The following is a 71,092-nucleotide window of genomic DNA, read 5'->3' on the forward strand; positions in this document are numbered from 1 at the left end:
GGAGACTCCTGGAAACTTAGGCTGCCTGGTCAGGGTAGCCTGAAGAAATGTGCTTTCAGCTCCAGTGAGAGCTCTTGTCTCAAAACAAAAGAAAACAAGGTGGAGAACCATAGAGGGAGCCCCAGAGTTGGCCTCTGGCCTCTGCTCAGGCACCACATACACACCCCACCTCCAACACCAACGCCAATAACAACAACAAACAAAAATCAAAAAGCAGCGAGCCACCCCGGGCAAAACTAGATGGGCCTAGGAAGAGAGCAAAGCTGCATGGGATAACCGCAGAGAGAGCAGAGTGGCCCCCGTGCTGTTCCCATCCGGGCCTCTGTCACCGACTCCTTAGATCTGCCTCAAAGGGCTGCAGCCTGGCCCTGCATCTCCTACCCCCAGCTGTGCTCCTTATAACCTGCTGTCTACAGAACGTCTGGCTATGGATGTAGCCCAGAACGTTTGGCAACAGCTACCCCTGTCTGCATGGAGGAACAAGGAGAAGGGACACGTGCCCTCTCCCCGCAGTCACACAGGCAGAACTCACTCACAGTGGCTCTCCTGAGGCGCAGGCGCTGTGGTGAGACCTACACTAAACTTTCCAGATTGGGCTGCCGAGACCTAATGGGTCAGCCCTTAGCTGGGCCAAGTGGAACCAAGCATCTGGGCAGAAGGACCCACACGCTGAGGTAGGAAACTAACTGGCTCTGCAGCGGGATGCTAACAGCGACTGTTCTCTGAGAAAAGAACTGGCGAAACAGCTCAGTGGTAAAGCACTTGCCTCCAGCACTCACAGGGCTCTGAACTCAAACCTCAGATAACCCCCTCCAGACCCCCTCAAAAGAAGAAAGAAAAAACAAAAGACAAAGCTTTAAATTGGAGGAAGAGGCCGGGCGTGGTGGTACACGCCTTTAATCCCAGCACTCGGGAGGCAGCGGCAGGCGGATCGCTGTGAGTTCGAGGCCAGCCTGGTCTACAAAGGGAGTCCAGGACAGCCAAGGCTAACACAGAGAAACCCTGTCTCAAAAAAACAAACAAACAAAAAACAAAAAACAAAAAACAACCACTGAAAAAATGGGGAACAAGCTGAACCTCTAAACTGGCTAAAGTAGTCTAAAGTGATTCTTCTGGAGGCTTTCCAGGAAGGCTTTCCCTGCAGTACATGGTTAGGGGGAGGCCCGAGTGTAACCCCAGAATCCAAGTGAGGAGCTGGAAGAAGGAAATGAATGTCAGGCCCTATGCAGTGGAGCTCGCCCAGAACAGCCCCCTCCCTCAAGCCACAGTTAAAAGCCACATCGGAAAGAGACACATCATACGGAGAGTTCCTTTTTCTAGCAAAGAAATACCGCTGAAAAGGCCCAGAGTTGTGCTAGAGCTAATGAGCACAGCTACAGAATCGAGAGGCCAGGGTTGGGGGGCTGTCCTGAGATGGGAAATGGTCTATTCCCTAGAGTCCTTGGTGGAAGGAAGGCTGAGGCCAGGGCATCATGCTGCAGCAGGGACACACACACACACATACACACACACACACACACACACACACACACACACACACACACACACACACAGAGCAGGACCTGCTCTACACGGAACGTTGTGTGGGCACCCAGCAAGGAAACTGGCCTGACTAGGTACCCAGGTAAAATCGTCTCTTTGGAGGCCTTGAACACCTGCCCCTGCGGCTGACTCCAGCCTTTAATGTCAGCAGCCGCTAAGGAGAACAGTAAGGCACTTCTCCCAGGTGCAGAATGTTCTCTCAGAGGACCCTGGGAGTCCACCCTGCAGTGACACAGCTGGCTCCAGTAGTGACTAACCCAGGTTTGAGGCCAGACTTTCCATGATGGGACAAACCTCAGAAAAAGCCCACCCGCTTCTGCAGGGGCTTTCTTCGCCCATCTGCAGTTGTCTCATCCTGAAGTCACAGAGAGCTTACCTTCCTCTTCCCCATTTTCTAAGCCCCTTCTGTTCCTATGGGAAAGGCCCGGAGCCTGGCTCTTAGTCACAGCTGTTCTATCCTGGGCGCCTGCACATCTGCTTTCTAGGGGCTAGAGATGCGAGGCCTGCTGTCTCTACACATACCCATATCCGTATCCAAGCCACGGGCCACGGGGGACAGACAAGAAAATCAACAGTTCTAATTTGCAGCGTGGCATGGCCCCCACATTACAAAGAAGTGCAGGTTCCTCCAGGGGCCTAGAGACTGGGACCTCTATCCAGCCTGGGTGGGTTGGGAAAAGCTAACTCAATCTGGCAGACAGTGATCCAGAACTAGGCCCTGAGGGTAACGTGCTAGCCTAGCTGAGAATCCGGGACAAACATTTCAGATGGGGGCTGGAGAGATGGCTCAGAGGTTAAGAGCACCGGCTGCTCTTCCAGAGGTCCTGAGTTCAATTCCCAGAAACATGGTGGCTCAGGACCACCCTTAATGAGCTCTGGTGCCTTCTTGTGGTGAGCAGACGTATATACAGGCAGAATACTGTATAAATAATAAATAAATCTTTAAAAAAAACAATTCAGACTGGGAACCTAAGGAGATGGCTAAGTCAATTAACTTGTCCTGAGGACCTAAATTCAATTCCCAGGACCCACATTTTTTAAAAGTCTGGTATGGAAATACAAGCAGGATTGCTAGGGTTTTGCTGGCCATCGGCTTAGCTAAAAACAAAAACAAAACAAAAAACCAGCCAGCTCCAGGTTCAGTAAGAAGATAAAGTGGAGAGTGGCAGAACAGGACAGCACCTGGCATGTCTGCTCCCTGATGAAAGGTTAGGTCACAGAGCTCACTTGGTGATGAAATTTTAGCAACTCTGACACCCATGTCCTTTCCAGACAGGAAGCGTAGTTCAAGAGCCAGCAACCCCCTCTCCCCACCTCTCCAATAGCGGAAGCCCCTAATGGGATAGAGCTTCAGGCTGGACTCAGGAATGGGGGCCCCTGTTGATGTGTCTTGGGCACATAGCATGAGAAAATGGAACTGGTTCATTTGTTACTGCAGCACAACCTAACCTGCTCCTGACTTAGCCATCTGCAAGGCTCAAACAGGGGCTTACTCAGGGAAGGTCAAGGGACCAGCCTGTAGCTCCAATTAGGCTCCTGTCCCTACTATCCTTCCTTCTGATCTCAGAGAACCATGGAGATGGTGGCGGAGTGTGCTTCTAGAAGCCCTCACTACCATTTACCAGCTCTGTGACCTTGGGGAGCTCAGTTGACCCCTCTTAGGCTAAATTAACCATTTTGGAATTGACAATAATAAAAAGCAGTACTGCCTCCTCCACGGGGCTGAAGGCATGCATGCTGACTCGCTCAGTTACTGTCTTAGGACCACCTATTCCCAGGTGCCCTTGGGCTTACTTAAAATGCAAATGCCTCCCCACTCCCAACCCAGGCTTACTGAATCAGAGCTGTTGTACAAGGGCCCAGAGATCGATTCTTCTAGAAAATTCTCCAGGAAGTCCTTTCCTTGGGCCAACTAAATAACGACACACTCAAGGTTTTGATTGACAGGTAAATTTCCCGCTTTGAGGAAACAAAACAAAACACTCAGTCTTAGGAGGCTGGCCTTGTCTGAGACCAAGGACTATTGTCCTACAGTTAACACTTAGCCATTTCCCCTCAGATAAAAGCCTGAGCCTTACCAGCCCAGCATCGTTAGTACAGTACCAAGAGATGCAGTATGTTGGGCTCTTCACTGCAGCCAGCCCAGATCAGGTGCTGAACTGAGAGTCTTGGACAGCACGGCCCATCCCACCATGGTGCCTGCCAGGGGTGGTGAGCTGCAGGGCCAGGGAGACAGCTGCAAAACCAGGCCCTGGTAAGATGCATCCTGGGTAGATAGTTCCCTCCAATGCAGAGTCACTGGGGATACAAGCCACTCTTTTTTCCCCCTGTTATTTATCAATTTAATCTCTTTGCAGCCTGGTCCCAGCCCTCTCCTGCCTTTCTTCCCAGTTCTGCCCTCATACTCTCTTCCTCCTATTTCCTCCTTTCCTTTTTCTCAGAGAAGGGGAGGCCCCCAATGGGTATCAACCCACCCAGGCACCTCAAGTCATAGCAGAACTAAGTGCATCCTCTCCCACTGGGACCTGCAACAGCCCAGCTAGCGGAAGGGATTCAGTGGCAGGCAAGAGAGTCAGAGACAAGCCCTACTCCCATTGTTAGGGGACCTACATGTTGACCAAGCTGCACATCTGCTACATGTGTGTAGGGGGCCTAGGTCCATCCGTGCATGCTCTTGGGTTGGTGGTTCAGTCTCTGGGAGCCCCTATGGGACCAGGTTAGTTGACTCTGTAGGGGTCCTTGTGGGGTCCTTGGCCCCTCCAGCTCCCTCTGTCCTTCCTCCCACTCTTGCACAGAAGTCCCGGAGCTCGGTCTATTGTCTGGCTGTGGGTCTCTGCATCCGTTTCCATCAGCCGTTGGATGAAGCCTCTCAGAAGACAGTTATGCTAGACTCCTGTCTGCAAGCACAGCGGACTATCATTAATAGGGTCAGGGGTTGGCTGTCTCCCATGCAGACTTCTTGCAGGCAAGACAAATTTTGGGACTACAGTTTTATAGGTAGTGTCCCCTTCCTTCCCCTGGAAGGCCTACCTGGCTACAGGAGGTGGCCACTTCAGGCTCCTTAACCCCCAATGCTAGAAGTCTCAGCTAGGGTCACCCCTCCCCCATAGGCTCCCTGAAGCCTCTCCTGTCCCAGAAATGCCCCCCCCCGATTTCCCTTCTCTCTTTCTTCCCCCCAACACCACCCCTGCTCTCTGCGCACCCCATCCCCACCTTCATTACCCTCCCCAGCCACCCTCCCACCCAGCTCCCTTTCTCCATCTACTTCAGATGTCTATTTTATTTGCTGTACAAATCTCTCTTAAAGTAGATGATCAGCACAAAATGAACTCAATGGCATCTTTGGAGGTTCTTTGTCTCATCATGTTTGTCTGGGCATTTTGTTGTTGTTTTATTTTGTTCAAGATAGGGTCTCTCTGTGTAGCCTTGGCTGTTCTGGTACTCACTCTGTAGACCAGGCTGGCCTCGAACTCACAGATATCCACCTGCCTCTGCCTCCCAAGTGCTGGGATTAAAGGTGCATACCGCCACTGGCTGGCTTGGGCATTTGTTTGTTTGCTTGCTTGTTTGTTTTTGAACCTTGCTGTTCCTTTGCATATGAATTGTGGTTTCTGGTTTTGTTTTTTTATAGAAGTCCTATGTGAATAATGTGTTTCTACTTCTGTATGTGTCTCTCTTGCTTTTCCTTGGCTCTTTCTTCTGTTTATTTGTTTGTTATGACCTACTCTGTTTGTTTTGTCTTATTTTATTCTTTAGTGCCTGTGTTTTCTAGTGAGAGGCAGAAAACATGTGACATCAGGTAGGAGGGGAGTTGGAGAGGGGAACTCATAATCAGAATATATTATTATGGGGAATAATCTATTTTCAATAAAAATAAAGAGAAAAAAAAACTTGCCTGGGAGAGGAGTTGAGGCCAAACCCCTGTACCAGGTGCTGAATGTGCCCTCACAGCCCCACCCCTTGACATGGGACCTGAAACACAAGACGGAGGAGGCCAGCTCTGCAGTGAATCAGGCTGAGTGTGTCATGGGTGAGCCTCTTCCTTGTAGGGCTTTGTCACTTGTCACTTGCCCTCTCCTGGTTCTCTCACTTCCTCACAAACGTCCTGCAGAGAGAAGGCCCTCTGGAGTCAACCAGCAGGGAAAGTCCCTGTCCTCGTGTTCAGGAAGCTGGAGCTGAGGCATAAGCCTGTCATTCCAGAAATCACCTGGAGGCCACCTTCCCTCCAGCTGTAGTTCACTAGGCCACCTTCCCTCCAGCTGTAGTTCACTAGGCCACCTTCCCTCCAGCTGTAGTTCATGCTAGTGAGCTACTCAGATCACAGACAGAAAGCCTCGGCCAGGCATAGTAGGCTACACCTGTAGTCCCAGATCTGACGGAGCTGAGGTGTGACATCTGAGAATTCTAAGCCAGCCTGGGCTGCATCGCCCCTAAGCTGTCCCAAAAACAAAACAAAACAAACAAAAACCAACAATAACAAAGAAAGCTGGGCATAGTGACACCCATTTTTACTTCCACAACTGGGAGGCAGAGGCAGGCAGATCTCTATGAGTTCAAGGGCAGCCTGGTCTACATAGGGAGTTCCCAGACAGCTAGGACTGCATAGTGAGAACTCATCTTAAACAAACAAACAAACAAACAAAGCCATGAAGCAGGACCAGAAAGGCTCACAGACCAAATTAAAGTCCTTGAATCACAGTGATGTTTAATCCATTTAACATATACGCAAAAAAGAGGAGTGAAGACACAGGACAGACAGCTGGACACACTTGGTGTTGGTGTTAGTAGCTCAGAGAATCTCTACCCAGCTTCCAGGCTTCACAATACTCGTACGCCTTGTCCTCTGCTGTGTCGGCCTCCCCTCTAGCCTATATGGGTTCAGGGTTGCAGCTGGGGGCATGCAAGGGAAACAGCTAGAAGGAGGTCCCTGGAGTCAACACTTGATTGGAGGACTCACGAGCAAGCTGGTCTACCTCGTACCAACAGATTCCCATTAGTCTGCTCCACAGCTTTGGTTTGCTCTATGATTCTTGGCATGAGTTACACCCATGGGGTGACATGATCTATGGAGGGTAGCCTGTCAGCTCATTGCTGTCTGTGGGTAGCATTCTCGTTTGTTTTATCACTTCACACACAGTCGTGCATCCCATCTCATCAGCAGTTTCTCTCGTACCCCCCAGTAGAACTCGGTGTCTTTTTTTTGGGGGGGGGGAAGGGGGTTTCGAGACTGGATTTCTCTGTGTAGCCTTGGCTGTCCTGGACTCACTTTGTAGACCAGGCTGGCCTCGAACTCACAGCGATCTGCCTGCCTCTGCCTCCCAAGTGCTGGGATTAAAGGCATGCACCACCACCGCCCGGCAGAACTCGGTGTCTTAAGTGCTGCTGCACACACAAGACAGCCCCTTCCCTGAGTGTCTATATGCCTGTAGGTCCTGCTACTGTTTGTGTTATACACAGATATAGAACCACACTCTTCAATAAACAGAACTGGGATTTCAGTGCCAGTCTGTCTGGCCCTATCTGTCTGTGATGCCACATAATGGTGTCACTTGGTGTCTTCCATCTTAGTTAGGCTTTTATTGCTGTGAAGAGACACCATGACACCATGACCATGACAACTCTTTTTTGTTTTGTTTTGTTCTTTGAGACAGAGTTGGCTGTCTTGGCTGTCCTGGACTCACTTTGTAGACCAGGCTGTCCTTGAACTCACAGCGATCGGTTTGCCTTTACCTCCCAAGTGCTGGGATTAAAGGTGTGTGTCATCACTCCTGGCGACCACGACAGTTCTTTATAAATGAAAACATTTAATTGGGGCTGGTTTGCAGTTCAGAAGTTTAGTCCACTATCGTCATGGCGTGAAGCATGGCAGCACGCAGGTGCAGACATGGTGCTGGAGAAGGATCCGCAGGCAGCAGAAAGTGGCTGTCACACTACACTGGGAGTCACTTGGGCCTCTGAGACCTCAAAGCCCACCGCCAGTGACACAACTTCCTCCAAGAAGGCCACACCTCCCAATAGTGCCACTCCCTGTGAGTCTATGGGGCTATTTCAAACCACACTTGGGAACATGGCTTATTTCCTCTGCCAAAGGCAAACGTTGGGACAGCGTATTTTATTCTATTTAACGCCCCCCCCCACCTCAGAGAGAGAGAGAGAGAGACCACGAGACTCCCCCAGTGACATCTATAGGGTTCAGTTAACTGCACCGACAGGGAAATAATAGAGCACCAGCTTGCTTTCCGTGTCACCATCTCTTGCCTAAGTGGCCAGAAGACAGGAAGAGGCCTCCTCCTCCAGCCAAGCTCCACACCAGGCCTGGGCTAATCCTGGTTTGTGTTTCAGAGAGGCCTTGACCTCACACAGTGACCATCAGGATCCTCCCAGACCTGAAAGGCTAAATCCTGCTCCCGGTGGCTACAACGGCAGGGGAATGACTACAAAAGCAGGGGAACAGCCTTTTTATACCTGGTCCCCTCACCACAGCGCTGAAGCTCAGTCTTTATGGGTGAGAAGTGTTTGCCAAGGTCCAGGAGCAGCAAGGGCAAGAACAGAAAACAAGGGAGGCATGCCTGGACGATGCCCATGGAGCGTGTTTTCAACTCCATTGAGAAAGATCTCCCCAGGGGCTGGTCAAGGTCACACACAGAGCTTGACTTGAACTTCAAATCACCAGGGTCTACCAGCACAGAGATGGTTGCATCAGGGTCTGGGAAGGACCCTCTGCTCTAGTGTCCACTTGTCCACCTCCTCCTTTGTCCTAGGCTATCTGCACTCTCCTTTGTAGCCATGGCTTCCTACTCACAGGCAGGCCCTCCCTCCACACCTTCTGTCTTCTCTTCTCTACCCCTTAGGATGTCCTGGGATGAAGGTGAAAGTGGTGATGATGTCGTGGTGGTGACATGTGACACTGGGCCAGGGCTTGTGTTCATGAGACCAGCGTGCAGCGTGTTCTGTTAGGATCGACACGTGTAGAAAGGGAGGACGCAGGTGCAAAGGAGAAGTTAGCCAAGGGGGGGGATCCTCTGACAAAGGCTGGAATCCACGCCAGAGGCTCCTGGGCTTAGGATAGCCCTTTGGAACTGTTTTGTTGGGGTGTTCTGGTTTTGGTTTTGAGTTTTTGAGACAGGGTTTCTCTGTGTAGCCTTGGCTGTCCTGCACTTGCTTTGTAGACCAGGCTGGCCTCAGACTCAGAGACCCCCCTGCCTCTGCCTCCCCGAGTGCTGGGATCAAAGGCGTGTGCCACCACAGCCTGGCTGGAATCAGCATCTTTTACAGATTAAAAACTGATGAGATCACCTGTCTGCAGCCACTCGGCCAGAATGACAAGACTGAGATCCAGGCAAAGGACTCTGCTGGCTAGCTGACCGCTCTCCTCCCCTGCTAGTCAGAGACAGGCGCTCGGAAATGTTGTGAATGAACCCGCTCGCTCGCAAACAAAACTCCTGCTACAAAGGTTTCCGTGATAATGCTGGCTCCTTTCTCTGCTCCCCCACCTCTTCTGTGTGTCAGCTTTGACCTCTAAATGTATCCCATGAAGGCTGAGAGCCAGACCTGGAACTCCAGACACCTGTATCTAGGCCACCAGGGGAGAAAGTGTCCCCTCTGCATCCCTCAGAAGACTCGAACGTCATACTCCCCACTTGGAAAAGAACTGTGATTATCCTGATTGCTTTAGGATAATCAGAAGTCCCTTCAGTACTCCATCAAATACTACGGGTGTTCTCAGACCATGGGGAGAGGAGCCAAGAGGACCGAGGGGCCATTACTCCGCCCAAGCCTCCCTTACGGCCCATCACTCCCCTCCTTAGGGTCTCCCTCCATCTTGCCCTCACTCCTACTCACCCCCATCCTTCAGGATTCTGGACAAGTGTGTACCATCAGATCCTTGAGAAAAAAAAAACAGTAACATGAGGAATGCAACCTCACTGATGGTAAGTGGGGCCTGAGCTACAGGGATAGAGTATAGAAGACAGTCAGATTTTTAAGGTTAATTAGATTCTCCTCTTCTCACAGTCTCAGCTATGTCTCCTGGGGCCACACTACCTACTATGTGTCCTGTCCCCACCTTGCCACCCAAAATTGCTGCACTGCTTTCTTTTTTGTTTGTTTTTGGGTTGGGTTCGGTTGGATGTTCAAGACAGAGTTTCTCTGTGCTGCCTTGGCTGTCCTGGACTTGCTTTGTAGACCAGGTTGACCTTGAACTCACAGAGATCACCCTGCCTCTGCCTCCCCGAGTGCTGGGATTACAGGCGTGCGCCACTGCGCCCGGCTCACTGTTTACTCATCGAACATCTTTCTATCTGGGTTTGTATTATTTATATTGGTTTCCTTGTTTGATGTTTCTTTTCCACACTGGAAGAAACACTCTGTAAGTACATCTATTTTATCTCACATAAAACAGCCTGCCGTATAACAGGTGCTCAGTAAACATTTGTGAAGAGAATGACCGTCTCCCCTGTGTTGCTATAGTAACAAGCTCAGTCTCTTCCACCTTGAGTGGCGTGACCAAAGACCACCTTGCGTCATGCTCAGCTTTAATGTGGCAAGCCCTAGAAAGGCAACCAGAGAAAGACAAGGAGATTACCATGCTACCAAAAGAACTCAGACTGTTCTGGTGACAGAACATCTGGCCTATTTGTACTGCTTGCTATTGGTCTGTGTGCAGCTGTGTATAGTTCTATAGTGAGAATTTTGGTTTCTTTAAAAATCCAGCTATGGGGCTAGAGAGATGGCTCAGTGGTTAAGAGCACTGTCTGCTCTTCCAGAAGTCCTGAGTTCAATTCCCAGCAACCATGTGGTCGCTCACAACCATCTGTGCTGAAATCTGATGCCCTCTTCTGGCATGCAGGTGTACATGCAGATAGCGTGCTGATACACATAAAAATCCAGCTATGGAGCCCGGGCATGGTGGTGCACACCTTTAATCCCAGTACTCTGGAGGCAGAGGTAGGTGGATCTCTGAATTCAAGGCCAGCCTGGCCTACAAAGCAAGTCTAGGACCGCCAGGGATACACAGAGAAACCTATCTCAAAAAATGTTAAAATAAAATAATAATAATAATAATAATAATAATAATAATAATAATAATAATAATAATCCAGTTGTGTTATGTGAATATGTTTTTGTTTTAATCCCAGGTGTGTGATATGGGGCTGCTTCAGATTGTTCACAACAGCTGACTAATAACGTGTCTCTCCCTGGCAGGGTCATGATTTTACCAGCTGAGGATAGTTTATGTTTAGAATTCTGGGCACTCTTATAAATGCCAGAGCCCCAAAAGGAGTGGGGGCAGAGGCTCTGAAGAGGTGGCTGCTGCTCCACCTGCTGCTGCTCCCCCTGCTGCTGCCCCACCTGCTGCTGCTCCCCCTGCTGCTAATCCACCTGCTGCTGATCCACCTGCTGCTGCTCCACCTGCTGCTGCTCCCCCCGCTGCTGATCCACCTGCTGCTGCCCCCACCTGCTGCTGCTCCCCCCCGCTGCTGCTCCCCCTGCTGCTGATCCACCTGCTGTTGATCCACCTGCTGCTGATCTACCTGCTGCTGATCCACCTGCTGCTGATCTACCTGCTGTTGTTGGTTGCAGTTTGTCAAGTGTTTGTGTGCAAAGAGATGAGTAGAAGAAATTGGATAACCTGTCTGTTAAGATCAAATTTGACCCCAGGAACTCAATGCCTTGGTCAGCAGGAAGTAGTCTAAAGAGGTCTACACTTCTTTTCCCTCTAACTTTTTTTCTCTCCTACCTAGTGTTGGGGTGGAGAAGGGTGGTAGATTATAAGAACCCAACAAATGGGGCTGGAGAGATGGCTCAGAGGTTAAGAGTGCTGGCTGATCATTCCAGAGGTCCTGAGTTCAATTCCCAGCACCCACATGGTGGCTCACAACCATGCTTAATGAGATCTGATGCCCTCTAGTGTCTGGTGCTCAAACAGAGTGCTCATATACACAACTAAATAAATCTTTTTAAAAAAAGAACCTAATAGATTAGCCAAAAAGCCCTGTTCCACTGTTTTGTTTTGTTTTTTGAGAAGAGCTTTGTTTTCACAGGTCTGACCTAAGGCCGAGAGGCCTCTCTGAGTGTTGGGCTTTTTTTTTTTTCTGTCAAAGCCCTGAGGCATCCATCACAGGGTAAGGAACAGTGAGAGTTGGAAGGTGTGCACATGGCCACGTCCTCTCATCTCCCTCCTTAGCACACTAGGATCCAGTCGTGGGCCTCTATCATAATCACCTCTTAAGGCCCTGCCTCTAAGTCAGCACCTTTAGTCAGATCTCACAATGGACCACACACTGACACCTGAAACATTGAGGGGCTCTCCAACCACATCCAAGCTACAATGCTGCTGTCTCTAAGCAGTCCTTCGCCGGTTTGTTTTACTTTCCGAGGTTCTAGAAATCAAACCCAGAGGCTTATGCACGTTACATGGGAGTTAAACCCCTGAGCCACATCCCAGCCCCTGTGGCTCTGGTTTTAATAGAGGCAAGCCAATGAAGCCATTTTTGTCTATGTACCCTTCACAAACATAAAACATACAGTGTTCACAGACATTTTTAGCTCTTGTTTAAAAGATATAGTTTATGTGTTTGAGTGTTTTGCCTACACGTATGTCAATGCACCATAAGCATGCAGTGCCTATAGTAGCCAGAAGAGGGTGTCAGGACCACGGGGACTAGAGTTTATACATGGTTATGAGCCGCCATGTTGAGTGCTATGAATGGGCCCAGGTCCCCTGTGAGTGCAGCCAGTGCTCTGAACAGCTGAGCCATCATCTCTCCAGGCCCTAATTCAGAGGTTTAGTCAAAAAGAGCAAAGCCTACGTCATCTTCAGACTCCTCAGATTGTTCTTTCTTTGCTTCCACTTTCTTCTCCTCAGCTGGGGCAGCAGCGGTGGCTGGCGCAGGGCCTCCTGCATTGCAGACGAGACTTCAATGTTGACATTGGCCAGGGCCTTTGCGAACAAGCCAGGCCAGAAAGAGTCAAAGTTAACACCGGCTGCTTTAATGAGGGCATTGTTCTTATCCTCCGTGACTGTCACCTCGTCTTCCTGAAGAATAAGGGCAGAGTAGAAGCAGGCGAGCTCGGAGAGCCTCACCCCAACACGCTTAGATTCCTAGGAATGACTGAGCACCGTGGCGGCAGCTGAGGGAAAGCCCCTAGTTCTTTTTCTTTTTTCTTTTTTAAGATTTTTTAAGATTTGTTCATCTATTATTATGTTCTGCCTGCATGTACACCTGGACGCCAGAAGAGGGCATCAGATCACATTATAGATGGTTGTGAGCCACCATGTGGGTACTGGGAATTGAACTCATGACCTCTGGACGAGCAGCCAGTGCTCTTAACCGCTGAACCATCTCTCCAACCCGCCTAGTTCTTTTTCTAGAAATAATTTGTCGCTGCTGGTGTGTGTGTGAATGTGCCACGGCATGTGTGTGAATGTGCCACGGCATGTGTGTGAATGTGCCACGGCATGGGTGTGGCGGTCAGGGACAAGCTTTGGGGACTGGTTCTCCCCTTCCACCTTGGGTTCTGAGGGTCAAACTCAGATTGCAAGGGTTGTGCAACAATTGCCAGTCCTCTTTCCAGCTCTTAGTAAGCACTGAATGTATCAAGCCCCATGGGGCCGTGGCAGGCTTGTCTTGGCTCCTGCTGGCTGAAGGAGTGCAGAGGTCTTAGCCAACACGGTTTCACACAGTTTGCAGGTTCTCCAACCACAAAATGAGAGCAGCCCTGTCATTTCTCCCTGTGCGATCACTAAGACACAATGTGATCCCTGAAATGCAAATAATGGAAAGAAATGGAGGCCACAGACTTAGAAGCCTTTCTGGCCAGTTATAGTGGCCCAGCTGTTGCAGAACTGAAACGGGAAGGTGGTGACTTCCAGGCCACCCTGGGCTGGGTAATGAGACCCTGTCTCTAAAACGAGCAAACGGAAATGGGGCAGGGGATGTAGAGAGGAGCTTGGAAATGATACAGTCAGTAAAGGCTCGCCACGCAAGCATGAGGCCTGAGGCAAAACTCCAGTGCTGTGTCACTTATCTACACCCTGATCTGGGGGTGCAGAGGAAGACAGATCCCAGGGGCACACTAGGCAGACAGTCTAGACAAATGAATGGGTTAAAGGTTTGGTGAGAGACCCTGCCTCAAAAACTGCAGTGGAGAGGAGCTGAGAAAGGCATCAGTTACCAACCTCTGGCTTCCATGCATGTTTGCACACACCCAGACAAGAATGCACATACCTCTCTCTCTCTCTCTCTTTCTCTCTCTCTTTCTCTCTCTCTTTCTCTCTCTCTCTCTTTCTCTCTCTTTCTCTCTCTCTCTCTCACAGACACACACACACACAATTTTTTTAAAGATTTATTTATTTATTACATATACAGTGTTCTGCCTGCATGTACACCTGCACACCAGATCTCATAATAGATGGTTATGAGCCACCATGTGGTTGCTGGGAATTGAACTCAGGACCCCTGGAAGAGCAGATGGTGCTCTTAACCACTGAGCCATCTCTCCAGCCCGCACACATACAATTTTTAAAGAAAGAGGAGGAACAGGAGAGAGATTGAGATGGGTAGATCTCTGTGAGTAAGACCCAGGCCAGCAAGGGTTCCATAGAAGAGAAAAAGAAGGAGAAGAAGAAGAAGAAGAAGAAGAAGAAGAAGAGGAGGAGGAGGAGGAGGAGGAGGAGGAGGAGGAGGAGGAGGAAGAGGAGGAGGAGGCGCTATCAATTTTCCTGGCTTCAAATCCCAGCTCTGCTTCTAACTAAGTGTAAGAAAGCTGCTGGGTCTTTCTGTGCCGCCATTTCCCTCACCCATAACAGGGAACATACTATAACTAGCAACTGTAGGGCTGTGAAAACAAATGAGTTACTGTGTGTGAGAGACGAGGAGCACCAGCTCAGTTCAGAACCAAGAGCTGGCTGCTGTAGTGTGTGATTCAGTGTTGCACAAATCAGTGGCCAAGCAAGTCTCCCTTACTTACACATACACCCCCACTCACACACCCCCAACACATACACACACAAAACACATACACACCACAGCTCATGCAGCAGACCACACATTCAACAAAACTTACACACACACACACACACACACACACACACACACACACACACACACGACACAGCCAACCTTGTTTCACATCCTATACATTGTGTACTTTGTGGCTTCATTAACTCGCCAGCCAAATCCTTCCTTGCTCGTGACCTTCGCTGCTCTTCCCCACTGAATGTCATCGTGACCTCATGCAATGTCACGCTAGAGCAACTTAGCAGTCATTCTAATCGCTCCCACAGCGTGATGCTCGGTAGCCATTTTGCTTCATGGCCTTCTCAACAGCGCCGTCTCTCCAACACACTAGAGTTTAAGAACGGAGCTTTAGTTTCGTGGACTTGGATTTGAATCCTGACGCTGCTACCTGCCAGCTGTGGGCATATGGGCAAGCTGCTCAGCTTCTCTGGTTGTGACTTTATTCCCATGAAAAGGGTCATAAGATACAGACCACAAAGGCCACATTAGTAAACATGACTTTCCTCTGGTCTGACGGTGCATGCTTGAAATCTCAGTGCTTGGGAGAAACTGAGGCAGGAAGATGAAGAGTGTGAGGCTAGCCCAAGCTACACAGTGAGATCCATTCTCAAAAGGAAAAAGGAAACAAAACATTATGAGTCTGTGTTTTTTTTTTATTCTCATTTATTGGTTCTTAGGATGAATTAAAAGACAGACTGCGTATTACTCGGGCTAGAGCCTGGCATATGGGAATTCATGCAGATACAGTTGTGTTCAGTAAGTGCTGGGAGAGACTGATGGCATTTCTTTAGACCTGAGAAGTTGCCTTGAATGGATTGCTCACAGTTAAAGGGACTCTACGATGGGGCCTTGGTGGGAGCACTGCATCTCTGCTCTAGATTCCACGGCCTTCCACCCAGCTGTGTGTTGTAACCACGCCGTTTCCCTTCATGAAATTTGAGCGGTGACATTTTGACATTGTTCTATTTAGTTCCATTTCCTCTTGAGTGGGCAAAGCTTAACCTGTTTCTCAATTTAGCCAGAGCAAAGGAAGGAGATTTCTGAGTGGCTGTGAGACAGGAGCTGGGCCTGTGGCCTCCTCCTGAGAACGGGCCTGACTTTCTTTCCTACTTTGCCAAGACATTGGTGCTTCTTCCGGGTTCTCTCTAAGCACCGGTTCTTTCTCTGTCGCTACCACGACTCGCCTGCCCTCCCGTCGTCAACTAGCCCATGACACTGGAGACACACACAAGAAGCCTTGCAATGAACTCACGTTTCTGTCCACCAAGTGCTCTCAGATCCAGTCTCCACAGTGGGTGTAAGGGGGACACTAAGAGCCCCTCAAGGACCCCACAGGCCTGAGCATCAGCCTAAAGCTCCTGTCCCTACCTGGCTAAGATGCAGTTCAGTGGAGAACTTGTCTAATCCTAGTGCCAGAAAAAGACAAAAAGACAGAGAGAGAGAGAGAGAGGAATGTCATGTCTCCAGGGCAACCTGAGGTCACCAGCTTTCACTGTGGCAAAATGCATATAAGATAAAGCTTACCATTTTTACTTTTTTGTTAGTTGTGTGTGTGTGTGTGTGTGTGTGTGTGTGTGTGTGTGTGTGTGTGTGTACTACTGGGTATTGAACCCAGGGTCTCCTGTATGCTAAGTAGGGACTCATCTGTTGAGCCATTAGCCTCTTCTTGTTTTTGTTTGCTTGCTTGTTGGAGATCGGGTCTCACTGGCTAGCCTGGGACTGCCTGTGTAAACCAGGCTGGCCTCAAACTCCCTCTGCCTCCCGGGTGCTGGGAGTAAAGGTGTGTGCTGTGCCACCAGGCCTCACATGCAGGGGCCTTTTTTAAGTGCGCAGTTCAATGGCATTAAGCACATTCGTGCTGTTGTCGGAGCGTCACACGGTCCACCTCCAGAACAAACACAAACTCCACCTTCACTAAGCACTGCCTCCCCCACCCACATATGGCCCTTAATCCCCATTCCACTTTCTACCTCTTCAGATGTGACCCTCAAGGAGCCCTGTAGAAGTGGAGCCACGGCGTGTGTGTCCCCGTGAAGGACAGACACTTTTGTAGTAAGATGTCTACGGAAGTCCAAGATGATCTCCACTGCACTGGTTTTGACTGACAGTCTGCAGGGACCAGAAAGGATGTCTCATTTTTGTCCTAAAGTCACCTTTCCCCTTAGACGTGAATACTCAAAAGATCATTTGATGAATTTGTGATCATCATCATAAAAATATACAGGGCATGGTGGCTCGTGACCCAGCACTTGAAAGTTGAGGCAGGAGAGTGGTAAGTGTAAGCTCAGCCTCTGCCACATACAATAAGTCCTAGGCTAGCCTAGGCTACATAGAGAGGCCTTATCTCAAATAACATACATCTCAAGTACATACATACTCCTCCCATACATGCACACACAGAGACACAGACAGACAGACAGACAGATTCCTGAAGGGCATAAGGTATCCTGCGTTCTACCTCTGAGATTCCCAAGTCCACTCTTCCTCTCCCATATTTGTGTGTGTGTGTGTGTGTGTGTGTGTACTGTTTTTGTTCTTTAAAATATATATGTATATTGTGATCCCACACACGTACCTGTGTGTACACACACACACACACACACACACACACACACACACACACACACCATCCTTCTATAATCAACTTCAGTTCATCTTTTGCCCAGAAAATCATCCCAGCTGTGAATCCTTTCTGCCAGGAAGGTCTTCCAGCTTTTCCATCGGCCTCCTCTTCGGTGCAGTAGCTGCTTCTGGCTCTCCTGCTGGCCTCCCTCAACCTCCAACCCCAGGCTTCCCGCCAGCTTCTGTGAGAAGAAGGTGCTGCTCGCTTTCCGAAAGCAGCCAAGCCCGCCCTGTGGTTTCTATTACTTAAAGAAACCCAGGCTCCCCTGGGCACCAGCACCCCCAACCCCCTCACCGGCCCCATCCCCACCCCGGGCTTCCCCCTCAGAGAACTGGCTCAGCTGTTGGCTGGTAAATGAACAAGCTGTCACCAGGCAACGGCCTGGCCTGCAGCCGGATGACGCCATTCCTGATGCTCCTCCCAGCCTCACCCAAATCTGTTTGTTTGGGCTCAACTGCGCCTTTGCCAGGCCTTCATTTGCTAGTCAGTTTGCAACAGCTCTTTTGTTGATTGGCTGCCAGGGGGCTGAGGTCAGGAGCCCTGGATTCGGGGAAGGCAGCTCCCTGCCTGGGCAGGAATTTTTTTTTTTTTTTTTTTTTTTTTTTTTTTTTTTGGCTCCCTGGGGTATTTCCCCATCACGGTAACAATATCTAGAAGAACCCAGTGTGATGACACATGCTAGCCCCTTGGGCACAGTGGAAACCACAAAGACAGTGGGGCATCAGATAATTCGCTAAGGCTCTGACCCCCCCCCATCCCCCATTTCAATCCAGAGCCCTACTTACTGCTAAGCTGTGTGGGCTTCGAGGATGCCACAGGCATGACTAAAGGCTAGCCTGCTGTTTAATAAAACTAAAGAAGCATTTCAGAAGCTGGCGATGGGAATGATGGGTACCAAACGCTGGAGGCGAAGGGTGAGGAAGGGGTGATGAACTCTGGCCAACGCGAACTGGGTGAGAGCAAGAACAGGAAGTTCTGATGTGTGGTTGCATAAGACAGAGACTATAGAGAACAGTGATGTATTGTGGGCCCGGGGTGGGGGAACGGTTAATCTCAGTAGTTGAGCACTGGGTACACACACACACACACACACACACACACACACACACACACACACACACACACACACACACACACGAAGCAACAATAGGAATGTATGATACATTTCAAGAGGCTAGAAGAACTTTGATGGTTTTTACCATAAAGATGCAGTCAGTGGGGCTGGCTAGACAGCTCGCTCAGCAGGTAAAGGTACTGGCCACCAAGCCTGACAACCCAACTTCAATGCCCAGAACCCACGCGGTAGAAAGGCAGTCAGAAATGCACAAGGTTACAGCAGATAGCAGGGTTCCTGTCAATCTTTGTCTCGCTGAAGAGTGCCCTCTGCTGGTCGTATTACTCCAGACAGGCGCCTGCTACCACTTGCAAATTGTAAAGGGATTTGTAGACTTAATTAAGGGGGGACTTGTTCTCCATTAGAGGCATTCTGGCGGACCTGGCCCTATAATGGCTGCCCAAATAGACAGAGGTTCCCCCCACCAATGTTGAGTCGACAACTATGTGAACATTTCACATCTCTAAGAGTGCATCAAGGCAAGCCATAAACTGTCTAACTTAGTGAAGACTCAAGTTGAGATTTCACAGCTCAAGGAACCAAAGACCCTCCCACAAAACATTGGCTCAAGCCCAAATTCCCCATCCTCCATCCCGCAGCCTGCCCTTAGCCCTCTACTTCCAGCCTTGAGTTCCTTCTAGCTTGGGGTATCTGCTGGGCTCCTGGACAAGCCATTCTCATCCACACATACTAACCCTTGCGGTCCACAAAGCTTTTCCCTGATGATCCATCTCTGACATTACCCTTTCTTCAAACCCTTCTCCTGGTCGCCTCCTCCCCAAGACCAGCCAACCCCCCTGACATCCTACCCAGCAGGCAATCCTCATATGGAAGACCACAACACACGCCTAAGAAACCATTTCATCACATCCTGTCACACAGAGGACATGGCCTTTGGAGAGATGGGACATGCCAAGGATTCATGTTGGGGGATGGTCTGATGTATTTTGGTGCTAGTTACTGCTTGCTGTCTCTGTGACTCACCTTTTGATTAATAAAAAGCCATCTCACCTAGGCAGGGCACATGAGATAGATGTGGCTAAGGTTCCCGGGCTTAGAGAGACAGAGGAATTCTGGGAGGAAGAAGAAGGAGGAGGAGGAGGAGGAAGAGGAGGAGGTAGAGGAGAGACAGGCCACCATGGGCTAGATGGAAAAGAACCTCGTGGTAGGCATGGATGGAGATTTGGCCCAGATGAAGAACATTAGCAAGTATTTGGGATTATGGATGGGAGGTAGCTTGATAGAAATTATTAGAAGCAGATGGCATGGGATAGGGGCAGGAATTCCATACCTGCCCCACTATGGGAAGTAGTTTAATGTCTGCCCTGCCCCAGGTTAACTAAGGCTATTTTAAAATATAACAAGTGTCTGTGTCTTGATTGGTTGCTAGCCGGGCATACTGATAATACAGATAATTAAAAACAACAAGTGGCCCCCAATTTAAAACACCAGGTTCAGGTCTCTGATCTGCCATCTACCAGGTGTGTGTTGTGAGGAAAGTGATGTTACCCTGTCAGCCCACAGAGATTGGGGTGCTCTACAGCTCACAGGACATGTGGGAGCATGGGACACATGGAACACCCTCAGCCCATCCTAGGCTTTGTTGCTTACGTGAGAGAATGCAGACAGGGCTTACAAAGCAGTGTAAAGCAGTCTTGGGCCTGTGGCAGAAAATGCCCTTTGTAAAGAGTGGGAATTTTTTTTCCTGAGACAGGATTTCTCTGTGTAGCCTTGGCTGTCCTGGACTCTCTTTGTAGACCAGGCTGTCCTCGAACTCACAGAGATCTGCCTGCCTCTGCCTCCCTGAGTACTGGGATTACAGGTGTACACCACTGAGCCTGGCTAAGAGTGGGGATTTTTTTTTCAAGACTTTATACAAATATTTTCATTTCTTTTAAAAATGGGGGGGGGGGGAGCCAAACTTTTAGATTAGAAAAATAGTTAACATAGGGCTGGCAAGATGGCTCGGTAAGTAAAGCTTTCGTTAGACAAGTCCTGTGGCCTGTTTTTAACATCTAAAGTCCATGCACCAAGGGAGGGAGAAAACCACTCCATAAAATGTCCTCTAGCTTCTACATATGCCTAACGTCGCACATACACTAAAAATAATAACAGTAATAGTAATAATAGTAATAATGTAATAATAGTAATAATGATACACTTTAAGAGAAAACTACTTCATATCTAGTATTAATGCTTTCCTCTTTACAGGACCACAGACATAAACTATAATTTCAATGGTCAAATGCCTTTTGACAGGAGTGATAAGAACACTCTACCAAGAACAGTCTCCCACTGCCTCTCAGGGAGGGGATCCTCCAGGCTCTCCATATTCCTAGCGTCCAGAGACTAGGTCAACAACTCAGCCCTGTGCTCTCAGGGTTCTGTAAGTAGTTAACGTGCTTTTAAAATGAAAAGTCTATGCCTTAACAAAGGAAAGTCTAACGATCGGATATTCACGTACAAAGAATGGAGTTGGACCTTTCTCTATCACTATATACAAGGTTAATTCAAAGTGGGGTTCTGAATGTAACCCAGTTAGAAGCATATTCTTGTCACTTGCGAGGCCCTGGGTTCAACTCCCAGGACCCAGTGGGAAAAGGGAAAAACAAATTCACAGCAGAACAAAGACTTCAAGTTAAGGCCTAAAACTATATTAGAAGCAAACATAAGGCAAAAGTTAGCATTGGGCCCAGCATGGTGGTGCATGCCTTTAGTCTCTGGGAACTCCCAGCGCAGGTGGATCTCTGTGAGTTTGAGGCCAGTTAGGTCTACAGAGTGAGTTCCAGGTAGCCAAAGCTATGTAGAGAGAGTCTGTCTCAAAAAACAAAAGACACTCTTAGGGTTAGGCGTGGTGGCCCACTCCTTTAATCCCAGCACTGAGGAGGCAGAGGCAGGTGGATCTCTGTGTGTTCAAGGCCAGCTTGGTCTACAGAGTGAGTCCAGGACAGCCAAGGCTACACAGAGAAATCATGTCTCAGAAAGAAAACAAAAAACAAAAAAACAAAAGACACCCTTAGGCTGCATGCACTGCCTGCTGGTGCAGTATTTGCCAAGCAGGGTCCTGAGTTAAATCCTCGTCATTAGAGGGAGGGGAAAATTGTCATCAAAGTAAAAATAACAACCAACAGAGTGGAAGAAAACATTTTAAAAGTCACATACATATCTGACAAAGAATTAATATGCAGAATATATAAAGGACTAATTAAAAAAAAAACAGCTGAGCAGTAGTGCACCCAGGGCGGTGTTGATGCACGCCTTTAAGCCCAGCACTCAGGAGGCAAAGGCCAGTGGTTCACTGTGAGTTCAAGGCCAGCCTGGTCTACAAAGCGAGTCCAGGACAGCCAAGGCTACACACAGAAACCCTGTCTCGGAAAACCAAAAACTGGAAATAAATAAATAAATAAATAATAAATAAATAAATAAATAAAAAAGGAGGGTGTACAATGCAAAGCAGCAGAGGCAGCCGGAGAAAAGGGCTCAGTAGCTGAGGGTAGCTTCCAGGCCCAGAATCCTTCAGTTCCGGCAATTCCTTGCGTCTCTGGATGACAAGGGTCCTGAACAGAGTGAGTGGATTCTGCAGCGCCTTTACTAACTGTGCTCCTCCTCCGTCTTTAGCAAGTTTTTTCCGCCAAGAATTTTGTCCTTCTCATATTCCATAGCTGCCAGAAGAGGGCGCAGCGAGTCAATATTAAGGTGGAAATCACAGCCTGGTAGCTTATGCTGCAGGAGGAAGGGGGACCCCGGAGGTAGCTAAGTATCTCCCACAGCTCCCGGCTCCAATCGGTTCCTTAGTCAATCCATTGGCATCCATCAACATAGAATTAAAGCTCTTCTGAAGAGAGGCGGGGGCATTTTACAGATTTCAAATGAACTGGTTTTTCTTTCCGTAAATGCCCACTGGGTGTCTAAAGTACACCAGCTTTTCACAATCCAACAGTGAGCTGAAACAGATTTGTTTGTTTGTTTGTTTGTTTGTTTGTTTGTCTGTTCCATCCCCACCTCCACTCTCACCCACAAGAAGCTTTGGGGCTAGTACCATACAGAGGGGACCCTGAGACTATCAGAAAGACAGGGAGCCCTGGTTTATAGGAAATAGTCCGGCAGGCCTGGGGTGGAGGGATGCCTAGGGGTTGGCTGGGAGAACTGGGAGTTCCTGTTAGGTGAACAAAGTGCGCAAAGGCCACACAATGCGGAAGAGCCCAGAGTGCACTCAAGGAACTGAAGGACAGGCACAGCGGGAGGCAAGAGGGCCCAAGAGGAAACAGAAAGCCACCGAAGCAGGGACCAGACATCCAGGGCCCCCTGTGACCTATGGAGGTGGCCTCTCAGGGCCTCAAGTCACTGGGTTTCATTCTGTTTGCCAGGATTCTCACTCCCAGTGACGGATGTGGACACGGTTCGCCTGGTCTGTTAAGTTTTCCTCTCCCTGGCAGCCTGCCCTTTCCTCTGCTCATCCGTTCTTCCCCCAGTCAACACACGCCCTCCACACCTGCCTTCCACTCATCTGGACCTTCCTCATTGCACTCAAACCTGCTGAGGCCTCACACACGCTAAAACTGAAAGGACACAGAGGCTCACTTGCCCCTGTGCAAACTTATGAAGTGTTCTGTATTTGTTAAATATTTGCTTCTGTGTGTGTGTGTGTGTGTGTGTGTGTGTGTGTGTGTGTGTGTGTGTGTGCACTTGAATTGGAATAGGTGCATATGAGTGCAGGTGCCCTCAGAGCCCAGAGGCATCAGATACACACACACACACACACACACACACACACACACAGCCTCTAGAGTTACAAACCTGGTGCTGTGAACCGAACCTGGGTCCTCTGGCATTCTTAATTGCTGAGACACTTCTCTAGACCCTGGTCCATATTAACAAAGCCCACTTTTGAATATCAGACATGGTGCTACACACCTGTAATCCAGCACTTTGGAGGCTGGGGATGCCAAGTTTGAGGCAAGCCTGGGCTATATGGTGAGAGCCTGTCTCCAAAAACCTAAAACAAATGAGCAAACCAGCTGGGGGGGAGTGAGGGGGTGGCGCTCCACCCAGCAGGAGAAACAACCACTATGTCACACACCTCCCCACCCTGAAAAAGACAGACAGGCTAGAAGTCAGAAGCAATTTCCAAGCACATGCTGTGCCAAGTATCTATTCTTAGAAACTTTTTTTCAGAAAATTCCCAAAACAATGTTTAAGAGGCAGACATGGCAATACATCCTTGTATTCCCAGCATGCCCAGAGGCAGAGGCAAGAAGACCACCACGAGTTTAGAGCCAGCCTGATCTTCATTGTGTTATCTTATCTTTTTTCTTTTTTAAGATTTATTTATTATTATGTATCCAGTGCTCTGCCTGCATGTACACCTGCAGGCCAGAAAAGGGCATTATATCACATTACAGATGGCTGTGAGCCACCATGTGGTTGCTGGGAATTGAACTCAAAACCTCTGGAGGAGCAGACAGTGCTCTTAAGCTCTGAGCCATCTCTCCATCTCTGTGTTATCCTATCTCAAAAAACAAGAGCAAAATGGCAAATGTAACTCGGCAGGAGGCTGCTAACCTTGAATGCATGAAGCCACAAGTTCAACTCCTACCAAGACAAAACAAAGACGGAAAGAAAGAAAATTACAACAAAACAACTGTATTAGATATCGCCTACCATATTCCAATTTTATACTTGTGGGGAGAAGTACTTTTCTCAACTGTAAAGAGGATTTAGCCAGGCAGTGATGGCACATGCCTTTAATCCCAGCACTCAGGAGGCAGAGGGAGGCAGAGCTCTGAGTTCGAGGCCAGCCTGGTCTACAGAGAGTTTCAGGAGAGCCAAGGCTACACAGAGAAACTCTGTCTCAGAAAACCAAAAGAAAAGAAAAGAAGAAAGGAAGGGAAGGAGGAAGGAAGGAAGGAAGGAAGGAAGGAAGGAAGGAAGGATGAGTATGTAATTTCCTCCGAAAACACAGCAACTGGGAGTCCTTGCAAGTGGAATACCTGTTATTCAAGCCGCTGGGGACTGGAAGTGTTTTGGATTCTGTTGATGGCTGATGCACTAAACGGGACATCTTGAGACGGAACCACATCTAAATGTGGAATACCTTTTGTGCGCTGTGTGAAACAGCATAGTTCAGACCAGAGGGGGGAGAGAGGGGAAGGGGCCCTCCCGTCTCTCCTGCTCTGATTTCCCGCCCTGCCTGGCAGCCTAGACGGTTCAACACCACGGGCCAATCCTCCTACAAAACAACTCACTCTCCTTTCTGAGAAAGTTCACAGATGAGACTATTGTTTAAAATGGCTAATGGCCAGGTGTGGTGGTGCACGCCTTTAATCCCAGCATTTGGCAGGCAGAGGCAGGGGGATTGATGTGAGTTCCGAGGCCAGCCTGGTCTACAAAGGGAGTCCAGGACAGCCAGGGCTACAGAGCAAATCCAGGCTAGCTAAGGCTGCACAGAGAAACTCTATCTCGGAAAAAAATAAATAAGAAAACAAACAAACAAAAAGTACAAGCAAGCAAAGAGAAGAAAAAAAGTCTGCATTTACCGTCCCACTGTACAACCAGTATCTGCACCCTCATGACTTTGCAAGCTGGGGTTTTTTATTGTTGTTCTTGGTGGTTGGTGGTGGTGGTGGTGGTAGTTTGTTTTGGTTTTGTTTGTTTGTTCATTTGTTTTTATTTGAGAGGGTGAGTTTTAAGGTTTATTGTTATTTTGTTTTGTGGTGTTTGTTTGTTTGTTTGTCTGGTTCCTACACAGGGCTTCCTCATCAGGACCCCCCCCCCATAGCTATTACTAGAAATTGGAAGAAGGAGATTTCCAGTTTCCTTTGTACTCTTCAAACAGCAGCTCCAAGGCTAGTCTGCTTAACTTTAACCTTGTTTGGGATCCCCAAAGAACAGCTTACTTAATGGGAGAGGCCTGGCCTTCATCAGTTTTAAAGCACAAGGCACCGGTGTGCTGTCTCACAGGGGACAAGAGCTGTCAAGTGTGGGGTCCGCCGTATTATGATCCCCAAGACATTGAGATTGCAACACTGACACTGTATGATTTTGCAACCTGCTTCCTTCTTCAAAAAGAACTGAAAGAAAGAGGCAGCCATTTGCATAGGCCGGTTAGTACTTTTCCACACACGCAGTTGAAGGGAATTGAAATGAATGTGGCTCCCACAACCCTCCTTCCCCTCACCTCCCCGATAATTACTGGCAATCAGTCCCAGGGTGCCCTCAGTTAAGGCTTGGAACTGCAGCTCCGAGGGCACGGAGCTGTGCGGGCAGGCTCTTCGTTCACATGGCCCAAGAGTCCATGACCGGGGCCAAGATGCCCCTGGGCCATCCCCACACACAGGCAACAACAATGGGTTGCCAAGGCCCACCCAGAACACACCCTCAGAGGCTCAAGCCCCCCTCCCTGGGAGGAGGGCAGGAGAACCTATGGGCCCTGGCTGGCATCCAGCTTTACTGGCCCCACACCCTCAGCACAGCCCTGGGGCCCGAGCCGTTCCTGGAGTGAAGGGATGAGCTGCTTACACCTCTTGAGGCCCGATCATTCCTGGTTGCTTCAGAAATGACACACGCTTATGGCCCAGCCCCAACCTCGCCTCCCCTGCAAGCTGGCTAGCCGGCCGGTCTTGTTCTAAGTCCTCGAGTTCTGTCTTTCTTAAAACCTCTAGGATTTTTGGAACCCCATTTGTGGTGACTCTTGACTTTGAGCTCCTGAGATACACACACACACACACATACACACACACACACACATACACACACACACACACACACACACACACACACCAGGCATTTTATAAGCCCATAACACAGCCGTCTTTGGAGGCAGATATCGTCACGCCTACACACACTATAAATCTAGCCCAGGACATGGAGTAGTCAACAACCATGGAACAGACAAGGCAACCTCGACTCAGAGGCAAACCAGAAAGCTGGAAACCTCATCACTAGTCCCCGAGTGCTCAATCCTTGCCTGGTGTGTTTATAAACGGGGCAACCCAGCTTGCACCCCAGCACTTGTTTACGTAGAAGAAAGCTGGGACCACAGCGAAAACCATCCAAGGCCACACAGCAAAGGGAGCCTGGACTTGAGGCCAGCTCTGAAGGCTGTGCTGTCTCTCCAAGCCCAGGCGCAGAGGACCCCTCTCTGTGGTCTTCCTCCTTTCCTGGTGGCTACCCTCCTCATTTTTCTGAGTCTACTGCAAACTTCCTCATCTCTCTCCGGGTGGTAGTGTTTCTCTTGTGAAACTGCGCGTTGTGCAAGGCCATGTTTGATTAAATCACCCTCTGCACCCCACCACCACCAAGAGCTAGGAGTTCTAGAAGGGCTTATGTGTGCAAAGGTCCAGAGCAGGGTTCTAGAAGGAGTTCTGCAAAGGTCCAGAGCAGGGTCTGCAGAAATGACCAGTTAGTAAGCAATGACTTGTGGAGAGCCATTTTTGTCCCCAGCCCTATGGAGGGTCCTATGGGGGGACATCTATAAAGACAAAAGATAACATATGACCCCCCATCTCCAAGGAAAGCAGTGAAGAAGCCAGCATATAGGCTCCACATGGTGGCACATACCCCTACTCCCAACAGGCAGGGGACCGGCACAGGGGGATCATGAGTTTAAAGCCAGTGTGCACTACATAGCCAAACTCAGTCTCAAAAAATAAAAGTAAAGATCGAAGGAATGAATGAATGAATAGAAAAGAAAAGAAAAGAAAGAGGGCCGACCAAATAGCTCAGACGGTAGAAGCATTTGCCTCACAAACCCGATGGCTGAATTCCATTACCAGAACCTTTATAAAGATGGAAGGAGAGAAACCAGCTCCACAAAGTTGCCCTTTGACCTCCTCATATACACCGTGGCACATACAACCACACACATACACACATCATACACACGCATGCCACAACAACAAATTAAGTTCTTTTGTTGTTGTTGTTGTTGTTTTAAGAGAAGGGGAGGCAGTCTATAAGGACACCGTGTGTCCCTCTGCCTGCAGCTAAGTTACAAAAGGTTTATGAGAGAAGAGAGTCGCGAAACTTATCTCAAAGGTGGGACTTGAAATAAGGTTGGAAAGAGGAGAGTGGGTTTTGAAAAGCAGTCCTGGCAAGAGAAATTAGAAAACTGTTTTCCTATGTGCGCAGGAAACAAGTCCTCAGAAATAAGGCACGGAGAGAAAACAGCTAGTTTTATAGCGTTTTATTTTGGTTTTGGTGTCATCTGTCAGACTGGCTCTTCCCCTCAGAGTGAGCCTCAACATGGCTCGACAGGTCAGAGGTGCTTGCTGCCAAGCATGCCAACCTGGTTTTCATTCCCCGGGAGGGCCTCTGTAGAACAGGAAAAACAACTCACACACTTGGTCCCCTGACCTCCTCACAACAGACTCTCGCAGGCTCTCTCGTCTCTGTGAGGACGCGCACTTGGTTCCCACAACCACTAGGTGGCAGAGCTGCCGTTCCGAGGCTAACAGCTCCCAGTACAGTCAGAGGGAAGGCGGGGCGGGGGGGGGGGCGTGTCCCAGACCACTCCTCAAATCAGCTGGTGAGAGATTCCGGGCAACCAGGAGGCGCCAGTGTTCTCAGCCAGCCTGGAGGTTAGGAGAGAGGTTGCGAGAAGAACCCGGGTGAAGCTGAAAGGGAATTTTGACGGGTACCTCCCTTGAACCAGACTCTGAGAACCTAGAAACCTTCCAAGCAGGGATGATCCATACCGGCAGGGATGATCCACCGGCTGCAGTCTGAACAAGCTGCCTATGGTTTACAAAAGCTGGTCTAACGGGGTTTCAACACAGATGACTACCGTTCTCACCCATCCCTAGGCAAAGATCCAGCCGTGCTCGAGAGGAATGCTAGTGCCTCCAAGGAGTAAAACACCTCTTGACAATCATCTCGTTCTGTTGCTGAAGTGTGACAGTAGGAGACCTTAGATACGCTAAATGTAAGATTTAGCTCAACTGTACATCAGCTAAGCCAAGCACTAGGGCTCAGGGTTAGGCACACCTCTAGACCCACTAAGACACAGTTTGAAGCCAGAAATCCGACTTTTATCTGTTTCTAACTCTGTTCAAGCTTGATTGGGTGAACCAACGTCTACAAGCTTTAGTGTCCTGGTCTGTGAAATAACAAGTTTAATCTCTGAAGTCTCTTCCAGCTTCGAAATTCTGGAAAACACCCACTCCTGTGGCCAAAAGGACCTGGAGGTGGGGGGTCGTGGGCGACCAGAGCACTGCAGGGCAGGGGAGTGTGTTGGCGTTGGAGGGAGATAAGCCGTCCGAGGAATTAGCCCCACTCATCTCGCTAATTGCCATAGCCACTGCGGCACTGCCGCCCCACCCCCGCCCCCACGGCCCTGCCGCACACACCCACGGCTCCTCAGAGACTTCTGGAATCTCGATGGGTTCCTTTACATCCGCATGTTTATTGCCCTTTACATCCGCAAATCGTTTTACATCAGCAACCCTGCCGCGCGATTATTAATCATCTCAATATTCTCTCCGGCTGTAAAAGGAATTGCGGGGTCCGGACTTATGAAGGTGAAACCTGCCTCGGATCCATTCAATCATCAATTAACTAAAGTTAATTAAGCGTCTAATATAAGCAAGTCCCAGGAGACACGCGCATACAACCCGTGCAGGCATCAGAACTGCAGGGGTCCTCAGGAACTTCACCCACTTTGCAATTATGTCACCAGGAGGGGGTGAGTTAGAAGGTGATGGAAGACCTCCCCAACTCGATGACAGGGCTGCAAAAAGAACGACCCGGCCCCCAGCCAGAAGAAAATGGCCTTCCCAAGGTCACTTATGTCCCAAGGGAAAATACTAGACCCCAGAACGTCTATCCTGAAAGCTTTCCACTGCGCCAGTGACAAGAATCTGAAATCAGGCATATCAAAGAGAGCGAGGGTTTGAACACGACTGCTTCCAGGATTTCCAGGCACAGAGAAAGAAAATCGTGATCCCAGATCACCCACCCGGAACAGATGAGCCAAGCCCTAAGCTTTGACTGCTGCCTCCACTAGCAGAGCCCCTTGGAAGCTGGTGACCCGAACCCCCGCCCACCCCCGCAGGGCCCCGGTTGGAGGAGGGGTGCGCAGCCCAGAGCTCCGCAGGCCCACGCGGGGGCGGAGCCAGGCGGGGGGCGGGGCGCCGCGGGAGCCCGGCTCCCACCCCCCCCCCCCGCCCGCAGCGCCTTTCCAAATATGGTCATAACGGAAGCCGCCGGCAGACGTCACGGCGCCGGGTGGGAGCCGCTGACGGGAGGCGCTGACGGCGCCTACGTGTCACCGTGGAAACCAAACAGTAAATAGTGGACTGGCGGGCTCGTGTGCTGCTTGCTGAAGCGAACTGACCTGGAGTAAAGGCCGGAACTGGGAAGGGCTAGGAGACACCTTGGCCTTGGCAGAGCAGGGCGCTGGCGCCGGGAGGGTGTGGAGAGGGAGACAGGGGGCTCCGAGACCATTGGGATGTGCCGGGGAAACCCGCAGTAAGGAGCCCTTCTACCCTTCCGGAGCCTGCAAGGTTGTTACTTAGTTTTTTCTTACTTAGCCTCTGGACATGCAGACATTGGGAACACTACCCTGGCCTCAGATTCCAGGGGCGCCACTCCGGGTGGTTAATAAAATGCAGGCCACGTCTTTCTGTGCCCTAGACTGTTATTCTCTATAAAATAAGCATAATAGTAAGACCTACGAGGGTACTTGTGACTATTTTGTGTATTTATGACATGGTCTCACTATCTGATATTGATCTGGACTTCACTATGTAGCTGAGAAAAATTACCTCCAACTTCTGATCTCTTTGCTTCCTCTTTCCATATATGAGCCAGAGTACCCTGCTCACACAGTTCTGGGGCTCAAACTCAGAGCTTCTTTCAGGCTAGGCAAGCACTCCAGCAACTAAAACACAACCTCAGCCCTGTGACTTTTTAATACAGATCTATCTTTATTATTTTTTTAAGTATGTGTCTCTGCACGTGTGTACATGTGTGCCGGTTGGATGGATAGATGTGCTGAGAACCAGACTGAGGTCCTCTGCAAGACCAGTGTGCACTGTTGGCCGCTGAGCCAATTCTCTGGTCCCACCCAAACCCTCCTCTCCCCCCGCCCCCCCCCCCTCGAGACAGGGTTTCTCTGTGTAGCCCTGGCTGTCCTACACTCACTTTGTAGACCAGGCTGGCCTCAAACTCACAGAGATCCGCCTGCCTCTGCCTCCCCAGTACTGGGATTAAAGACGTGCGCCACCACGGCCAGCCCACCCCCTTTTAAAAAAGAAAATAGTTGTATAGTGTTTTGAGCAGAGCTTAGCACACTGGGAGCCCAAGTTATGCTGGCTGCCTATCCCAGAAAAGCGGGAGAGAAGCGTCACTGTGCCACCACTGCATCATATAGCTGGCATCATATTTTCCTGATTGTCCTTTAGGTTGAAAGCGAACAATTGTTTTCTAATCTTCCATTTTAAAGAGCACACAAAGAAGTTAACATCTAATAAAAAAAATACTAAATGTGTCTACTACAATGCATTTGCCAACAGTATGACAAAATATTGCTTCACAATAGCCTGTAAGCACACATCAAAAATCAAGGTGTCCGTACACAGTGACAGAGCTGTCGAAGTAACTCGAGTTCTTTGTCTTCACAGTCACTGTGTTATATCAGTTCGGTCTGTCCTGGGTTTGTTTTGTTTTCTCAGAAAGAATTTGTGTCACTCATGTTGGTCTCAGACTTGGTATGCAGCCAAAGATAGCCTTGAACTATCTTTCAGAGGTGTGCCTTCTATATCCACTTCTCAAATGTGGGGTTACAGGTATAGGACACCATAACCAGCTACTCCATTTCAAATCTGTTTCGGGGAGGGCATGGTGGCACACTCCTGTAATCCCAGCACTCAGGAGGCAGAAGCAGTCGGGTCTCCATAGTTCAAGGCCAGTCTGGTCTACTAGCAATTTCCAGGCCAGCCAAGACTAAATAATAAGACCCTTTCTCAAAAAAAGCAAGCAAAATTGATTTAAGGGGACCAGCAAGATAGCTCAGCTGAGGGGCTGGAAAGATGGCTCAGTGGTTAAGGGCACTCAGTGCCCTTCTGAAGATCCTGAGTTCAATTCCCAGAACCCACACGGCAGCTCACACCTATCTGATGCCACCTTCTGGTGTGCAGATGTACATGTGGAGAAAGTACTCATATGCATAAAATACACAAATAAACAAATCTAAAAGAGAAGCAGCAGCAGCTGGCTCAGCTGGTCAAGCGCTTGGCTGACACAGCAAGCCTGGTGACTTGATTCAATCACTGGAAGCCAGGAGGAAACGGAAGGGAAGGACTGACTCCCGAAAGCTGCCTTCCGACCTCCATACCACTGTGACCGAAGCGCGCGCGCACGCGCGCACACACACACACACACACACACACACACACACACACACACACAAATAGATACATGGAAAATACAGAGATCTCCCTGCCTTGGCCTCCAGAGTGTGTATATGTGTTTCTTGTTTGTTTGTTTGTTTGTTTGTTTGTAGAGTTATGCCTTTCCATCGTGTAGGTCTTTGGAATGGAACTCAGGTCTTCAGCCTTGGCAGCAAGCGCTTTACTTGCTGAGTCATCTCTCCGACACCAACTTAGAGATAGTTGAGCATTAAAAAAAAAAATCTCAGAGGAAGTAGCTCATACAACTAGAGTCAGATTCTAATGATCCAGTAATGTGGTTAAGCAGCTCGGGCTTCAGAGTCATGAAGTTTGTATTGAAATCTCAGGTCTGCTACTTACCAGCTGTGGGCCCTTAGCCGATGTGCTTGCAATCTCCTGGCTCATGTTCCACTCCTATGAAGTGAAGATTCCAATGTCTGTCTCATTGGACTGTTGTTGTGAGGACCAAATGAGGCCACCATTTGACAAGATGGCATAACAGGAGGCTCATGTGAAACCTTACCCCAGGACCATAGACCTTGTGCTCTGAATAAACCCAATGATCTCATGGGTCACTGTGAGCATGTCCACCTCCCCTTAGATGGATCCTACAGGTATTGCAAACCTAGCATGGTCCACATGCAACTTAACGTCCATGTCCCCCAAACCTGTGCTGCTTTCTATGGACGCAAAGTCACCAGGGGCATATGCCTCCCTATGTGTCAAACTTGGTAAACCTAGAAATGAACTCAGAGTCCTCTGTCCCCCCTCACCACTCGCATCAACTCCATCACCAAGGCGAGGCAGTCCTTCCCCCTAGTTTCCACTTGTTCCCTCTGAATTCCCACCGCTGCCTTCACTAAGCCTTCGGACAAACTGAACTCACCCAGTACCAGGCTCATAGAAACCTGGCCACAGTTACCGATTCTTAAGCTACCTTTAACCTCCTCTGCTTTGGATGCTGCAATATTGATGGAAATGTTAAGATTCACTCCCTTCCCCCAACCACTTAGCTCCACCCCCCATGTATATTTTAGCCTTAGCCTAAGCAAATCCAAATTCATTGTTTTATGAGTCTGTGCCTTAGAGCGGTTCAATGCCTTGAATAGCTCTATAACAGCCCACCACCAAAGGCCAACTCAGAAGTCACCTAGAAACTTTGCCCTATAGGGTCCCTCACTCCCTGCTTCCTTTTATCCGTCACGCCTGCTATTTCTGGTGTGGCCATGTACTATAGTGTATTTATATGTCTCTTGCCCTTTACCGAATTCCAGACTCTGAAAATATAACTGTATCTTGCTCACGTCTGAATGCAATGTATGATGCACAGTAGGAACCCAGAACCTTGTTATTCTGTGCCATATAGGCCCTGTCTCTTTCTCTGGCTGACCACCATCAAAGTCATAATAACAACCCTCATCCCATGTTTCTGCATGCCTAGGAGCTGTAGTAAGCTCTCTCTCTCTATGCCCATTTGCTTTGCTGAATGCTTATAACAGTCTCAATAGGCAGGCACAGTTATTATCTCCATTTTAGCACTGAGGAAACCAAGTACAGATTGCTTAATTTGCCTAAGGTGGGGGAGCCAGGATACAGAGCTAAGTCTATTTGCTGGAAAACTTTACCATACTAGATCCAGATTTAAATTACTACATTGTCTTGATAGTTACCTGTGATGTTAGTCTTATGATTGGCCAAAACAAGCAAGCAAACAAAACAAAAAAACAAAAACAAAAACAAAAACAAAAACTAATGAATCATTGTTTTCGTAGAACTGATCACAAATTGCTCCCCCTAATAAACATGGCATCTAGATCCTGGACCACTTTACATGTAAGATAAAGGTGCTTACTGTCCCACGCCTTTTCAATTGAGCCCTTTCCACACAGACTAACGTGTGTTCATTTTGGCCGTGCCCAGGAGCCAACCCAGGGCCTCACACCAGCTAGCAAGCCCCATACCACACTGTGTCCCAAGCCTCTGGGCCTGTTGCTATAATGAAGTGTTTCTGACATAGGCAACGATTCAACACCTGTGGGTCCCCAGGCTTCTAATCACTTGCTTGAATCAGACCCAAGTACTGGGGCTGAAGGTAAGAAAGGGACGATGAAGAGAAACTGATCGCCAGACCAGGCAGCCTCCTTGGGACAATAGCCAGAACCCTTTGGGCCATGTGTCCTCCTAGTACCAGAACAATTCTTTTGGGACAACGTAAAGGAGGTACGGTTTAGTCCACTAGTGAGTGTGTGAAACTGTGGAAATGGTTTGCATCTCTGTCATTTTTCTCCCCTGCGGACAAAGGTAAGAAATCTACCCAGCTGGCCCCTTCCAGAGACCAGAGAGATTCACCAGCATCGAGTGCATCTTAACCACCTCAGGGCTGGACCTTCTCCTGGCTCGTGACACTGATAACGGGAACGGCTAGCCCTTCCACTCTAGAGCAGACCAGATTATAGGCTTCCTCCTCCCGCACACTGCGTGAACTCGAATGGGCTTGCATTATTCTCCGAACTTTTTATACCAAAGTGAAAACATTTTGGTTATTTTTGTTTGTTTGTTTGTTTTATTTAAAAACAAAATAAAAATTTAAAAATAAATTTAAAAACAAAAACAAAACAAGCCGGGTGTGGGTGGTGCGTGCGTGTCTTTAATCCTAGCACTTGGGAGGCAGAGACAGGCAGATCTGTGTGAGTTCAAGGCCAGCCTGGTCTACAAAGCGAGTCCAGGACAGCCAGGGATGTTACACAGAGAAACTCTGTCTCAAACAAAACAACAACAACAACAACAACAAAAGCTAGAGTCTTACTCTGTAGCCCAGGCTGGCCTGGGATTCACTATGTAGTCCATGCTATCCTCAAATTCATGGCACTGTTTTGTTTTGTTTTGGCCTCCCCCAGTGCTGGAACTGTCGACGTGAACCATGGTCCTTAAAGCAACGTGAATTTTTTAAAACAAGTGTGGGTGTGCAAATGTAGGGGACAGAGGACACTCTGTGACACTGACTCCCTCCTCCTACCTCTACCTGGATTCCAGAGATGGGGCTTGGGCTGCTCTGCTCTTTTATCTACTGAGCCATCTGCACAGCTTGCTATCCGTTGTTGTTTACACTCTATTCTACTGTTAGTTTATATGTATGTGTGTGGCCATGTGAGTGAGTGGTGGTGCCCAAAGATGTGGGGTCCCCACTGTAGCAGGAGCTGTAGGCAGTTGTGAGCCACTCACTGTGTCTGCTAGGAACTGAACCCGAGTCCTCCGGAAGAGCAGCAGGAGCTGCTAACAGCTGAGCTATCTCTCCAACCTGAAATTAATAAAGGACCATGCTCTTCTACCCTTGAAGTCTATGAAGTAAATCATCACTCCTACGTTTCAGCTGTTTTATGGTGGTGGTTTTTTGGTTTTGTTTTGTTTTTTTTTTTTATCATTTTTCATCTATGTTCATTCATCTATTTTCTTTTATTCAACAACCTTAAAAGATACCGGAGACATGGTTGTGATCAAGATATAAAAGGCCGTTGCTCTCATGGAATTTCCAGTTCAGTAGTGAGGGACTAGACACTTATTAAGTAAAAGAAAACCTAGATTGGATGTTGCAGCTAATGATAAACACTATGGAAACCCATACTGGGATCCTGAGACAGTCATGTGGAGGACGTGTGTGCAGTAGACACCCTAGATAGAATGACCAGGGAAGGCATCTCAAAGGAGACTGGCTCTGAGTTGAGCCCTGAATGTCAAGAAGCAGCCATCTTGGGCAAAGAGGCCCAGATAGTGGCTCAGCAGCACATAAAAATACCCTCTTGAAAGGATAAGTGCTAGATGTGCCCAGAATGGTAGGAAGTTGCCTGCACTGTGTGCTTATAGGGTCTGGGGACTTGACGGGAGTGGAAGAAGAATCCAGGCTCAGCCAGTCAATGTTAACAGCAACCTCAGGACCAGTCCATGTGCCTGCTAGTCTGCATTCAAATGTTGCTCCCATCGGAGGAATTGTTTCAGAGTGAATTTGTGCACAGCTTTGTTTCTTTTTTACTTCAGAGACATTGAAACTTCCAGTCACTTGCTCAGAGTAACCGTCTTAGGGTTTTTACTGTCTTAGACTTTATCCCTTAATTAAATAGAGCACAACTGAGTAACTTTTGATTACAAAATGGCGATTGTTATTGATACAAAAATTAGAGCAAAAAGTGTCTCTCTTCAGTTTTGATAAATTAAAATTATGCACGAGATAGAGATGTGTGCAAAGGTGATGTGGAGCCTGCTAGCCACTATTCTACAAAGATGAGTCTTTTTTTCTTCCATCACCTAAAATTAATTTCAGTCAGCACACAGTGGCATTACGTTCACTTCACTGAAGTAGCAGAAGGAATCCAGGGGAGGCAACGAAGGAATTCCAGGAATGAAGGCTAGAAGTGGGGTGTGTGTTTGCAGCCAGATGTCAAAGATGTAACGTTCCTATTGCCTAACATCCGAAGGGCGCCTGGAACAGAAGTTACAGGACATGCAAGACTATTTTCTGGTTGTGGAAAAAGGATAGGATTTATTCATTCACCTACTGAGTAAAATGTACATTAACCTGGTACTATCGCTCGGAACTAGGTCTAAGAGCCATCAGTGGGTCAGACTAGACGTGGTCCCCAAAAGGAAATGGTCTTTAGCCCTTCCTGTTGTATGTTCAGGATTTGAATCTGAGTTCGTGGCAATGAAGCCAGCCATGCAGGTAGGTATCCCACTGAAGCTAGTTTGAGGCTGTGCCTTCTGAGCAGACGTGGAGTGCTTCCCAGGAGAACACTGACATTCCTAAGTCAATCAGCCTCAGGAGACTTTTGAATCCTGAGCCCCGATTAGGGGGATTTGGAAGGAATCCAGTGGCTAGGCAGGGAAGGTACTCCTTTCTCACAACTAGCCCTTGGAAGTAGCTGGCAAGGAGCTTGGAAGGAGTCAGTCCTATGGGCGATCCCATGCACCCTGAGAAACCTTGTAGAGGTTCCGTCTTCTTAAGAGTTTCTCATTCTCCCCTGCATGGAGTGTAGTCAGGGCTGTGGTTAACTGGAAGGAAGGCTTTGTGTCAGGGCTGTCAAAGGAAAAGTGACACTCTTCTTCCACAGCTAGTTTGCAGCTGCCAGGGCCATTAGTGCGGCCCCTGGGGCAAGCTGCTTTCTCTATCTGGGAAATCTCTCCCTGGTTGTTATCACCACACATTGAAAAGAGCTCACTGGGTCCTTATAAATGTTACTTTCATTCTAAAGCTAGATATTGTATTTAAAGGATATTTACCCTTTAAACAGCAAATAATGAACCTAAACTTTTATTTTATTTTATTTATATAGCATCTCACAGTGTAGCCCAGAACTCAAGGTGAACCTCTTGGCTCAGCTCTGGGCCTCTCTCAAAATTCAAGACTGAAAGAAACAGTGTGCAAGTGGTGTGTGCTGTAAAGAATGTTGTAGAGAAGCTGGGGATGGTGGTGCATGCCTTTAATCACAGCCCTTGGGAGACAGATTGCTGTGAGTTCGAGGACAGCCTGGTCTATAAAGTGAATCCTGGACAGCCAAGATAACACAGAGAAACCCTTTCTTGAAAAACTAAAATACAAAAACAAAAAACAAAAAATGTTCTAGAGATATTTGAGTTAGTTGCTTTGAAGTGTTGATCGTTAAGGTAGGAACAGGTAGATCACCTGTAAACAGCTCAAGTGTCATTTGAACTGTCATTTGGAATTAAAACATAGCTTGAGATCCACTATGACCAATCGTAATTTTCATTACCACTAATGACCCAGAGGCTGCCCTTCTACCCAGCAAGTATGGAGACGGTCTCTGGGTTTTAGGCCTCTGAGAGCAAAGGGTAGAGGCTCAGTCTCCTCTCGGTGCAGTTTGTCAGTGTGTAAGTGAGAACGGCATTCCCAGACAAAGGTCGTGTTCTTTGAGACGATAAACTTTCTAAGCTAAGCTTGTTCAGAGCATGCGGGCTCCTCCCACTATTATGTAACTTCTTATTTACAGGATGACCAGCCATTATTTGTGCTGCTTGAGATCTTTGAATTGTCAGCTCCTTCTCCCGTTACTGTAATCTGAATTACACATGGTGTTAAAGTAACTTCAGAAGCTAGAATTTGTTTTCCATGGTGGCACAGGACAAGAAATTGCCTCCCCTTCTCCCTTCTGAGAATAAAAAGGGTCGACCTCACGAACACACAGTACAGTGAGGAATGCAAGCCAGGTATGATGACGCATACCTGTACTGCCAGCATTGGGGAGATACAAACAGAAAGATCAGGAGTTCAGGGCCAGCCTCAGCCACGAAGCAAGTTTAAAGTCAGACTAGACTACATGAAACCTTTTTTTTTTTTTTAAATAAGCAAACAGCTGAAATTTTGAGTTTCTTTTCTTTCTTAACCAAGGGGAAACTTTGAAATCCAAGTGTTAAGAGGCAGCTCAGGAGGGCTGGAGAGATGGCTGAGCAGTTAAGAGCACTTGTTTGTCTTCCAGAAGACCCGGGTTCAGGTTCCCAGCAGGCTTGGCCTCTGTAGTCTTTTAACTCCGGGTTCATGAGACCCACAGCCCTCTTCTGGCCTCTGTGGGCACTGCATGCACATGGTGCATAGACATACATGCCAGCAAAATACCCTTACACATAAAATAAAAATAAATACATCTCTTAAAAAAAATAACAGGAGGGGGATTTAGCAAGATTGGTTCAGAGAGTAAAGGTGTTTGCCAATGAGTTCAGTCCTCAGGACCCATAGCTTCTGGGAGTTGTCCAATGACCTCCTCCAAGTGTCATGGTACATGAGTGCCTTCCCACATAAACAAGCACAATGTTAAAGCATAATTAAAAAACAAACAAAAAACAGGACGTTGAGCTTAATAGATTGGACAAGAGTGGAAAGTAGCGATTTGGTTTGCAGTGTGGAAGGCCATTTATTTCAACCATTCTTCAAGCCATTCACTTTTAAGCTAAGAGTAACTCTTCACATGATTTTGTAGGAATAAAAAGGTAACCTTGCTGCTTGTCTATCATAACCAGTACTTGCAGGACTGAGACGAGAGGATCACTGTGAGTTCGAGGCCACCTTGGGCTACCTAACAAGATCTTATCTCAAACAATACAAAAAAAATTTTTAAAAGGTTAAAATAGTTTGTATAGGCCTGGCTCTGGTCACAGGATCCCTTTCTTATGTGCTCTGCCAACCTGAAGGTGAGCATAGAAGTTTAAGAGTGTTCCCTCCAAAAAGCAGAAAAGAGAAGCAAGAAGGCATGTCACTGTATAAGCTGGTACATGCAGCTTTTGGCCCCCAGGGCAGGTAGGTAGAAAATCTTAGCAATATGATATGAACACACATATCTGTAAAATGCCCTAACCTTGTAGTTCCTCTGAGTGATAAAGGGTACAGAGAGACAGCGTGTCCTCCCCACCCCCACCCCCATGACCTACCCATCTCGACAAACTGGTCTCTTCTATCGCCTTTCAGAAACCATACAAAACTCTCAGAATAAAAACAGCAACAAGGTGGTCGCATTCAACTTAAATGCTTTTATTGACAATGTCTTAGAACAATAAGCAAACAATGCTTAAATTTTTCATTCAAATTCACTTTCCACATGTCGAAAGACCTCAGGGTAGAAAAAAATAAAATAAAAATATAAATATCTGAGAATCCATCTTAATAAATAAATTGAAAACACAATAAAACGTTTTCATGGAAAACTGTTAGTGTCAGAACATTCAGACCACCTCAACAATGCATGATCAGTAACATTACGATGAACATTGATGTTGAAGGAAAAACTACAGTACATGGATATAGCTATTTAGTTCTATCTACTGGAAAATAAAGTTCTATCTTTTCTTAGTTGAATATTGGTCGTTTCTAATTGGAACACGCTATTGCCAGGAACACAGTAGGTATTGTTAAAATCAGCTGCACTAGATACAATCTGAAATTATCCAGCACCAGGTTAATTCCAATAATGAACCCAACAGATTAGTTAATGCTATGAGAAGACTAAGGAGAAAGAGAAAAGAGACACAGACCCAGGCCTGGCTCACATGCTACTAACTACCAGCTCTCAGGTGTCACTAGGAACAATACACTCCATGCGGTTTTTTTTTGCTACATCTCCGGAAGAGGTGAGGACTTGCATCCAGATGTGGATGCTGTCAAGTCCTTGAGGCCCACAGCCTGGTGTGTTTCACGCACAGATAAGGTCCTCCCTAGGTCTACAGGAACCCTCGGGGAAGACGTTTCTCCTCTCGTAATGCACCAGCTCAGGCAGTGGCGCTTGGGATGCCGCTGCCTCCCCTTCCCTGACTGCTCACAGGGCCAGCAGTGTGGGTGAGCTCAGGGAGTCAGAAGAGGGCTCGTTGCTGCTGCTGCCCTTCCGGTGGGCCGCTGCGCAGCTGGGGAAGGAGTCAGCCTCCGGGTAGGTGAAGACAAAGGAAGACGTGTAAGTGGTGCAGCTGGGAGTACAGGTGACCACCGGAGTGCACAGGGGCTCCAGCTCTGTGACCATGGGCCCCATCCCCAGGGAGCTGCTGTGCAGGGGCTCCCAGTCTGCTGCGTAGAAGGAACCGGACAGGTCCATGTCTGGCACAGAGCGAGCGGTCTCGGAGCCGCTGGGCCTAGAGGATGCCGGGAACAAGAAGTCATCAAAGGGCTCAGCCTTCAGCTCCATGTTGCTGATGCTCTTGACGGGCTCCAGTGATGGCTTGGGCTCAGGGTCATTGAGAAGGGGCAGGGTGAAGGCCTCCTCTGACTCTGGGGTGGTAGCCTCAGGCAGACCCCCAGTCAAATCCAGGGAGGCCACAGACATCTCTTCTGGGAAGCCCAGGTCGTCAGGGATCTTGCAGGCAGGTCGGTGGGCTGCCAAAATAAACTCCAGTTTTTCCTTCTCTTTCAGCAGATTGGCAATCTCAGTCTGCAACGCAGACTTCTCGTCTTCAAGTTGGTCTGTCTCCTGTACAGAGAGAGAGAGAGGAAGGAAAACATAAGACATGGTTCTTGCTCAAGGACTCTGTCCCCTTAGTCCCAGCTCCCAACTTTGAAGGCTCAGGAGTAGCCAGCAGGCTCAACCTACCGCTTGGAGAGTATCCGTCAGTTCCCTCCTCCGATTCCGGCATTTGGCTGCAGCCATCTTATTCCTTTCCCTTCGGATTCTCCGTTTCTCTTCCTCTTCAGGAGATAACTATGAGAAGAAGAAAAGGACCAACATTCAATAAGGTTGTCTGGTGTCACCTCCGTTCAGACACCCTAGGGAAACTGGCTCCCATAGCACTCGCACCTCTTGGTAAAGCAGTTTTTCTAACCTTCAGTTGGCAGCCTGAGTGTGATTTGCATTTAAAGTAACATCTTTGGGGAGGGAACAAAGAAGCGCCCATGCTTTTCAAAAAAAAAAAAAAGAGGTAGGAAACTGCCTGGGAAACTGTCAGGGAGTACTTCTTGGGGCCAACTGTCAGAATCTGACAAGGGAGGGAAAAGGGCTTGGAGTCATGGCTCCTGCTCAGGAAGTGCAGTCAGTCAGCTGCAACAGGGTTTCACCCTCTTCTGTTGTGTCCTAACACACACACACACACGCACACGCACACGCACACACACACGCGCGTACACACACACACGCACCACCCGCTGTCTTCCAGTCCCAGGTCCTGAATAGCTGCTCACCTGCTCTACTTTGCCCCTTCTGCCAATGCTCTGCGCTCTGCCGCCTGACATGGTCTTCACCATTCCAGCTCTGGAGTAAGCCCCAGTCGACGGAGTTGGGACTCCGTAGGGATGGGGCGCTCTGGTCTGCGATGGTGCCACGGAGGAAACCAGGGTGGGCTGCACTAGCCACTGCAGGTCTGGGCTGGTGGAGATGGCTGTCACCGTGGGGATAAAGTTGGCACTGGAGACGGACAGATCTGCACAGAAGTCCTGAAACAAAACAGAGGAAAGCGGAGGTGAGCAAGGAGGTTTCAAGACACAGGTAGAGCAAGTGGTCTTAGTGTCACATGCAGCAGGGACAGAGAGGGGGTGGGGGGGGGGAGACAAGCATTCAGGTCACAGACTGCTTGTGTCTTCCTGTTTGCATTTCATCCAGGATAAAAGCTCTCCCAATATCCTCCCATGAATTCCGCAGCGCAGCCTTTCTCCTCCATCCTACTGCTGCGTTCCCGTTATCCCTTCAGCATCACTCGCTCGAAAGGGGGTTTGTTATAAATATCCCTGACGTCTGCGCTGACGCAGGCGCCGCTCCGGAGTCTCCAGAATGAACTCGCTTTTTATCAATGAAACTGCTTTACACACCCGCTCGCAGCACCCCCCCTCCCTCCTACCAGCTCCAGGCTGCCCCAGAAGGGGGAATCGGGGCCGTTTGCCGCCTCCCAGGCTCTAGTTAGAGAGCCTTTGCTCGAGACTGAGACAAGTCAACCAGAGAGTAGCGCAAGCCACTCAGAATAAACCTGCCGCGCGGGAAGGGGTCACTAAGTCTTACTATGACAAGCGTGCGTGTGCTGACACAAGACCTGGATTCTCAGGCTAGGGCTGCTCTGACCGCTACAGTCTCCCTCCAAAGCGGAAAAAGGAAGATTCCCCTCCAACTGACGTCCCGAAGTATCCCACCCCAGTGTCCCCTCCTCAGCGACCCCCAGCGCAGACTTGGCGGCTGCACAAAGCCAAACTCACCTGTGCGTTGACAGGGGAGCCCATGCTGGAGAAAGAGTCGGCTGGGGAATGGTAGTAGGAAAGACTGTCCCCGGCCGGGGAGGCGCTGCTGCAGCGGGAGGATGATGCCTCGTAGTCGGCATTGAAACCCGAGAACATCATGGTAGAGGTTTGGGGAAAGTCCAGCGAGGGGTCCAGGGGTAGACACTGGTGGGAGCTGTGGAGCAGAGCTGGGTGGGAGCGCGGTCACTGCTCGTTCGCGGCGCCGCTGGCTCTATCCAGTCTTCTCAGTTGCTCGCTGCAGTCGCGGTTGGAGTAGTAGGCGCCTCAGCCGGCGCTTTTATAGAAGCGCTTGTGAATGAATCTTTAACACACGTCACTGGGCGGAACCGTGGCACTGGAGGCGGGGACGCGCGCCCCAAGGCCCTGAGCGGGCACCCTGTCGTCAACTCTACGCCCCAGGATTCCAACCCCCGTCTTGGCATGTAACTTTCAAAATAGGGGTCTTAGGGGGTCTCCTTGACTCTCCACATGTGGGATATCGGAGATGGTTCCCCCCCTTAGACTATAGGGAGCAGCGTGGAAACCTGCTGACGCAGATGTCCTAATATGGACATCCTGTGTAAAGGAGGGAGGGATTGACGGGAACAGCTCTCCGGCTGCAGCCAACTCTGAGGGTGCAGCGCAGGGGGGGAGCGGGGGCCGAGGTCGGGGGAGGGGAGGCGGGGAAAGGCAGAGAAGGCGAGCGAACATTCGCACCTGATTCAAAGTGGACCCTGTTCCCAGGGTCAGGGGATGAAACGGAGGTCTCCTTCCTCCCATTGTCCAGAAATCTGGAACATTTTCTGAGTCTCTGGTATTAGGAGAAACAGGTCCGTAGCCCTAAAGCCTTGAAGCCTCTGTTTCCCAAAGGAAAGCTTGCTCACCACAGCGCCCATCCCAAATCAGTGCCAATAAATAAATAAAATAAAATGGGTTCTGCTTCTCAGCCCCTCGTCTCAAGAAACACTAGGACTGAGGTTGGAAGCAGCAAGTGAGGGACTCTAAATATAAGTGTACAATAAATAACCTGCTATACCTACAATATTGAGTTCATTCATTCACACATTCATTCATTCGTGTATTAAAGGAAGGCAGCACCCCGGGCCCTTAGCCACTTAGAGCTATCAGGGTGACTGTCTGTCCCCCGGGAGACACTGACGGATAAACATTGTGCAAAACCTCCCCACAAGGTTGCCCGAAGGGGTCTTTTGCTTGGTTTGGAGCTGGGGCCAGAGGGCGGGTGGGGGCAGGGGGCAGCTCAGGATTTCAAAGTGAGATGAGCTGGGGAGGGGGGGTCGGGGGGGTGAGAGAAAAGGGGTCCTGAATCCGTGCAGCCAGGAAACTGCGCCTTCAGGGAGCCAGCAGCCGGTGATTTTCCAGTTGGGGGGAGGGGAACAGAAAGGATTGAAAGCACAGTGCCCAGCTCTGCGTAGGGGAGATTTTGGCGTTTGGGACCTGCGCATAGCTCTGAGTCTTGGAAGACGGAACTTTAGGAAGGCCAGGTGTTTCAGTGCAGAAAACACTCCTACATGCCCTCAGCCTCCTGTCCTTCTGTAGAGGACAAGCCGGTTGGACTGACTGGGCTCGGCCCCAGAAAGCCGGTCACCTCTAGGGTAGGAAACCGCAGATCCTCGCAGAACTCAGATGTCTCCCAAGTCTCTATTCTGTGTGTTCTGGGGGTCAAGTCAACCGGTGGGCATTCCAAGATGGGCTAGAGAGAATTAGGGCCGAGGATGGATCTTTAGGGGTGCAAGGGGCGCAGAACCACAAACCTGCCTCGGGCCGCCGCACCCGGAAGCTAGGCGATCTTGCTATAGATAGTAACAGCGAAGCGGCTGTTTACAGCAACACAGCGCCGCCAGGGCCGTCTCCAGGCGACGCCGCGCGGCCCGGCGCATGGCCCGCCCATCGAGGCCACCCGCCCTCTCTGCTCCCCAGGGGCCACGGCCTCCCCAGCCCGGCTGCGGCCGCTCCCGCCGACTGACATCACCCTGGGGTTCGGGGGCTGATCCCGGCTGGCTTCTGGCTGTGTGCTAGCCTCCATTCTTAGAGATCCAAAACCGGCGGGAGCGGGGAGGGCAGGGAGGCGGGGATTCGTGGAAATAGGCCACTTGCTATTTTTGCATTCCCTGTCACAGGCAGAGGTGAAAACAGAATTTCATCATTGTATGTCATTGGTTTATGTTGGTGGGAATTTAGGCACTTTTTTTTCCCTCACTCGAAAGAGGGGGAGGGGAAGAGAACAGCATGATGCCGAAACCCGGGCTTCTTGAAACTGCTCAATCCTGAAGCGATTTCACGGCCTTCAGCACGCTGTGAATTCTAACATCTGCGCTTCCCCTGTCCTTTACTGTAAAAGAGAGAGATGAGAGAGGAGAGAGGGGGGAGAGAGAGAGAGAGAGAGAGAGAGAGAGAGAGAGAGAGAGAGAGAGAGAGAGAGAGAGAGAGATATTATGCAGACATCTTTCCACTTATTAGTTTCGACAAAGTAGGTCAAGCTTTGAATTCCTGGGTCTGTGTGGCCTTGCCTTCCACTGTTAACTGCGTTTCAGGGGCTCTTAGGGGGGAAAAAAAACCCTGGAGTGATTTGATTTACTTCCTCTTCAGGTTTGAAGCAGCTCCGGCCAACACCTCAAAGATGTGTCAAGATTTTATATCCAGGATTTATCTCAAACATCACTTACCTTGGCAATAAAAAAGGAAAAGAGGTCTTTGGGTGAGTCTTTCTCCTCCAAATAGCTTAGCCCTTTTTTTCCCCCTTCCTGGCAACATTATGACCAGAGAATTGGACGTCTAATACATCTGTCCTCTGAAAAGGACAAGCCAGCAACTAGAGAGATGGCTGAGTGTTAAAGAGCACTGGCTGCTTTTCCAGAGGACTCAGGTTCCTTTCCCTTGGGCACATGGCTGCTGTAGCTCCAGTTCCAAGGGACCCAAACGCCCTCACCTGGCCTCCCTGGACATCAGGCACACATGCCTTGCACCCACATGCATGCAGACAAAACATCTACACACATAAAAGTGTAACACTTAAAAAGGACAGACCGTGTGTTAATATCGTCTCTCATTTATTTAGCGAAGAATTATTGAGGGACCAGGGTAGAGGCTGACACTTCCTGTAGTGAGCAGGGTGGACCTATCCTTACCTGTGCACATAGAGACGCGCGCCTCTGGGGGAAGTGAGGTGAGTAAGTCAATAAAGTACTATGGGGCCGCAGTAAGTGGCTTGGCAGATCTAAGTATGGAGTAGCAAGGGGCACAAAGGGTTTGGAGACAGAACTCAGAGCAAGTGACTGCAATACCGAGGTGGGGGCAGGATCATCTGGTCTCCGGGGACGGCCAGGGTTGAAAAGCGACAGAGCATCACGTAGGGTTCAAGTCCTCAGACTTTCCTATCTTCTCTCCACTAACAACCAGTGCTGAGCCTATAAGACACTCTCACATCTCAGCCTGCGCAGGCATCCGTTCCACTCACTAGTATAAAAATCACACCTTAAGAAATGGGGCCAGGCATGGTGGCACACGCCTTTAATCCCAGCACTCAGGAGGCAGAGACAGGCAGATGGCTGTGAGTTCGAGGCCAGCCTGGTCTACAGAGCGGGTCCAGGACAGCCAAGGGTAACACAGAGAAACCCTGTCTTAAAAAGCAAGAAGGAGGAGGAGGAGGAGGAGAAGAAGAAGAAAGAAAGAAAAAAGAAATGGGGCAGGCTGGGGATGTGGCTCAGTGGTGCAGCGCTGCCTGATGCACACAAGGCCCTGAGTATAATTCCACTACTACAAAAACCTGATAACGAGCAGTAAAAAGAGATTATGCCAGGTGTGTCGGCACAGGTGTTTATATCAGCATTCATCACAGTAGCCAGAACATAGCAACAGCTGCATCCATCAAAGATAGATTGGTTTTTAAATATGGTGTACATGTACAGTGAAGTAGTACTTTCACTCTTTTGAAAAACAGAGAAGATGTGTGTCATTTGCCACAGTATAGAAGAACCTACAGGACACCATGCTGGGTGAAATAAGCCAGACACCAAAGAACAAAATATCACACGGTCTCACATCTGAAATCTCAGAGTGTGGCGCTCCTGGAAGCAGAGAGAAGAACCCTGGTTACCAGTGGCCGGAAGGAGAAGGGAAGTTGGCCAACAAGTAAAGATACAAGTAGGCAGGAAGAATAGGTTGTGGTCTTCCATTATATAGAACACACATGCATGCACACACACACACACACACACACACACACACACACACACACACACACACACACTTTCATGGTTGGAGACATGGCCTCAGAGCTGGATGAGATTCACTCTGTAGCTGAGGATGACCTTGACCTCTTGACCTCCTCCCTCCACCTCCCAAGTGCTGGGATTACAGATGTATGCCACTAAACCTGGATAATAACATATACTTCAAAATATCCATAAAAAGAAGAGAGGATTTTAGATATTTTTTTAACCACAGAGAAAATATAAACATTCGAAATGATAGAGGTACTAATTGCCCCGGTTTGATCATTACAAAATATATACATGTGTTAAAATACTTCCCACAGAGCTATACAATGTCTACCAATTAAAGATAAAGGTGTTTTTTTTTTTTAATGAAGCTCACACAATGTAGCCTAAAAATAAAGACAAATCTGTGCCTACATGTGAAATTATCTTTGCCATTTGCAAAGGTCAGAGCAACTCTGAGAGAGGTGTGCATGCGTGCTCCCGATTGCCCAGTGCTGTCTCCCACGAGGTAGGTATTCTGTGCTCCGGGACGTGTCTGAGCCTGAAGCACCAGAACCTGGGACGAATGATGCGCTGTGTGCTGAGTTCCTCTCCCTCGAAATTCAGAAGTCAAAAGGCTACAGAAGCTTTAGTCTGACTTTAACCCAAATTAAAAACCAATTCGATGCGGGTATAGTAAAGCTCCTGCCTGAAATCCCAGTACTCAGCAAACAGAGGAAGAAGGCAGGGAGCTCCAGGGCAGTCTTGGTTACAAAGTGAGACTGGCCCTGTCTTATAAAAACAAAACAAAACAAAAATAAACAACCAAACCAAAAGGGGTGGGGGGGGGGCGGAGGCAGGCATGGTAGCACAGGCTGTGTAATGCTTGTCCTTCAGTAGTGGATGTACGAGGATCAGAAGTTCAAAGTCATCCTCGGCTACACAGGGGCTGTGGGGCTACCCTGAGCTAAGGGAAGAAATGAAAGGAAGGAAGGAAGAGACGGAGGAGGAAAGGAGGAAGGAAGGAGAATTCCTTTTTCTCAGCAGGTTTTTCTCATCCCGTGCAGGCTTTTCTGATTTTTCGCTCTGTTGTGTGGTGGGAAACACGGTATAGAAACCTGAGCGGAGTCAAGACACCCGATGACTTTTTGAAGTTGGGTGTGCGTTGTTTAGCCGATGTGATTGCAACATTAAGTGAAAGGCTGCCGTCTGCACCACCTACGTAAGCGCTGCCGCACAAGCCCTGTCCCCGGCATGCAGAAGTAGTTACTTATTTAGGGAAGTGTGGTCTAGCGGTGAAGGACTGTGGTTGGAGCACGAGACCAGTAGTCAGGAAGCCGCGCACACCAAAAAGCAACTCTTTTGGTCACTTGGGAAAGCCGTTTCTTAGACTTCTTTGGTCATTTTTATGCATTGCCCCCCCCCCCACCTCTTTCTGAGCCGAGGATGTTTAGTAAGTTGAAAGTCAGATTAGATTTTTGAGAGACTCTATCTCAAAAAGCCGAAGGGGAAGAGGAAAGGATGAGACCCACTTTCTTGAGCATTGAGTAGTCAAACACTGGGAAAGAGAAAATGCACAACATGTTAGCACTACCGTCAGCTGACGCAGCAGCCTATGTGTAACACGCCAGTGGTCCGTGGCGGGTGAAAGATCGCAGGATCAGACTGACCCTGTTAGCTTAGCCCGTACATAGACACCACATTGTCTACAGTGACGATAACTGTGCAGAGCGCTCCAAATATGTTCATTCTGGATGTCCAGATCCAACAAGAAGTGCCCCACAATCTCCATGAGACTCACACGAATGTGAGCCCAACACAGGGGTCTTTAGGGGACCAAGGCTACCTACCCACCGTATGCCTCTGCTTGTGAACCAAGCCCAAGTTGTCCTTATATAGAAAAGCCCGGGCACAGATTTGCCACTAGCACCACCCCACGCACCCGCCACCACTGCGGCTAATTAGTGCGAGTGATTTAGCCTCTTTGGGAAGAATCCTGTTTTCATTCTGAACAACTCTTGGCTTTCTGACAAGAGATGATGCTTCATTAGGAACCCCCGTCCTGCTGCTAATGTGAGCGCTTAAACAAGGCTGTGTAATCCCGGTACACGATCCATCTGGAGCCGAGGAAACGGGAAAGCTCGGGTGCTGAAGCTCAGCTCGCTGCAGCCCAAGCTTGCTACTTCTTTCACCACCAGCGCAGAGTCACACACCCATCTGTCTGCCGTGCTGAGTTTTGCTTCATAAAACAAGAACAAACTATCAGACAGCAAGGGAGGTCTTCTTTGGGCTCCCAGCTGCTCCGGTGTCCTGAGATGACCTTCTGTGGCTCTGGTCAGCTTAGCTCCTGGGATTCCTAAGGAACCTCACATACGTCACTAAACCTATAGGGCAAGCAACACGCCCTGAGAAACCTCAACTACAGGGCACCCATCCAACAAGAAAATCTCACCATCACTACGGGCAGGGTGAGGGTGGCTAGGAAGGGCTGGCACATGACGTGCTTCAAGGCGTTGAGACATCCCATCCATCATCCTAATAGAAGCTGAACGAAAGCATTGATCATCGCAGTGCCAAAGAAATCCTCCTTTCCCAACTTGGAAAAATCCAGACCAGTCTATGGGAATGCAGAGTGAAGCGTAGATGTGGCAACCTTTTTTGTCTTAGTATCTGATTGTGCCCTGTAAGAAAACTTCCAGCTGCAGCTCACTGCCAGCTGGGGCCTGATTTTCCTTGGCTGTTATTTTACCTGTAGGGTTACCTGTAGAGTTAGAAATGCCTGGTGAAATTCTAAAAGTGACTCACCAAAGAATTTCAGCTTCAAGGCTTGGGGGTAGGGGGTCTTCCTTGCCTAGGGTGTCAAAGGCCATGGGTTCAAGACCTGACTCTGGAACAAAATTTTTTTACCTTTACACTCTGAGCTACCCTGAATGTGGAGTCATCAGTGAAGACAAGGGCAGATGGAGATAGCTCCCTCACCAGCAGTTTCTACTTCCTCATTTAAAGGTTGTGAATCAAATCACAACTCCACACAGACCTGCCATCCCACCCGCCCTGCTTAAAAATCAAACATACAAGCAAACGACACCCTCTCCCGGCATCTCTACATCTCTGCCATCCTGTCCTTTTCCTTCTGACCTCACCTTGTGCCACCTGCCCTCCCTCTACTCCGGCCGCGATGGGGGTTTGTTTTTTTTTTCTTTTTTCTTTCTTTCTTTTTTTTTTTTTTCCCTTCCCTGAATGTGCCCAGCTAGTTCTGTTGCTGGGCCATCACATTCCCTGTTTCTTCTTTCCCCTCCAGACCCTGACCAGTTGACTTTTCTGCATAGCAAAGTCTGCTCAGATGTCACCTTCTCCAAGAAGTCTATCGCGTCCCTCTTTCTGATGCTGCACTCTCCTAGGCTCCAGTCACTTTCTGTCATGCCCCTTGGTTTTCCTTTGGACACTTATCACTACAGTGCTGACACTGTCTGTTGGTCCTTGCACTTTTTCATTGTCTTCCCCCAAGTAGACCAGAAGCTCCTCAAAACTGGGGAGCCTATCTAGTTTAATGAGTAGCAACCTTCACTCAGTTGCCTGGTTTTCTGACGTGAGCTGGCATTCGGTAAATGCCTGTGGAATGAACGGATGTTAAACAGAAGGCTCGTGTGCCTCGTGGCTAAGAAAACAGCGTGGATCTCCTTATTTGGATAAGAAAGTATTGTTTGTTTTTTGAGACAAGGTTTTGTTGGGTAGCTCAGGTTGGCCTCAAACTCATGGTGATCCTCCTGCCTCAGCCTTTTAAATGTTGCGATGAGTACAAAGAGTTGTAATGGGCATGACCTCTTACCACAGCCCTCTTCAGTGAAACCAAAACCCTTATTAGCATTTTTGTGATCAATGTAGTTCAAATACTTATCAACCCAAGGTGTGCACGCACCTGTTCTTAGAATAGAACAGACCTGCCATGCCTGCACTCTCAGTGTTTCTAGCATCTGGCACACAGAAGGGAAGAGCTGAAGTACTTTCTTTTTAAAGCCATAACTACTCCACCCACAAAAGATTAGTGAGACCTAGCACACATGAGGACCTTACACACACACACACACACACACACACGGGGTGGGTTGTCCTGGGTTATAACCCAGATTCTTTTGTACAAACTTAACTGTAATGCTACAAGTAACTTTAGAAAATATTTACACATCAAAAATGTAACAACCAGGTGTGGTAGCTCACACCTGTAATCCCAGCACTCAGGGAGGCAGAGGCAGGTGGATCTCTGTGAGCTCGAGGCCAGAATGGTCTACAAAGCGAGTCCAGGACAGCAAAGGCTACACAGAGAAACCCTGTCTGGGGTAGGGTGGGGAAACCAACGTAACAAATGTTTAAATTTAAAAGCACTGTTAGACAGAGTAGACTATGTTTATGATCCTGTACTAGGAAGGAGGAAACAGGAGGATTGGGAGTTCGAGGCCAGCCAGGGATACAGAACAGTAAGACTCTATCCCAGTTAATAATACAATAAAAACAAACACTGACTACAGGGGAATGGTCAAACTTGTATGGTCTGGGCATAGTGGCACACACCTTTTAATAACAGCACTTGGGAGGCAGAAGCAGGCAGATATCCCTGAGTTCGAGGCCAGCCTAGTCTACATAGAGAAACCTTGTCTCAAAGAAATAACAACAAACTATGTCGGCTGGGCCTAATGGTGCAAGGCTACAATCCCAGATACCTGGGAGTCTGCGAAAGAAGCATCACAAGTTGAATGCAACTAAATGAGATTACATCCCAAAACAAAAAATATGAACAGGACTTGGGGTGTAGCTCAGTGGCAGAGTATTAGCTCTGGGTTTAATCCCCAGCACAGCAAAACATAAACAAATGTATTACCCTAATACTGAAATGACTAATTATAACCCCTAGTAACTCAAAATAAAGACAATATTGAACTGAAAAGGAGTTTTTATTCAAAACAGGGTTTCTCTGTGTAGCCTTGGCTGTCCTGGACTCATTTTGTAGACCAGGCAGGCCTCAAACTCACATTGATTCCTGCCTCTGCCTCCTGAGTGCTGGGATTAAAGGCGTGTGCCACCGTGACCAGCAGGAGTTTTTATTTTTAAAAACTAATTCACAAAACTGTAGCCCCAGCACTTAAGATTTGGAGTCAAGAAGACTAGGAGTTCAAGGTTATCCTGGACTATATATCCAGTTCAAAACCAGTCTGGGCTATATGAGACCTTATGTAAACACACACACACACACACACACACACACACACGCACGCACACACCTTTTACAGTATGCTAGGTTCATGCCAGGACATTGAGAACATTCCACAGAGGCCGGAGAGCTGCTTCCCCAGCACTAGGAACAGCACCTCACACAACAGTTTCTTGAATAGCCCTCACCCTGCTCTCCAGCTACTGGCTTCTGGAACAATCTGGCTGTGACTGAACACACTTGGGTGGGGGAGGGTCAGGGTACATTGACTTGTTTGAACTGCACAGAAAAAGGGGACTGGCTATCACATACCAAGAATCACTAAGACTCTGGATGCAGTGGCTACATCAGCCCCACGGGGCAGGCCTGATCTCTGTTGCTATAAACACCACCGTGTGTTTCTGCCTGATCCACAGACATGTAGCATGAAGGCATGGCCCCTCTAGCCCTTTGTCCAGACTCATCAGGTGGCTTGGAATAAGTCATGGGTTATGGCCCAGAGGCCGTCTGTGGGTTAACAGTCCTGGCCTCCGCTGCAAATAGGAAATGTGTGTGTCTGCAACTAGGACTTGGCATCCAAGTCAAGCTCATTTGAACCCAGAGCTTCAGCTAGCTGAGGTCTGTCTGAATTTAGAACACAGAAAAGAGAGAAGCAAAGGGTTGTGGGTTGTGAAATAGTCTGAAGAAATAGAAAAAAAAATAACAAAACCCACTGATGTTCACCCCACGTTCTCATTTACCCACTGAAACAGCTAGCCACATGAGCCATGGGAGGCAGCCTTTCCCACCATTCTCAGCCACTTCTTGGGACAACTCCTCCTCCTCCTCCCCTTCTCCCTGCTTTGTTATGTCTTCTGTGTTTTTTGTTTGTTGGTTGGTTGGTTGTTTCTGTGTTTCTTTAAAAGACAGGATCCTGCTATATATAGTGAGGCCTGACTAGCCTGTTACTCACTACGTAACCTCAGGTGGTCTTGAACTCCTGGAAATCCTCCTGTCTCACCTCTATGAGTGCTGGAACTACAGGCAGGCACCACTATGCCTGGTTCTTTCTAACCCATTTATCACTCATAAAGTAAAGCGACCATACAAAGAAAGTAAATAAAGGGTTTCACGTTAAGTGCCTAAGACTGTGTGTTTAGATAAGGGTGGCACTGAGGTGTCTGTATCACACATTTATTTGAGATAATTTAGCTGTATTGTTATCAGATGACTCTGTTTTGTTTTCTATTTCCCAATGGCTTCAGAATTCCCTTCAGGGAAGAAAGGGGCTTTCACATACTTAAAGATATCATTTCCTTGTATATGAGCCAGAAAGTGCTGAGATGGAGTCTCTGCCGTTTAATCTTTCACTCAAATTGTGCAGACTCTGTTCTCCTGTTCTGTCCATTCACTCAACACTTTAGATTGTGCAGATCGCTGGAATCCGTAGTAAATAGGCAAGCTTCCTAAGATGCTGGGCGTGGTGGCTCATGCCTTTAATCCCAGCACTCGGGGCACAGAGGCAAGTGGATCACTGTGAGTTCGAGGCCAGCCTGGTCTACAAAGTGAGTCCAGGACAGCCAAGGCTACACAGAGAAACACTATCTTGAAAAACAAAACAACAACAACAACAACAAAAAGCACATCCTAAGGTGCTGCTAAGATGCATCAGTGGGTAAAGGCCCTTGCCACTCAAGTCTGACCACCTGAGTTTGAACACCACACGTGCATGCGCACACCTCAGGAAGACTGACTTTTTAAAAGTAATGCCGAGTTTAATTAAAAACAGGATATGTTTTGTTTTGTTTTGTTTTTATTTTTTTGGGTTTTTCGAGACAGGGTCTCTCTGTGTTAGCCTTGGCTGTCCTGGACTCACTTTGTAGACCAGGCTGGCCTCGAACTCACAGCGATCCGCCCACCTCTGCCTCCCGAGTGCTGGGATTAAAGGCGTGCGCCACCACGCCCGGCTCCAGGATATGTTTTGTTGTGTGGCCTGTGCTGCTATTTGGGGGAGAAGAAAGGGAAGTGACATGACATGAAGTGAAGGACAAGAGGAAGTAGCCACCAGGTGAGATGGTGCATACCTGCAATGCCAGCGCTCAGGACACAGAGCACATGAGCTGCTGTGAATTTGAGGTCAGCCAAGGGTTTAGAGAGAGAGGGAGAGAAAGAGAGAGAGAGAGAGAGAGAGAGAGAGAGAGAGAGAGGGAGAGAGAGAGAGAACAAGAGGGAGAAAGAAAGAAAGAAAGGAAGGAGACAGATGTGCTAACTGGTTCACCCCTACCCTATCAAGCGGCAAAGGGCCATCCCTCCCCTACTGTCTGGGTGAATGACTGTCCCTTTCCTAGACCTTAAATGCCAACTTTCTGGATCAGTGCTACCAAATTTGGAAAATTCCCAGCTCTGTCCTTGCTTCATTTCCTCCCAGGCTGCCCCTCCACTTCAAACAGGATATAGACAGATTTATTCGTTCTCATGCAAACGCCAGCCCTCCAGAACCTTCTTCTGGGTGGCACCACACTCAGGGCAAGTGGTTGGTGAGATCGTCCTCCATAGCTGAGAGGGTCTTCCTAAGAATGAAGTCAGCCACTTACTCTTCCTCCAGGCTTTGAGGTCTTCCAGGGCTCTTTTTACAGGAATGTGAAAACAGGCACATTCCGTTTCGCCCTTTGTTGGAAAGCTATTGACAACAAACAGGGCTCAGCCCAGAAACCGTGCTGTAAAATAGCAGAACACTGAGCAAAGCAAGCCTTCTCACCCAGGGCACCACTCCCCTGAATTCTTACCCAAGGTTTGACTGAGTGTGGGGGGGTGGGAAGGGGGAATGGGGGGGGGGAAGGATTGTGGAGCAGCGGGGGTTCTTGGGAAGTCACTGCAAAGCATCTGTTTCTTGAATTCTTTGTTATTTTGACTGCACTGGAGGCTTTTCCACAAGCCACTATCAAATCCACCCATCCTGAGTTCCTGTAAATATTATGTCTTCACTAAACTATGGGAACTATTTCACAGCCAGAATATGAACCCGACTAGGAAAGCTTGCTAATGGGAATGACATAAGCAAAGCATTAAAAGTTAAATGAGAGAAAATTCGGTAGCAAAGGGCCAGGGGACAAGTGCTGAGGGACGAGGGTAGCTAGAGCCTGAGACGGATCACACAAACCACACTCTAGCATTTAAATCCAGCCGCAAATGTAGGCTGACATATTCGCGGGGTCACTAGGGTGACTTTCATTACAGCGAGGACAAGAAGTCGTGTCCATTCCCAGAGAGGCCATTTCTATCATAGTACAGACGGTTCCAAGCAATGGAGACCCAGGGAAGCTGAGGCAGCAGCTGTAGGCAGTCAGGGATTCCACGGAGGAGAGAAGCTGTCCCCTGGCAAAGAGCTGAGGCCTGAAGTCAGCTCAAGCGCACACTTGGGATGTGAAGAGACGCCCCTGACTTTAGGCAGCCCTGTGAGGACTGTTGGGGAAAAGGCCGGAAGAATTAATATTCGTCCCTAGTGTTGAGCGCGCTCTCTTCTCCACCCGTCACTTTTTGCTCAATTCGTCCTACTCCCTGTCTAGATCTCAGAAGTAAAATGTCAGCCTCACACGCACTCCCATGAGCACCATGAGCTGAGTCAGGCACCTCTTAGAATTCCTCATTCCGTCTTAGGGTTTTCACTGAGTACAATAATGCATATTTATCTGCGAAGTGATCGGCCTAAAATCTAAAACACGAACACCATGAAGAGATCTTTGTAGAGTTCAGGCAGTTTCTTCGTTTCCGTTGTCCCACAAGGGATAGATGCCCCGGCTGTGTTGTGCAAGTGTCTACCACAGAGAGACGTTCTTCCCCAGCCCTGTGCTTCCTTTCCACCTTGAGGATGGAAGTCCTCACTAAATCACCCAGGATGATTTGGAGTCTTCGTGCCTCAGTTTTCCAGGTAGATGAGATTGTAGGTCTGACCCACCAGGCCTGGCGGTGCTTTTGTTTGCTGATGTACCCTCAAGCACTCGCTAGTAGCTATTAACTGTTGGGTGTTTGGGCGGATCTGGGCCCAGGGGTCCTGCTCAAACTATGGCACCAGCCGAGGACAATACGTGCAGTAAACTTCGAACCCCTACCCAGAACCTGCCAATTGACAGGACATTTCCCACAGTTGAGCGGAGAGTGGGGACTGACTTTCACACAGACTCTAGTGCCCCATATTTGACCACGTCCCCTGGATGGGGAGGCCTAGTGGCACTCAGAGGAAGGACAGCAGGCTGCCAAGAAGAGACTTGATACCCTATGAGCATATACAGGGGGAGGATGTGCCCCTCAATCACAGTCATAGGGGAGGGGAGTAAGGGGAAAATGGGAGGGAGGGAGGAATGGGAGGATACAGGGATGGGATAACCATTGAGATGTAATATGAATAAATTAATAAAATATTTTTTAAAAACTGTTGGGTACCTATATTTGGTGTCTACTGCCTAACTCCAGAAAGGCAGACACTTCACATATGTTTTACTCATCAGGACTCTCTCCAGCCTAATACAGTAGCTACCACATAATAGCGGCTCAGAGGCAGCTGTTTTCCAGGGGCTGGAGGGATGGCTCACGTTTAAGAACACTGGCTGCCTTTTCCAGAGGTTGCGAGTTCAATTCCCACCTACATGGTGGCTTACAATAACCTATAACCCCAGCCAGCTCCAGGGGATCCAACACCCTCGAGACAGGGTTTCTCTGTGTAACAGTCCTGGCTATCCTGGACTCCCTTTGTAGACCAGGCTGGCCTCAAACTCACAACGATCTACCTGCCTCTGCCTCCTGAGCACTGGGATTAAAGGTGTGTGCCACCACACCCAGCATCCAGCACCCTCTTCTGGCCTCCTTGGGCACCCACATACACATGGCATACGCACACAGGCAAACACACACACACACATACACATATTTAAAAAATTAAAAACTTTTTGAATGAGTGGCAACAGGGTTAATAGCTTGTGCTTATTGACTGCCTACTCTGGAATATGGCAGGGTGGTCACTGAGATTATTTAATATTCCTTCCGTTCAGTAATGAGCTTTGTTAAGTGTGTTGTTTGGGCTGCCAAAATAGGTTCAATTATTTTGTTGGTTGAAACTAAATCTATGTGAATCCCATTATGGCTCAAACTCAATCATTCTCAGCCTCCTGAGACCTGGTGTTACAGGCTTGGATCACTATCCTTCCCTTAGGTTCAATTCCCTCCTCCTTCTTCTTCTTCTTCTTCTTCTTCTTCTTCTTCTTCTTCTTCTTCTTCTTCTTCTTCTTCTTCATACTGATGTTGTAATTGTTAAGCCCACAGTGGATAATTGGTTTAAATATTCTTCCCTTCTTCCCACTGTAGTAAAAGAAGTGCCCTGGTGACCTAAGTGAATTTGTTTCCCTAAGTGCCTACCAGGGAGAGTTTGATAAGAGAAACGCAGACTCGAGGGCCTTAATTATGCTTACATTACAAAGACCTAAAGTACAGACTCGTTCCCTAGATACATTTAATGACACTTTAATAACGCATATTTATAATTATACATGTTTATTTACCAAGAAACTGGTCTAATACAAAAAAAAGATAAGCTCCACAAAGAGATTTTTGTAAGGTTTAGTTTGCTTGTTTGTTTTACGGTGGCTGGGATTGAACCCAGGGTCTCTTACATGCTAGGCAAGACAAGCACTCCACTGAGTTACACCTGCACGTGTGTGCGTGTGTGTGTGTGTGTGTGTGTGTGTGTGTGTGTGTGTGTGTGTGTGTGTGTTTGAGGGTAATATGGGGGATTTCAGCGAGTTCATATGCAATCACAAAACATACAAAACACTTCCACTTCTAAGAAAGAAAACTAGAAGCAGGAAAAATGGGCGGAGCTTTCTCAGGTGCTGGTTAAACTGGCTCCGCCAGGATCCCTGCTCTGTCCTGGGACACTGGGTTGTTCTCCACTCTGGGAACTATGCCAGTCCCTGCTGCTTAGCTCCATCAGATCTGGCTGAACCACAAATAGTGCAGCCGGTAATTGCACCTCCTCAGGGTTAGACCCTTAGTGTTTAGGCAGGTGGGAAAACAGTCCAAGCGAGGACCCATAGAAAGCAAATCAGTCTGCCCTCAACGTGGAAATAATTCCAAGAGAATTAGCCCTAGAACTTTTTCCTGTGTTGTGTGACAACCTTTGGTGGGGAGATGCAACACTTACCTACTCGCCAGATAGGGAGCCCATGACAGACCCAAGTGTGGGTACCACCAAAGACCAACTTGGCGAACCAACGAGTTTTATTGGTTACTTACAGGAATGTGGGTGAAGGGTCATTTACAGGCGCACTGATGATGCAGAGACAGCTGCATCACCAAGGCCCACCCCAGCATGGGTGACAGCTCACCAAAGCCGGGAACCTGGAGCACACTGCACAGCCTGCAGGCAACTCAACAGGCTAGAGAGGGTGCTTTTCAATTGGCTTTGGCCTAAATATCTTCCAAGCAGATGGGCTGGTTTCTGCTTCTTCCAGGAAGCTGTTCTGGTCTCAGAGTCTTGTTTGGTTTTGTTTGTTTGTTTGTTTGTTTGTTTTTGGAGACAAGGTTTCTCTGTGTAGCCCTGGAACTCACTCTGTAGACCAGGCTGGCCTCACAGAGATCAGCTTGCCTCTGCCTCCCAAATGCTGGGACTAAAGGCATGCACTACTGCCCAGCTTCTCAGAATCTTTTTTTTGCAGTTTTTCTCCTTTCACTTCCCAGAGTCTTTTTTGCACCTTTTCCCTTCTCAGATTCTTCTTTGCAGTTCAGTTTGTCTGAGAGTTTCCTTCGCAAGTTCTGTTCCACCAGTCTCAGAGGGACTCTCACTTTTGTTGCTTACTCTGGCAAGGAGAGGCCTAGAGAATTTGGTCAGTTTCAGAGACTTCCTGAAGCTAGTTTGTGTTGTTTACTTTCCAGCTTAAGAACATTCCCTGCAGGATGGAAAGCTCCAATTTTGAAGGAAACTGTATCCTACTAGGGGGAAATTATCCTAGTAGGATAACATGCCTCTCTTTTATTGGTGATCCAAAGATGCTAGCGCAAGAAATGGATTGGTTTTGTTTCGGAGAGAGTCTCACAGTGTAGCATAGGCTGGCCTCAAACTCACAGAGCTCCAATTGCCTTGCTTCCCTAGTGCTGGGATTAAAGGCGCATGGCTCTATGCCCCTCCAAGAAGTAGTTTGGGCTTTGTTTTTGTCTTGTTGTTTATTGGTTTGTTTGTTTTTGAGACAGGGTCTCATGCTGCAACCCAGAGTCACCTGGAACTCATGGCAACTGTACTGCCTCGTAGCCTCCCCAATGCTGGGATTCCAGGTGTGAGCCACTATTTGAGGCTATAAATAATTCTTGAGTTGAAAAATGTCACTTCTGTTTGTCTTCTTCTTACCACTGTGAGCCTCATGGACACTAGAACAAATTGGAGAAAGATAGGGAAGAAAAGACAAAGCAGTATTCAAGGAGAAGCACTCATCTGACTTTAAAGAGCTGTTCTGTAATATGAGGTTATAACTCAATTCCTTTCTTTTTTAAGATAGGGTTTCATGTATTCCAGAATGGCCTCAAACTCATCATGTAACCTAGGATAACCTTAAATTTTTGATCTTACTCTTTTCCTGTCTTGAATGCCAGGATTATAGGTGTGTATCCAGTTTATGCGTGCATCCAACCAACTGCATTACATGCCAAAGCCTGGCCTTAAACACTTACAAAATATTTTTAAACTTGAAAAATCATTCTGCTTTATGGTTTCAGCAGGACAGCCAAGACTACACAGAGAAACCCAGTCTCGAAAAAACAAACAAAAAAGAATCACTAGTGTGAACTCAGCAGAAGTGAGGGGTAAGCCGGGTGACAGCAACGCGTCCACTTTTATAACTGAGGAAAGGCAGACGTGAGAAGCACAAGCAGAGGGTCACCTTCCATCCTGGCTGGGATGTGGAAGAGGTCCAAGGTGCACATACGTTTTAGGTCAAGCAGGCCACTCCTTACCTTGCACACTCTAGCCTTGGACAAAATCTGTGCTCTGGAAACCTGGTGGGTAGAGGCTCCACTCAGCACTGAGACAGAGGTGTGGTGGGGCCAGGGTGCCCAATCATAGTAACCAGCAGTCGGTCTTTCCACAGTGCCAACAAAAACTCCCTGCAGCCACATAGCCCTCTTCAGTCAAAGCAAACATGGGGAGTGTCCAGGTCCCATGTTACAAAGCAGGAAATACACTGGGGAAATTAATTATTCTGTGGTTTAAGAAAGACAGCAACATGGAAGGTCATCGTGGTCCTTTTGTTGAATTAGAGCAGAAAAAATTTAAAAAAAAAAAAAAGAAGAAGGCAGCTGAGGGTTGGAGAGATGGCTCAGGAGTTAAGAGTGCATGCTGCTCTTGCGGAGGACTCCAGTTCAGCTTCTGCGGCATCTGCACTCATGTGCACAGACGCACATACAGACACACAATATGATAAAAAAAAAAATCTAAACAACAACAAAGTGGCACAACTGAAATACAAGGTAGGAAGAGAAAGAGTTGATATCAAAGTGTGTGCGCGTGCATGAGTGTGTGAGCTCGTGCTCCGTACAATACCATTAAATTGTAATCAGTTTAGGTTTCCCTGAAGTGAGGACTCTTTGAGCCACATACCATGGCCCATGTCATGTTTGGGTCTAACAAAAAGAGAGCTGCACATAGAAGCTTTATTACAATAGGTGTGGACAGGGTCATAAGTCTGATTCCTGAACTCAAGTTCAATCTAGGGACCTAGAGACTGTGCCCTGCCTCCTTCCTCTCCCCTTTTTCATCCAACACTGAGAACACCCCATCACCATGCATGCAGTGTAAACATCACCGCATCAAATACAGCCCAGATATTTAGTCTTTTAGAAACCAAGACGCTCTGTATTCCTGGAAATGCAGAAAGAAACAATAGCATTAGAAAGCAAAGCATGATGGTCTAAAAATGATCTTGTATCAGATTTTCCAAATACCCCCTGGCAGTGTCAAGACAGGAGGGAGACTTGCCGAGCACTCTTAATACATTTACTGTGTAAACAGTAAGCGCTTGCAGTTCCTGACTTCATCAGAATGAAGTTCATTATGATAAAGCGCTGCGCCCTTTGCTCCCATTTGCATTAAGCAAGCTCCTAATTTCATTTCATTTCACTCACATCTCTGAAGGGAATTATAGGCTGTTAGGCAGGCCAAGAAGGGGGCAAGGGAAATTAGCAAAGGTATTCACCAGAGAAGATAAGGGGGAAGGAGGTGGAAGGCTAAGGGTAAAGCAGGGGCTGAGGCTCTCTTCATCACCAAGACTAGACAGCCATTTTACTCTTGTTTTTTAACTCTTGTCTCAGTCCCTGGGGTTTGAAAACACGCTATCAGGTCATCAAAAACCTTTTATGAAACATGCCAGACTTGTATGTGCATGAGCTGGCGAAGGTGTATTCTATTTGACACAGGAACTAAAGATTTCAAGGCTTTTTTTTTTTTTTAAAGCAGGACTTGACTGAAAGCCCTGAGGAGAGATTGTTATCTCTAGGCAGCTGCTAACTCGGTTTCACTGATGGGAATCCAGGGTAAGGTTAAAATTGCTTCCAGTTGTAACGCAGCTGGGAATGTGTGGTCCGGGAAGAGTGTGCTTCGGCTCGTTTGTGCAGGGCCCTGGGCTCAGGCTTCAACCCTCAATTGAGGGAGACAGGTGAGAAAAGTTTCTGTAGATATTATTCACACCTTGGAAAGTTAACTCCATCCGTGTGGTAGTGGTATTGATCAGAAACCCTGGGGTTTTAGTATGTGAAAAGTAACTCTGTGCCCCTCTTTTCCTCACTTTGGTTTCAGTTCACTCCACCCTCACTGCCAATTCAGGCTTAAACAGGACAGAGAGGAAATAATAAGAGTCCTTAACCAGAAGTACCCACCCCAAGGTCATTTGGGATTTCTTTCTTTCTTTCTTTTTTTGATGTGCGCCGGCTAGAAGAAATCTGGACATCTCGGTGGGAATGTGGGTAAATGATGTCATTGCACAGAATTAGGACCAGACGGAGGAAATGGAGCCAGATACTGCAGGGGGTAGCACTGAATCCAGGAATTGGGTATGAACGGCCCGGGCTGCTCTTGAGAGCACGAAAAGTGTTAACTGGGAAGCCAACCCATTTCTAGGACTTGGCTGAGAAGGTAATAGCGTTGCTGAGCGGTGATGCGGGCCGGGAGCCGACGTTCTGACATTGAAATACTGAGCTACAGCAGACGCTGGGCATGAGAAGCAAGGCTCCCACAGGCGACTTGGCGTGACTGTGGAGCGATGTCGTCTGTGGGGCTGTAATCAGTAGGAGCAAAGCTGCACGTTGAGCACGTTTTCTCCTGGATCTCATCCTTGGCGACCGATCCAGACCGCAACCTCCAAGATCTGTTACAGAAATAAACAGCTGGGAGACAACAACCAAAACAGCAACCTGGCATAGCAGGCTGGAGCCGAAGCTCCGCCTCTGCAAGCCTCCGACCAATCAGAAGCCTGTTGCCGGGGTCCGGTGTTGGGCCTCCTGACGTTCCTATGGAGACCGAAGAACGTTACACACTAAACACTGGCAGCGTTGACGTCTGTGCATTATAGCCATAGAGACGACAGAGCCAACGTCATTCCTCCCTCCTCCTCGCCTCCCCGCCCTCCCTCTGCGCCAGGGGCGGAGGGAGCGTCGCAGTCACGTGTTACCAGCTGGGCGGGAGGCCTGTTGGGCGTGGCCTGTTGTCATGACTGCAGAGGCTGCTGTTGTTGTTTGGAGCTGTAATTAGAAAGTGCTGAGGCGGCAGTGGAGCCAGAACAGATTCTGGAACAGTGTCTACCGCCCCCGGGCCAGCGAGGGTTCCCCAGCCCTGGGAAAGCCAGGACACCCCCTAGGTTGTCCCAGCACGCCTCAGCCTCAGGTCCTGAGCCAAGATCTGCCTGTGAGCCTGGGACTCCAGACTGAGGCCAAAGCTAGACCACTCTCTCCACCCTCAGTGGGCCAAAATTGTCTGGGTGACCTCTCTAACCACTTCTCCTCAGACAGTAGACCACAGAACAGCCGCTAACCAAATTACCTTGCCCAGGAGGCTAGAATCACTTAGAGAACTCACTGTTGGAATCAACCCCAGAGTCAATGAAAATCGAGAGAGAAGTTTACATTTTGTCTTTCACATAGCAGGACTTGAGGCATGCATCCCATGGACCGCTGGTGGAGACTTGTGGAAAGGGATGCCGAAGTGACCCCACTCGAAGGGAGAGGAACCTCAAAAGTCCCTCAAGTCTGTGATCTGCAATCATGAGAAAGCCCTGAAAATTTTAGGTCAACAACCAAAGCTTAGTTCTGTCTTAACTCTTAAGACGAGCAAGCCACACATGAGTAGAGACCACCTTAGGGCAACCACCCTAATGAGAACGTAAGTTCTGGGTAATAAGACCTGACTGAAGGGCTCAGGACCCCAAATAATCACAATCTGGATTTAAATTGTGCCTTATGGGAGTGGGGAGTCACAGGGAAAACTACTCATTGGAATTGAAAACAATGGATGTAGGGCATGCGGTGCACTCCTGGAGTCCCAGCACACAAGCATAGCGGGAGCCATTTCCAGGAGCCCTGGCAATATAGCAAGACTCACACTCAAGACAACAATGAAAACGCAAGCCATTGGGTGAGCATGTTAGAGTCCGCATTAGATGCTGCAGACAGAGGAGGAGTTCATGAAAATGGATGGCATTTGGAATTGGCCTGGCATCCTTCCATTCCGCCTCCAACGCACCCCATTTTCCATCATTGACCAATCGGTACTTCAGGGTTTCCTGTTACTCCACAGTAGCCCTCACTGGGTGTCCAGTAGACATTTTACCATCTGTCCACAAAGGGTATCCATTCCCTTTCGGCGTTCCCTCGCTCCATCCTCGGACCCACATATTACGCAATCCCTTGGCACTCATCTCTAAACAGCTCTCCTTCACCTCACTTCCTGCTCTGTTGCTTCTCTCCAGGTCTCACCAACCAGCACTCCCTAAATGCTTGCCCTATCTAATCATCTCCCAAAACTTCAAAACCAAAACAAAACAAACTCTGCTTTAATAGGCTACAGCAGGCAGCCCGGCAGCTTTCGGGACTCTTGTCCAGTTTCAAACAGAGAAGTAGTGTGGTGAATGGAGCAAACCTATTCTTGAACTTAGCCCCTCAGATAATAGCTAAGACATAGCCAGGCAGAATCTGTTTCTTACAGGACTCTGGGCAAGGCAGCAACTCCCACTCTGCCATCTTTGGGGACACAACAGTCATTTCTACTTTATCTATCCAGTGATCAGGCTAGACCTCCTTGATCATCATTGAGCAGGCTAGACCTCCTTGAGCATCATTGAGCAGGTTCCCTCTAATATTCCACACAGAACATAAGGCTAGACAGAACCTCAGGTTCAGGTGTGGAAAGGCCTGGCTTGTGGGTAGATTAGATTGAATTACTAGAGAGAGAATGAGATTCCCCTGCAGGTGACAAAATAACCCATCTCACGGTCCTTAACTACCATCCCACGAAAAGCATGGCTAAGTTAGAGTAACAGTCTCCCTTACTGAATGATTCTCTCTCAAAAACTCTCTTCTACTTCTCCATGGCAGTCAAGGACTTAGCAAGGCACTGACAAAGAGTCAGGAGGGAAGGAAAACAAAGGGCGATATACCTGGTGGTTTTCATGTGATAGGAGAAGACAGTCTCCTATTGATTCATTTTATCCTCCTAATGCCCACGACAACAAGACCCTTTGTGGTCCACTTGGACAACTGAAGAAACCGAGGTTCAGGTAGTCAAATGGCATGTCAAGGATGCAATATTTACAAAGGCTGCCCAGCCAGATGCTTGTTTTCAGACCCTTTGTCATCCTCATCATGCAGTGGAAAGACCCTGCATTCAATGATTCAATGTGTTCCTCTCCACGGTGTGTGTGTGTGTGTGTGTGTGTGTGTGTGTGTGTGTGTGCGCGCGCGCGCGCGCGCTCTGATCAGTTTCCCAAACTTACTAAAATGAAACGGGGTTGGGGTGTGGGGTGTGGGGTGTGAGGTAAAAAATCACTTGTGAGATTTGCTAGACCATTTGGAAAAGGTTCTGACATCAGGAAGTAAGGAGGAGCCGTCCTTGCCTCTTGGGACTAACCTATATTTCCTCCTTGGCTCAGGATCCAAGAAGGCAAAGAGACACATGGCCCAGAGCACACAGCAGAAAGGCTTGGGCGGTTTGAGGAGTCTGACCTGCTCCAGGCTAGGGAGGGCACTACCCCAGTTCAGAGCTACCCGGAGCACTCTACCCTCATTTATCTGAAGCTGTCATTTAGGACTGGCCCCTCCTTCTCCTCCCCATGCCTGACCCTGCAGAGAGGCACGTCCAGCACGCATGCCTCCCAACCTCAGATGCCTTTAGGATTTGGATGTGTTTGAAGAGTTCTCTCTTTGACAAACCGTATTTGTCAAGTGGGTCTGGTGGGAAGGGCATTTCCTAGTGATGCAGGACTTGGAGGAAGAGGGGACCCTTCTCCCTCCCTGCCTTGGCAGGCAGCTCCTTGGGCAAGGTACGTAGGTGGAAATAAGTACAGACAAGCTGCAGGGTTTCTTGCTGAGCAGGAATGCCCAAGGGCCACACCTTCTTCAACCCTCAGAGCACTTCTCATGTCTGGACCTGTGATGGGGGTGGCAGTGCCAGGGAGTAGGTTGTCCGGTGTCTGGCTCCAACAACCGGTTTATTGTGATGATTCTATTTGTGTTCCGAGTGTTCTGTTTGACTTGGCAGTGGGGGGGGAGGGAGAGGGCAGCAGGTTCACTCCAGTTTGTACCGGGTGGTTCCTGCAGCCACACCCAGGCATTAAAGCAGGCCCAGGCGCTGGTACTGGGGATGCCTTTCCTGGGGGCCCTAATGTGCAAAAGCAAGGTGTGGGAAGTATTTCCTCTTTCTGCGTTGGCTAGGTGTGGCCAGCATTTCACCTATTCCTGTATTACTAACATCACCCAGATTCAGGCCAAAGGGCAGACCTACCAGATTCATGGCACTCTGAGATCCGGATTAGAGAACGAGGGATCAAATTCATTTGGGCCAGATTATCCTATATTATTAACCAGAGCACCTTAGTTCTTGTTTCTAAAATAACAACAACAAACCCACAAAGTGACACACCTTTAATCACAGCAACGGAAAGGAGGCTGAGGCAGGGGGGATCACAGTTAGCTCAAGGTCAGCCCAGGCTACATGAGACACTATCTCAAAAACCAAAATAGAAAATTCAATTAACTAAGTAAAGTAAAATAAAACAAAAATCTTACATCTGACATTGATGCTCTATCTTGGGAGACTGTTGCCTCAAAGAGTGAAATATAGGTTTTGCATGTATTCTTTTCAGACAAGGTAATAGCATTCATTCAAAGAGAACAGCCTTCAAGGTCAAGTAGACTAAGGATTTACCTATTTATTTATTTATTTATATTGGTTTTTCAAGACAGGGTTTCTCTGTGTAGCCTTGACTGTCCTGGACTCACTTCATAGACCAGGTTGACTTCAAACTCACAGCGATTCGCTTGCCTCTGCCTCCCAAGTGCTGGGATTAAAGGCGTGCGCCACCATTGCCCGGCTTACCTCCTTATTAGAGGCGTGTCCACAGTGAAAAATCTCTGGTTTATGGGGAAACAACAGGTTATACTTTTCCTACCATATTCCAGGCACCTGTTCATTTGTTTGGTCCTGTTGCTATCTGTGTGTGTGGGCTTTGTATTTCAAAGATGGGGTTTCTAGCCCAGGTTGGCCTCAAACTCACTGTGTAGCCAAAGTTGTTGAAATCTTGACCTTCCTGCTTCTGACTCCCAAGTGCATCTTCCAGACGTGGACCACTACTCCCAACTAACCAGGAAGGATTCTAAACATTTTTGTAAAAAAAAAAAAAAATCTCTTGATGCCCCCAAAACAATCTAAAAAGGTAAATAGGTGACTAGTACTAACATCATCACATTGTACAGAAGAGAAATCGCCAAATATCACCTGGCTTCTATGCGACTACAGTAGCCTCGGACAGAGGGTGTCTGGTCCCAGGATCCACAGCTTATCGTTGGTGTTCCTGCGGGACAGTATTATGCTAGGGCAGCTACACAGATACAACCATCACTCCCCTCTTCTGTTATACCCACAGTTCAATTAGCAGACTCCCAGGTCAATTTGGGAAGGAACCTTCTTGCCCTGGAGTAGCCTTTCTGGAATGCAAGAGTTTTCTGGTTGAAGGTGACAGTCACAAACATCAAGTGGACAAAAGGACCTTTGGACGGCCGTCAGCTCAAACGAGTTTCTCAGCCGTGTCACAGACAGGAACAGAGTCAACACAATGACACTCAGGCTTGTCATGAATGAGCGTTCTGCCCGAGAGGTAGGTGTGTAACTCTCAGAGTTCCTTGACACGCTAGGGACTGGCAGAGTCAGGTTGACAGTGCCTGGTGTAACACAGCATGTTGAGTTGGCGAGACTGCAGAGAGCCCGTCCCTGAAGAAAGTGGCCCTGACTTAGACAGCGGGGTGATGAAACCATTTCCTTTCCAAGAGCGGTCTGGCAAGGTTACAGGCTTTGTTCCTGAGGCCACTCCCTACCCGGATGTGATAATATGTGTTGTGGGCTTGAGACAGTTAGAATCTTCTCAAAGAGAAACAGGGTTAGACAATTACATCACCTACATTAATTTAGCCCTTGGAGTCCTTAAGGTGGCTGGTGTAGATTCAAAGGACTTGATTCTTTGGTGGGGGTGGAGGGGTGGGGGGTAGGGGGTGGGGGGGTTGAGACGGTCTTTCTGTGTAGCCTTGGCTGTCCTGGACTCACTTTGTAGACCAGACTGGCCTCGAAATCACAGCGATCTCCCTGCCTCTGCCTCCCGAGTGCTGGGATTAAAGGCATGCACCACCACGCCTGACCAAAGACTTGATTCTTAAATAATCTTTGAGGTATGTTTGATTATAGACACAGAGAATAAAACTTTCCCAAGACAACACAAGCAAGGATGAGGTCCAAACTCACTTTGACTTCCTGGAGTGTGCTCAACTTCCCTCAGTGTCCAGGAAGATGATGCGAAACCAAGGGAGAGTCTGCCACTGTTTCCACACTGACTTTAGGACTCAAGGCCTCACAGTCCAGTTGACTCCAGATCCTTGGGACCTATGCCTCCATAATGACATCTGATAGGCACCTAAACTCCCAGTGGTCACTTCAGACGTTCATGGGTTAGAGATGGCTCCGGTAACCCCACCATCTACTATAAGTCTCAGAGTGGACTGGAGCTTGGCTGACCTAACAGAACAAAAAAGGATGGAGACAAGAGAGCTGGTATATTAAGCAGACCGTCCTACCTCTGGGCATCTGTCTGGACATCTTGTCCATCTGGGCGTGGATTCTTTTCTATAACTGAGCAAGCACCTTTGAAGACTATGGACAATGGCCTTCAGACCCCTTTCTTCTTTATCTCCCACTCTTTCCCTCTCCCCCCATAACAACCACGTCTTATTACACATCCCTGGCTATGCCGGAACTTCCTGTATGAGCCAGGCCAGCTTTGAACTCTCAGAGATCCTCCTGCCTCAGCCTCCTTTCTATTTCTGATCTTAGAACCCTCCCCTCCCCTGTTCCTCATGATAGAACATGTATACCTTTGTCATGTTTGCCATTAGCCCTGAAATTTCCCCTTTGGGTTTAAATCCTAGCTCTGGCATAATTTATAAAAGGTTGATTTTCCAAAATTTTCATCTCTTTATGCCTAGTTGCCTTGCTTATAAAATTAGAAGACTAGATATCTTTTGATGTTTGTTTTATTGTTTTGTTTTTGTTTTTCAAGACAGGGTTTCTCTGTGTAATAGCCCTCGCCATCCTGGACTCACTCTTAGACCAGCCTGGCCTCGAACTCACAGAGATCTACCTACCTCTGCCTTCCTCCCGAGTGCTGGCGTTACAGGCTGTGCCACTGCACCGGGCTGTAAGACTAGATATCTTAATCTCTTTCTTGTTACTATGGTTTTTTTTTTAAAGCCTCTTACTACAGCAGTTTAAGGGAGGAATGGGTTCTTCTGGCCCCTAGTTCAAGGTTGAAGTCCTTCATGATGGTGAAGGCAGGGCGGCAGAAGCTCGAGACAGCAGGTCGATCCCATTTCATCTACAGTGAGAGCTGGAGAGATGGCTCAGCAGTTAACAACACTGGCTGTCTTCTAGGGGACCCAGGTTCAATTCCCAAGCACCCACATCACAGCTCATGGCTGTAATTCTAGGTATAGGGGATCTGATATTTCATCTACAATCCTGAAGCAGCGGGCAGTGAGATCAAGTGTTCTGCTGGCTTTTCTCTGTTTTGTCCCCAGGCCTAAGGAATGGTCTCATCCACAATTAAAATGAGTCTTCCAACATTAGCTAACACAATCAAGACCATCTCCCACAGATGCCTGCTTCAGAGTGAGCCTAGACTTTGTGAGGTTGACAGCATCAACCACTACACCATAGTGCCTTCTCTTTAGGGTTACTAAGTATAGAGGTGAGGCACACATACTCCACAGAGATCGAGCGTCAGTACCTTGATGAGAGGTTGCTACATCTTTGGCTCTTTCTTGATATGCTAAGATGAGCTGTCACCAGTGTTCATGGTCACTATCCGGTGACCTGCCGTCATCTCTTGAGTTAGTCTTTTCCAAAGAGACCCAGCAACAAGTGCTCTTAGAACTGGACAGTGGACTCACGGAATGAGGTGGTGCCAAGGGAGGTCTTGAGAAATTCCTCAAAGCCAGTCTTCCTGATCATTTTAAATACGTCAATTTGGGGAGGCAGCCAAAGCTGTTCATGTGTAACAGCTGCTGAGAAACCATGTCAACACCTCGAGATAATTCTCTCTCTCTCTCTGTTGGGCACAGAGGTTAGGTTGAAAGTCATGAAACCTAAAATAATTATTGAGCAACAGCATGGTAGGGGATTACAGGCACAAAATAAACAACCTTTACAAATCCACATGCCTTGGCTGGCTTCACACTTGCCATCCTCACCTCCTTTTCTTAGATCGTCATCTCAGCCTGAGAGCTGAGCACATCTTCATAGATTTAACTGCCATCCCTTGTAACATAAGGGCAATTCCAATCCACATGCCTACTAAATATAAGTTGATGATGATCCAGCCTAGGATAGAAAGTGAGCAACTTCATGGGTGAGTGTCTGCCACAACGGAGAGTCAAGGGGAAAGGTTGTTTTTATCACAAATCTGAACAGAGGAATAGATTTCCTGTGAAGTTTGATGAGAAAAAGGAGGAGGAAGAGGAAGAGGAAGAAGAAGGAAGAGGAGGAAGAAGAGGAAGAAGAAGGAGAAGGAGGAAGAGGAGGAAGAAGAGGAAGAAGGAGGAGGAGGAAGAGGAGGAGGAGGAAGGAGAAGAAGAAGAAGAAGAAGAAGAAGAAGAAGAAGAAGAAGAAGAAGAAGAAAATGTGGCCTGAGTCCACCGTGTGAGGTAATTTACAGCGGATCCTGCACTGTCGGAGAACTTCAAACAACTAAGCAGCATATTTGTGGTTAGCTTATGTTACCCGATTCTGGGGCTGACACATGTCGCTTTTACTTCATGGTTATGGTTTCCAGTCCTCTGGGCTCTTACGTTATGGTTTCAGTGTGATCACGTGTCTCTCCCTACTGCTCTAGTGGAACAGCTAGCTGTAGGGATTACCCCCACAAACAGACCATAGCAATAGCAGTGGCTGCCAAGGAGGACACACACCCCCTTTGCATCATTTTGTTGATTGTGCACGCTTCACAGGTTGAGAAACCAAAGTTTAGTACGAGAGAGAGAGAGAGAGAGAGAGAGAGAGACTGGCATGCACATGCGCATACACACACACACACACACACACACACACACACACACACACACACAATCTCATTGTTTTGCTACTTCAACCCTTCCAGCCTAAAATAGCCAGTCTGTTGCCCCTCTGGAAAAAAAACAAAAAGAGGGAGAGAGATTATTTTTGGAGACAAGGCTGACCTCAGACTTACCTTGTAGCTATGGATGGCCTTGAACTCCTTATCCTCTTGTGTTTACCTGCAAAGTTCTGGGACTATAGTCACATGCCACCATGCCTGGATTTTGTCTGGACCACTGACCTTGGTCTATATTGGGCAGCATCTTATACTGTGTGTTTTACTGTATAGACTGCCTTGTAACTAAGCACTAGGAGTCAAGAGCAGCTCCTCATCTCTCTCTGTCTCCCTCGCCCCACCCCCAGCCTCAGCCTAGAATTGTGCACACAGTAGGTGTCCATTAAGAGTCTGAATAAGGTGGGAG

At 48.4% G+C, this 71,092-nt stretch overlaps 1 protein-coding gene, 1 long non-coding RNA gene and 1 pseudogene across 6 annotated transcripts; 1 reads left to right on the forward strand and 2 right to left on the reverse strand.

The window, feature by feature from the left end:
• Nucleotides 1-12,329: 12,329 nt before the first annotated feature.
• On the reverse strand, nt 12,330-32,094 carry LOC311603459 (large ribosomal subunit protein P1-like; annotated as a pseudogene). Its single transcript has 2 exons — nt 32,050-32,094; nt 12,330-12,646 (listed from the first exon to the last, which is right to left on the reverse strand). The product of its transcript is annotated as a large ribosomal subunit protein P1-like (transcript).
• Nucleotides 32,095-39,199: 7,105 nt separating this feature from the next.
• On the reverse strand, nt 39,200-42,719 carry FOS (Fos proto-oncogene, AP-1 transcription factor subunit). Its single transcript, XM_084793704.1, has 4 exons — nt 42,350-42,719; nt 41,348-41,599; nt 40,764-40,871; nt 39,200-40,643 (listed from the first exon to the last, which is right to left on the reverse strand). Exons 1-4 carry the CDS (start codon nt 42,488-42,490, stop codon nt 40,002-40,004), a joined length of 1,143 nt encoding a protein of 380 aa, XP_084649830.1. The 5' UTR covers nt 42,491-42,719; the 3' UTR covers nt 39,200-40,001.
• Nucleotides 42,720-44,085: 1,366 nt separating this feature from the next.
• On the forward strand, nt 44,086-52,953 carry LOC311603168. Of its 4 annotated transcripts, none has more exons than XR_014780984.1 (6): nt 44,086-44,514; nt 44,978-45,086; nt 45,447-45,554; nt 47,052-47,116; nt 47,655-47,809; nt 48,639-52,953. It is a non-coding gene; the product is annotated as an uncharacterized lncRNA (long non-coding RNA). The 4 variants fall into 4 exon arrangements; XR_014780985.1 differs by having other exon boundaries at nt 49,889-52,953; XR_014780982.1 differs by having other exon boundaries at nt 44,086-44,536; nt 47,655-52,953.
• Nucleotides 52,954-71,092: the final 18,139 nt, after the last annotated feature.

The sequence above is a fragment of the Acomys minous genome (genome assembly GCF_964271855.1).
Source record: "Acomys minous genome assembly, chromosome: 8".
Lineage (NCBI taxonomy): Eukaryota > Metazoa > Chordata > Mammalia > Rodentia > Muridae > Acomys > Acomys minous.

What these genes read in the sequence shown, in the direction of transcription:
- FOS (XM_084793704.1), bottom strand. Translation starts at nt 42,490, where the DNA reads ATGATGTTCTCGGGTTTCAATGCCGACTACGAGGCATCATCCTCCCGC. An exon ending in GCTCCCCTGTCAACGCACAG is followed by an intron (nt 41,600 to 42,349) that starts GTGAGTTTGGCT and finishes GTTTTGTTTCAG; the next exon opens with GACTTCTGTGCAGATCTGTC. An exon ending in GAAGGGGCAAAGTAGAGCAG is followed by an intron (nt 40,872 to 41,347) that starts GTGAGCAGCTAT and finishes TTCTTCTCATAG; the next exon opens with TTATCTCCTGAAGAGGAAGA.